Source organism: Ixodes scapularis, unplaced genomic scaffold (genome assembly GCF_016920785.2).
Source record: "Ixodes scapularis isolate PalLabHiFi unplaced genomic scaffold, ASM1692078v2 PGA_scaffold4__175_contigs__length_147842914, whole genome shotgun sequence".
Taxonomy (NCBI): domain Eukaryota; kingdom Metazoa; phylum Arthropoda; class Arachnida; order Ixodida; family Ixodidae; genus Ixodes; species Ixodes scapularis.
Window position 1 is genome coordinate 7969065 of NW_024609879.1, and position 72089 is coordinate 8041153.

At 46.8% G+C, this 72089-nt stretch overlaps 1 protein-coding gene across 1 annotated transcript; it reads left to right on the forward strand.

The window, feature by feature from the left end:
* Positions 1 to 18754: 18754 nt before the first annotated feature.
* On the forward strand, positions 18755 to 38725 carry LOC115316408. Its single transcript, XM_040210099.1, has 5 exons — positions 18755 to 18900; positions 26485 to 26683; positions 26898 to 26961; positions 37746 to 37912; positions 38627 to 38725. Exons 1-5 carry the CDS (start codon positions 18755 to 18757, stop codon positions 38723 to 38725), a joined length of 675 nt encoding a protein of 224 aa, XP_040066033.1.
* Positions 38726 to 72089: the final 33364 nt, after the last annotated feature.

The following is a 72089-nucleotide window of genomic DNA, read 5'->3' on the forward strand; positions in this document are numbered from 1 at the left end:
GTCGAGCCAAAAATTTTATCGGTTCGGTTCGGGCTCACGGCTTTCGGTCCAGTTCCCGTTCATCTCTGGGAACATAAATACAAACCGGTTCGAACCGGTTTGAACAGCTAAATTAGGAATAAATTTTCCGCGTTATTTTGGCAATAAGCACTATTTCCGCCGTCAAACGAGTAACAATTTTTTTCCCTCAGAGGTACAATCCACCTTTATTTTCAGGCACCGAAAATTAGAACTTGCGTTATTTAATTTTGACATAAAAGTAAAAGAAAATCGTTAACATGCAAAACGTCGTGTTCATACGACTAAACATCCATTTGTTCACCTGAGTCACATATATTTTAACCTAACGGAAAGGTAGTCACAAACCTTGGTAGCTCACCTAAAATACCCGTGATTGATACAACTTTCCATTGCAGTATTAAAAACTGAACCGTAGTTGTGCTCTTGAACTAAGGAATCGGAGTGAATAAAAAAATGGAATGGGTATCTCGTTGTCATATATATAATTAATTATAGTTTACAAAATGCGTTTTACAATAAACGGGGTGCGGCTTTAAGGACAAACATTTAACACGCCTTTCGAAATTCGAATTTCAAAAGTAAATGCCTGAATTAGGGCACGCCTGCATAGTTTTGCCAAACGTTTTACGCCATTTTTCTACCTCTAGAGCTCATTTCTGAGGTAGGGACGAATTAAAAATAAAGCAAAATCGGAGGTCGTGCATTTTTCACGTCCTCTCCTATACCAGCCTGTTTGTTGTCTGCACACTGGTTTATGAGCTCGGTCCCGGGTGGCTTGCTGCACGCAAAGAACGCTTAAAAGAATAAGAGAGGCTGTCAATGAGCAAGATAATCGCGATAATTAATACTTTTAACAAAATATATGAACGATGACCACCTGGGAGCAAGCTCATAAACTAGTGTGCAGACGACCAACATCCGGCAGTAGGGTATAGGAAATGTACGACCACCGTTTTTGCTCTATTTTTCATATTTTACTACCTCTGACTTTAACTCTAAAGAAATAAAGAAAAAAAATTTTTTTCGCGAAACTACGTCGCCTACCCAATTTCAAGATGTCCGTTTTGAATTCGAATTTCGCAAGGCGTGCCAAATCCGTTAGTCGTTACGACCACACCCTGTATTTGATGACAACGCAACTGAGCTAAGAAGCAGTTCAACTATTTATGACAAACGCATGTATTCGTAGTCACATTAGGCCAGTGACACACCTACACTGAGTAGCAATCAACACGCTTGTCTTCCTGACCAAGTTTTACACTCAGCACAGTGATGCAGGCAAAGAAAAATGCAGAAAGGAGTGATCAAAATAGCTCACTACTTATAATTTAAACGCACATTTTTACTGAGATCGAACCTGGCCTAAAATAGCGCGTATCCAAGTGAACATTTTTCTTTTACAGGATACACTGGCATACCATGGCTATGGAGGTTTGTTCTTGACAAGCTGCCGGTCAATTTAATTTGAAAATAATCATCAGCCTTGCTAGTTGATATTTTATTTTATAATGACGAGAGAAAAAAAAAAGACACATTCCAAAATTTACCGTTTTATATAATAAAATTATAAAATTACCGTTTTATATAACTAACAGTAAGCCGAATAGCAATGACTGTCGGAATAAACAATCAACGCCCAAATATAAAAGTCTGACAGAAAACATAGTGGCATGAATTAAAAGGGGTGATCGTCGAGTGCTTTATTAAAGCCATTGAATATGAAAAATCAGAGGGCAGTGTGTTTCAATAGACCTTTTGCCGAATTATTCAATCATCAAAGAGAATGCCGGGAAAGTAGGTACAGGCGCTGCGCGTGCTGGCGTCTGCAACTAGAACTGTTTAAAAGCAAAAATCTGAAACAAATAGCACGAACGCTTTATTTTAGTCATTACTTCGATTACTTTGTAAAGGGAAAGCGAGCGCGTGTACCTACGTTTCCAGCATTCTGTATGATGCTAGGGTAATTTAGATAAAGGTCTATGAGGTATGTAGTGCGTGACAAATATAAAAAAACCTAAAAAAAAGTTAGTTCGAGCAAATATTGGCTGAAGAGAAAACTCATAATAGTTCCTAAAACAAAATAGTATTTCATGCTCTACTAGACATTGCATCTACTTAATTGGTCACTTTCGCGACAGTCTGTGTGCGTAATCTTCATAATTCCGTCACGCGTCCCTGTGTACTTCGTTTTTGTTCAGCCCAAAACAAACAAAAAACTGCTGTTCATGACATAAAAGAGGCATTACCAAAGTACTATGTGTTTGAAAAGTTAAATATGTCCCAGGAACACATAGTTATTTAAGGCTCTCCCAAATCACTCTGGGCCTTTGAGCAAAAAAAAAAAAAAAAACGCCGGAAAAGATTTTAAGAGCATTTTTCAGATAATTTCCGGGTGCGTTTACTTATGATGTATATCCTTTAGGTGATCGACCCTGCATTTACGTTGCACGGTCGATCACCCTCGGGTTATTTTCAACATGATCAACATCCACCAGCTCGCCTGTACACATCGCGACACTGTTAGCGCGAACACGACATCGGCGCATTTTCGCATCTTACTTCTAAATAGTACTAGCAAGCACAAAAGTTTATCGCTTACATTATAGAACTAAATGAGCTCTTTCTGTAGCACTAATAACTTGGATGACATCCCTCGGTTCCAAAAAGAAAAACTGAAAAAAACCGGCGATCGCTTGTTCGCGCTAACAGTGTCACGCTCTGTACACTCAACGCTTTTTCGTAAAGCTTGAGAAGTTCTTCATGTATTATAGCTCATAACAATTTGGCATATCTTCAAATGTGCGTCCACCGCGAAATCGTATAGCATCAATTGCTTGGCACACGTGACAGGAGAAATTAAAGTTCTTCCAAATTCGTCACGCGTCACAAGCTCTGTAATATAAATTCAGACATGTAACATATTAAAATTACCCGAGACTGTGGTAAAAGATGGGAAACGTCGTGGAAGAAAAATGACACAGGAAGAAGGACGTCTCAAAGTTGAATGAAGTTTTCCATCTTTTACCACAGTCTCGGGTAATTTTCCACATTCTCAAGCTTCTTGTTTTTGGGGCCTTTTCTACACATATTACCAATAATAAAGCCAATACCTTTGCAGAAGACGCCGAGAACGCCTGTATCGACTCGACGCGTAAACACGATGTGATGCGTCTTGTGCGTACGTTGGAAAAGAACGACACCGACAAACGGAACATAACGTCTAATGTCTCCAGTTTTCCCCGCAGGATGGTGCTGCGCCTAACAAAGTCACTTAGGTCGTATATCAGTAAGTGACCGTAAATGGATGTCCAAATCATTGTGGGAGCTGCCCGCTCCACTTCCCTGATTAGGCCCTATGGCCGCGGGAAAAGCACTCTGAGCTGTCCACCTGTCAGCCGGAGCGCCCCGTTTCGTGCCTCGGAGGAGCAGCCATCTTGCCTGCTTACCCTCACGTCGCATGCCTCCCCCCCCCCCCCCCCCGTGCCCCCCCCCCCCCCCCTCCCCCCACCTTGCGGGGACACGCGAAACGTCCCCCTGGCGGTTGGACCTTCTTGGGTCCGAGGCTGAGGCTGCCAGCAGAGAGAGAGGAAGAGAGAGGGGGGCCTTGCGCCCCGCTCGAGGGGACTGCTCGCGGGGACATACAACTGTTCAGACGTGTAGCCCGGCCCTCCCTGACAGCCCACCTCCAAACCGCTCTCAGGAAGGCACGACAAGGTAAGGTCTGTTCCTTCCTTGTCGCCCTTAGCGTGTTTCTTATCTGTATACGATTAACACGTAAAATAAACACCCGATTATCCCTTGCCTTCGGCGTGTCCGTGTGCTCCCTCCTTTTGAGAGTCCCGGCTAACGGTTGCAGCCGACAGTCGAACCCGCCGCAATGTTTAGCATGATACGCTGTGGAGTGGTAGGTTGAGCGGTCGGCCTCCTTGCCGGACGCCCTCACCCCTTTGGGACCTCCACAATCTACAATATATAAAATGAGAAAAAAAAATGGCTAAGATAGTAATTATATTTTTAGACAAAAAAAAAAAAAAAACTCGTGATTTTGATTGACCGTGCATCGAAATGTCCGAGCGCCGAAATGTACGCGCACCAAAAAGTCCCACATCGAAATGTCCGTGCACCGAAAAGTCCCTGCACCGAAAAGACCGCATGAAAACGCCCTACATCGAAACGTCCTACACCGAAATCCCCGGATCCCGTGACGAAAATGCAGACCACAGGAAGCTTTACAACAAAATACGTTTTTAACCCCCCCCCCCCCCCCCCCTTTTTCTTTCTTATTTTATTGCTTCTTCACGGAATACGTTTTAGTCCTGAGGGACTCCCTCCTCCGTTTGGGAAAGGGGTGATAACTCGACGATTATGTTTGTGCCACTTGTTTGCAGTAATTCTCCATCGATTTTACTTTGCACCCAAAATATAAACAAAATATGGAGCTGGTCGAAGCTTGGGGAAATATTTGAGAATGACGCTGATCCTTCTTCTCAGGTATCCCTCCCATACATACTTCCAGTTCTGTGCAACGACGAATTAATAAGTCACATTTAGTACTTTCAATTCTTCACGGGGAGAACTTTCTGAGGCATTTCAACAAGAACGAAAACATGTTTAGGTACCTCAAGGTTGCTTACGTGTAAAATTGGTCGTGCAAATGTTTTCGTACTTTCAGTAAATTCCGCTAAAAACTAATCTCTGACGTTGATAACTTGCAAAAACACTAATACCCATTAGTTTTCTTCTCCGCGCAATGGCAGACACGCAAAAAATAAAGGAAAGAAACAGCTACCCCCCCCCCCCCCCCTCAACTCGCAATTCCCCCCATCAACTCGCAATTAGAATAAGACGCCCCTGAACTGACGCTAATTACATACATACGTCAGTGTTCAGGATAGTTATGCGCTGGGGTTGGCAAAGCATACAGCATGGGCTGAACGTCAGATGTTAGAGTTCGGCTATTCTCATCTTTAACTAAACACGACCCATTACCCAAATGCTTCCAGAGGCTGATTGTCAATTTGTCATCAACCCGAGCACTCGACTCCGGCTCATGACAATCGAGCACGTTAGGGTGCAACGCGAATTGCGGTGCGAAGTCCTGATGTCATGTGACGTCACGGTGTCAACAACGCTAATAAATCTAGTGACGTTCTAAATTTAAATCCATTTGACCGCAGTGTGTCACGCGACTACGTCACATGACATTACGAGGCCACATGACGTGATATTGCTTGACAGCATATCTTGACACTACGGTGCCTACAGCGCGTCTCTGACTGGTGTGTTTAGCGTCCTACCCCGCCCGTACATCAAAAGGGGTCCCGAATTGGGGCAACGAGTGCTGTCACAAAAGCCGGAGTGTTCTGCTCTCGGATGTCGCGGTCCTCGCGGTTGGTCGTGGAAATGCTGGCGAAAAGCGCGACCAAACGCGAGTGTCGCTGTCGTCGCGGCGTCCCAACTTCTGGCTACTGAAGCTACCGTGATGTCCCACACTGCAGAGCGACCTGCAGCAGAACAGGCGTCTGCCACATCAACCACCGCCGCTGGGACACCGCCAGGATCGCGACCGGCGACACCATGACAATTCTATGACCTCATCAGGCGGAAATTAAGGGACCACTTTTTTAGTGGCGCACACCAGTCAAAGACACGTTCCGGACACCCTACTTGACAACATGCACGTCAAGTGACCACGTGACACATGATTATTCAGAGCGCCTCGAGTAAGGGAATGTTCCCAGAGTACTGAAACTCCGAAGCTTTGTTTCAGAGCCGAGTCGCGGCGGAGCAGTCGCGCTCCAACTCATCCCAAATATGGCGCTGCCCTGTGCGGTCGAGCCGAAGTGCGTACAGTGTAGCATTCGTTCTCGTGCGAGCTCTTCCATCCACTTTCTCGGTCTGTGGTGACACTGCTTTTTTTATTAATATTAAAGTTATTTCCTTCGTCCAAGCGGTGCGTGACTTGCTCCTCGCTATCTCGTCTTTCTCTCCTGCTTCGAAACACATCGAAGTCGACTGGCTTACCATTTGAGGCGTAAAGTTTCAAACGCAGCAACAGCGCAACCGGAGCGAGCAACAAGCCGGCGATCTTCTTAACCTAACCAGTTTCGCGGCTACCTGAAAAAAAAAATGAGAGTGAATTAACGCATTTTCCGTTCGGTCCTAACTCATCGATGCCCGCAGCCTCCACCCGCGCGTACCCGCCGAACCCGTGGTAACGCGGAAACGTTTTACGTATATTTTATGTTGTTCTTGGGACAATCCTCAAAATGATCGGCTGATAACTTCCACCACGGGCTCAACCAGCCAATCAGAACTGTACTCTGCGGGATTCACTTTTGGTACGCGGACTGAATCATAGAGTTATTACAATAAACGCTAGAGGCTCAGCTGGCGCTAGTGTCTATGGGACTTCCGGTTGCAAATTGAAGCAGACAGCGTGCAGTCTACTTCTCCATGCTGCCTGTGTATTCCTATGGCAAAACGTGCGTGAATTTTGTCTCGTCGCCGGAAAATAACATTAATAACTTTTGTTATTTCGGTTGTACCGGGTAGTATGCACCTTTATTAATATTGTGAAAGTGTAATTGCTTTAGTTACAGCATTTTTCCTTTACCACTGAACGATGTTAAACTTAGCTCTATTTCAGGTCCAAACCTGTTTCATGGCAGGCATGTAGAAACGAGCGACGATTCTAAACAAAATAACGATCGAAAGGAACGTAGAGTGTGTTCAAAGTTTGCCAGCATTCCGTTGATGTTTATGTATTGCTAATATGCCTGTCCTCTCACTATATGAAAATGACCCCGTCGTGCATCTTTACGAGTGGTTCAAAAACCTTCGAAACGTAAAGAATAAAGTATGTGGGCTACGAAAGGTGTGTTTTCTTATTATTTCCTATGTCGGGCAGTTTTTATGGCGCACCTGTTCTCTGGCTGCCCCCTATTTGAAAAGATTCGGAGCGTGCGGGTGATGATTTGAACACAGAACAAGCATCTTCGCATATATTCATGAGCAGAAAGAATAAAGCAGTATTTATTTATTGCAAATCGGACTATATTACGTGGCTTTCAATTTATTTTGATCGTCTGCATGCACAAAGAGTCACTTATCCAGTGTTACTGCGTAGTTCTTGCCGCCTCTTCTAGTTTTCCACTTGTCCTTCGTTCGTTTGGAACGCATATCCCCCTTGCTGGAAATCATCGACGCCGTGTTCGCGCTAACAGTGTCCGACAATGCACATAAATACACGTACGAAGCGGTTTTAACACCATTTTTCATGCCGCGAATTTCAAATACAAATGCTGCAACTGACCAATTCTTTCGCCTGCGTGACTGAGAAACGTTTCAATGTGCCTAGTACATACAAATTATTCGTGATACTTGCTCTTATATTCGGACGCAGAGAGAAAATGCACTCGCTTTTTCCCATAGAAATGCATTACCGGAAGTCAATTTCTGACTGCTTGCTGACTGCTCCAAAATGCAACAGCACACTAGCACCAGCTGAGCCTCTAGCGTTTATTGTAATAACTCTACGGACTGAATGGGATTAGGTGCTCTGGGAACATTTAGTGACTCTAATAGTGCCAATACGAAAGCGCCACGAGAACTCACAATTCGCAACACATTACGATTTTGTAAATGACGATTTGGTCAATATATAGAATTACAGCTGCCAGTTTTTATTCTCAAATATATAAAAAATCTCGCTAAGTTAGTTAAACGAGGTAGGGCGAGGGAAGGAGAGCTGGGGACTGGGGAGGAAGAAGTTGGCGGAGAGGAGAGGAGAGGTGGAAACCTCCTCCTCTCTCCAGCCTTCCGTCCGCTGTCCATAGGAATTGGGCAGTAGCCTTTTCTGACAAGTTGATCGGCTCGTGAATGCGGGTTTTTCACAGTTCTGAGTAGAAGCTGTGGAGGGCCCAAAAGAAAAGATATAGAGACACTGAGAGGAGTGCTCGTGAACGCCGGAAAATAAGGCCTGCAGTAAAGTATAAACCGCATGTAAACGATTTGGCGAGCGACGTGGCAAACAACGGCGACCCGCTTCGCTGTCGCTCGATCAGTCGCGCGACGAGGTAAACCGCATGAGAGCGACGTGAGCAGGCGACCAAGGCGACGAGCGACGTTTTCTAGAAATCCAAAAACCGAGCGACGCGACTAGAGGCAGTGAGAAATCTCGGTCGCTCGTCGCTGACTCTCATCGCTTGCGCCGTCGCTCGTCTCGTCGCTCGCAAAATCACTTACATGCGGTTCAGCTTTAATTTCTTGCATTCACGCGATCTCTCACAACTTCGTGAACGTTGAGGAACATTATGACGTTCCCGCTGTTTTTCCGTCGCCTTACAAGCTCTCCTCGTTATGCGAGAAAAAAAGAAAAAGAAATCAGTGCTTTAGAGGGAGAGAGGAAGGAATGGGAGACCAAGCGCAGAAACAAGAAAAAAGAAGGGGGAGAGGAAATGGAGGAAAACACGATTTTCCCTCTTGTCGCCAAGGGAAAAAAAAGGGAAAGGCGGGAATTGCATGCCGTTCCTCCATTTCACCGATTCAGGTGCAGCGCCGTCTAGTGGCGCTTGAAAAAGGGACGAACACTTTTTTCCATGTTTCATGGCGGTGACGGCAGGGACGGCAATTTGAGTGCTTGATAGCTTTTTACATGCATAGAACCTTTAGACTGGTGCGTCGAATTTAAATCGCATTAATAATAATTGCGTTCATTGCTGTTGCACTATGCAGAATATATCATGCACCTAACAACAATATTTTAGTAGATCGTTCTGGTTCTCCTACTGAGTGGGAGAACCAGAACGATCCCTGGGGGGTCCTCCCATCAGTAGTCAGGTCGCTAGAGCGACCTGACTACTGCGCATGCGCTGTGCTAGCGGAGAATTAGCGGGGCTGCGGAGGCTAGCGGAGGTAACACTAGTTTAGCAAAATAGCGAGGCACGAAGGGCGGCGTGCTAGCTTTTGTCTCCCGAGTACCACGCCGCATGTGCCCGCTGCGAGATCGCGGTTGTCAGTGGTGGATGAAACCTTGCTGCTGCGAGAAGTAGCCGTGGCCAATCCATTCCAGGACTCCGACAGGTGGCGATTTATCACTTACGTGCTCAGTACGGCCACTTTCGTCATGTTACTTGCTACATGACGAGTAGGGTGCACGAGAAATTAATCGTCGTGACCTTGGAAGTTTTTCGCGTGATCACGTAGCTGCCAAGGTCGCTGCTCTATTCGAGTCAACCCGTGTACGTACCATACAACGAAAGATAATCCGTGCGGCGTTTATTCCAGTTCTATGTAAAACAGAACAGCGTATCCAGTCGACAAAAACGAGCAGTGCCTTGCGACGACCGACTGCGTCCGACAGACGTTGTAGTCCGTCACCATCGAGACCTCGATCGCCTTGCGGGAAATACGCATTTTTCGAACCAGTTACACCACAGCCCCGCACAAGAAATGGCACTGAAACGACAATTCGGCGAAGGAGCGAAGCAACGGATCCGGAAAACAAGGTCAACTATCCGTTCGGAAAGAGTCCACTTCTAAGAAAGGGTAGTACAGACTAACGTAAAAGTATGGGCTAGTTGGCATTTCATGATTAACAATTAAAACATCCCAAGGACACGGGCAAGAGCAAGAAGCTAGACGAACAAGGCTGAATGGAATGTCGTACAGACATTCCATTCAGGTTGCGGGGCGAGGTGGGGGAGGGAGGGTGGATCCGCGGTATGAAGGATCGAATAATTCACCTCCTGCTACATACCAAATAGCGCACTACAAGAGAAATCCATGAGGCATATGTAATCGAAACAAGTGGTCCTGGTAAGTGGCTAAACGAGCCATCAATTGACATTGACAGATAATGAACTTTTATTTGTAGAGCACAAGTAAACATCTAGAAAATGCTTCTTTTTATTATTGTATCTAAGTCAATGCGTTTCAAATAAAATTTCAGCTGCGAGTGTGCCTTGTGTTATCGTCGTTTTTCACTTAGTCCTTGCTTTTTTTTCTTTTGGCGCTTAAATGTAGGGAATGAATCAACCAGCCCAACTCACCATTTTGTTATTCTGTGCTATTTTATTGTTTTGTTTTTAGTTTCCCATTATATGTATTTTTAGTACCGTACTATAACTTTTGTTTGTAGTGTTTTCTTAAAATATTTTCTATTTTTGTGTCATATTTTCTGTGATACCCTCGCCGACGGGGATCTTCAAAGTTTAATCAAATAAATAAATTAGTACTTTGAGCAGTTATCTCGCCGAGACAATAAAACCAAGCCTATAAATCGATTGAAATGTAGTTTTACTAGACATGTTTTGAGGTTTTTGCATACAGTTTACCTGCAGGATGATGGTATTTACATGCGTGGGGTGATCATGTGTTCACTTTACAATTTTAACAAAATGAAATAAAAGTAGCACACCTTATCAACCTTAGCTACTTACAATAACAAAATGCACAAAAATTTAAACAGTCACTATACGAAGAAAAAAGTACATGCAACACTTATACTAAATGTTCCTTTTTTTCTTCCCTACACATTACTAGGAGAAAAGAAAAACACACAAAAAAAAAACAATTTTTAGGTACACATGCATCTCGCTTTTCGCACTTGTGGTGGTCCGCTCGGTCCCAGTCAGTGCGCTGGTACGACCATGTGGCTCGCTTAGATGACCCGCGACACTTGGATGATGTCGCTCGTGGCCATCTGCTTCATGCACTTCGAGTACGACCTGGCCCAAAACTTCTTGATAAGGCGATCGTTGGCAGGGTTCCAGCTACTCAGGGCCTTATCAACCACTGTCTCTGCCTTCACGCGTTAGTACCGCCTACACAGGTGTTCTAAGACAAGTCGGTACGTCTCCTTTGTCCCTGACTAGCGAACCATTGCATTCCTCGAACGGCATGCCGACGTCCACGACCAGCTTTTCCGCGCCACACACCAGCAACAAGTCAGGTCGGAGTTGAGTTGGCGGAGTTAACATGTGTGCAGCTGTGGGATGACGACAAATTTACCACGGCATGGGAGCCCGACCAGCTTACGAACATTTCTTAATGCCCAGTATTTTATGTCAGACAGCTGAGAGACTGCAAAGGCACCTATGGTGCCCGAGGGAAATGGCTTGTCGTAAAAGTTTTCTTTTACCATGAACTCTCGTTCAATGATGCAGGGTGCCTTTGTACTCCTCAAGTGCGCAAAGTTGTCTACGAGGACGACAGAGCCGTCTACCATGCAGCAGTTGTTAGCTGTTTCTACAGTAAGCACAAAATTGGGAAAGTTTGCACACTTGTATTGAGGCGGTCTACAAGCGGTCAAAATGGGCCCATCTGCATGCTGTTTTGTTAGAGTCTGGAGTCGTCCTGGGGGCTGCGGCCACCTTGCTCTCCCGCTCCTTTAAGCGGTTGTACAGTTGAGCGAGGGGGGTGCTATGGCTCTTGAGAAACCGCTTTAAATACTGCATATTATTTTCAAATGGAAAAGCGCTGAATGCATCCAGCGGTCCATGGTTGCGCACGTCATCTGCGAGGTGCAACACATAGTGAACATTGTATGACACCTGGTCATCTCCATACAGTTTAGCAAATGTCTTCACAAAGTGGTGGAAAAGAGACTCGGCATAGTCAACATATTGATCACACAAGCTAGTGCTCGATACACGAAATGTGGCACAGTGCAAGGTGAGAAAGTTACTGTAGAGATCTGGTGGCAGGACAAACTTTAGTACTACCAGCCCTGTGTAAAGTAAAGAAAGTCTGAATTCTGTCGCCTTCCATCGTTCAACTTCCGCTGTGGATCGTGGCTTGCGTGCAAACTCTTTTGGAACATGCCGGAGCAGAGAGAGGTTCAGCTCGGACAACCGCCTACGGCCTGCAGGGCCGAGACGCACATCCAAAGGACCGCCCAGCCATAGGCTAAGCAACTTTTTTGTCACCCCAAGACATGGCAGATGCATATAATCCAGAGGAGCGCTGCGGACGCAGTCAATCGGAAGCAACGTCAAAACAGAGACGCCATGGTGATAATCAGGGTCAGTCTGACGCCTGAATGAATTATCCGTGCGTAAAGTTGAAATCCCTGATGGATAAACAACCCTATTGTTGCTGTATGCGCCTTCTGCGACGCACTTCGGACAACCCGAGTACCCCATGTAACCCTTCATATTGTACACAAAAGACCGTGCCGGTGCGTCACAGAAAAAGTCCTTCAATGAGACCGTAATGGCTTGCCCCTTGAAATTCATACCGTGTGACATCAGCTGCGTTAGTTCACCTACAAGTGGAGTCAGGAAGTCATTTGCTGAAGCTGGCTTTGAAGGCCCGGCAAAACCACCAACGAAAGCGGCTGCCTTATTGCCATGCCATACGGCAATACATTGGATGGGCCACAGCTGCATTTTAGAGCTTTTGGAAATGGGCAAACCATCAACATTGAAGGAGAGGGCAATTAATCTGCCTTCATGACTTGCAATCTATAGAACATTCCTCAGCTGGTATCCCAGCCCAAAGTGGCAGTATTCCCCTGGGGGCGTTGCGGTTACCGCAGACGAACGCAATGTGTCTCTGGGTGTACCGAGCAAAGTACGAGCATCGCTTGGAAGAAATGCTGTGTCGAAAGATCAGGACTTCAAGATCTTCAGAAGAGACGTTAAAGCAACTTGCGGAATGTTCTCATTGAGAGCCCAACTCCTCAGCGCTGCAGCCATATCACCGGACTCGGCAACTGGCTCTGTGTCTAGATATATAACCAGAGAAAAGGGGCTCGGAGTGTGGATTGTCGCCATTTGCGACAAACAAATAATGCAAGCTATTTTCTGACTGTTCCCCGTCCGAAGACTCGGTTTCCGCCGCCTCTGGTGTCCCAGTTCTCTGTGTCGCTGCTGTGTCTCTGCCCTCAGAAACAGGTAATCTTTCAACGTTGCGAAATTCGCTAGAGGATGGCTCCGAGCTGCCAACAACAGAGACACCCTGCAACTGTCGCCGATGCATACGATAGGATTGTGTGCTGCTGGCATGCAGGTGGCGTTTTGTAGTTCTACGTTCGTTAACCCGGGTGCAGTTGTTTCCTGGCAGCAAGGGTGTCCAAAGTTCTCGAAGATCGCCTTTGTTTGCTGCGATGCTCCTCTGCGCGGGTAGGACTTTTCCTTGACTTTCGGCATGTCGACCTGCATGTTGGAGATATATGAATAGTCGCGAATTAGTAAAGGGGATATGTGGAGGCTCTTTTTTTGTACATAACTTTTTTAAAGAAATCACTAAACACTACAATGCGATCTGAACAAGTGAGTAGGTCTGGCAGCCCTACTGAAAAAAAAACATTTGAAATTCAAACTGGTCGACCCGTTTGAATCAAACCTGTCGATCCGTTTGAATCAAACGTGATTATGGGATACGGTTACCCGTTTGAAACGGTACCCGTTCGAAACGGCACCCATTTGATACGGATGCCCGTTTGATACGGGTGCCCGTTTGATACGGGTGCCCGTTCGACCTGGCACGTGACCACACGTTTGAACGTGCCATTCGGATTCGCTAGCCCTAAATGGGTATCGTCTGGGAGGTTGGTTATTTTAAACTTATTTAAGACGGCCCGAAAAGTACAAACGTATTTATAACATGGAGAAAACACGTAGAACAAATGCGCTCGCGTAGGTGCTTGCAAATGGGCAGGAAAACAGACAAAGGATTGTTTTCAATTCTCCTCGAAGTTTATTACCTCTTCTGACGACAAGTACAAACATGCAAGCCATCTGTGAAATGTGCGAGGCACTTTAAGCTTTTATACAACTGAGAAGATTGCAAAGAAAACAAGAACCGAGGCAATTCTAGACTATAGAGCTAGACTTTCGAGGAAATTATTCTCCCCGCTGCCGCGTGAAAAGGCGCTGCATAATTCTACGGATAACGCGTAGAAGAGCGATCAATCGTTGCCAACACATATTTTGCAGTGCACTTACCATAATAATAGCGGACTTGACAGATGTAATCCGTGATATTTGTCGTCGCCGGTCAAAGCAGGACAACCACACAAACACAAAAACGAGAAGGAAGGCTCCTTGAAGTTTCAACACGATGCGGCGCACAAGCTGTCATTTGCCGAACCCAGCCAAACCGCAAGAATTCCCGACTTCTTTGAAGAATCGCTTGTCGCCGATATACGTGTAGGACTTTTCGAACATTTGGTGCACATCCCATACGTTGTCCAGAGACATTCTTATAAGACCGCAGGGAAAGGCGGCAGATCGAAGCAGGCAGGACAAACGAAGTTGCAACGGAAAACAAGCAGACAAAGAAACAAGCGACTGTCAAAGCGCGCGCAGCCGCATCTGGCTATGCTTATCAGCGTGGAGCGTGCCCTACCCTCTCTCTGGTCACGTGACAGAGCCGACCAGAGAGGAGGAAGGGGCCGACGGCGAGGTCAAGGAGCAAGACACCGGGACACCCCACCCCCCTCCCTCGCAACCCTCTCCCTCATGCATTTTATAAAAAAAAAAAGAAAAAAAAAAAAAAACTTGCGGTTGACTTTTTGTGGCACTGCAGTCAATGCTAGGGGAGAGGGTGCACGGACCGCTGTGCACGCGTTTTTCTTCTCTCTTGGAGTTGCACTGCACTTCGCGTTTGCAGCCTTGGAAAGCAGGCGAAACGCGCGCATTTCAGCACGCACGCTAGAAGTACCGTCGGCCATGAGCTCGGCTTGCACCCGAGCCAAAAAAGCACCCAGCACGAGCTCGTAATTTGACTGCTGGAACGGCGGGCGTGCTCTAGCAATGCTCGATGTTCTTGCCGGCACGTGTTCGCGGTACCTTCGCCGCGTCTTGAAATGAAGTGAAACGGACTCTAGGAGTGCATTCTTTCATGCGGTCGCGTCTTCTGCGAGAGAGATTCGAGCTGAATAAGAAAATTGAGGCAAAAAAGATGGACAAAAGTTTTAAAGTTCTGTCAAAAATATCGGCTCACGAACGTCGCGCGTTTACGTAAAAAAAGAAAAAAAAGTGTTCGTTTTAGTTGCAGTATAAGCGCACATCAGCGCACTTAAAATATAAATACAATTACTTGCATTACGCGGACGATCTGAAATCAGCCAGCCTTCCGGAAACATTGGCTGCCACGGCTCAAACAGCTAGGCGTGCCCAGGCCGCCAATCTGTACGTTCAATATCAAACGGGCTCCCGAGAGCCGTTTGATTAAACCGGTACAGTTTGACGGTCCGGTCACCCGCTTGTGCAACATGTTCATCGGTTTGAGCAAACGTGCGTCAACTTTGCCCAGACGAGTCGCCCATTTGCCCCGAAGAGTGACCCGTTTGCCAAAGGAGTGACCTGTTTGTCCAAATAGGGGACCGTTATGGCTCATACGGGGGACCCCTTTGAGCCATACGGGCGACCCTTTGGCAAACTGGTGACCGGTATGGCTAAACTGTTACCGGTATGGACCCGTTTATTTTCATACAGGCGCCAAATGTTTTTTTTTTTCAGTAGGGAGATAAATCGGAGATAATTGTAACGACAAGTCAAATAAAGAATTTAAATACCTTCATTTTTCTATAATAATGGATAGACTAGCAATCTAACTGCAGTTTTAAAAACCGTCATGCTGAGAACCTAAATAAATTCAAGCAATTTTCGAAAAAAGTAGAGGATTTCGAGGTATTCAACTATTTGATCTACAAGGGTTTATTGCCCTATTCCAAACCTGCATGCAGAATCGCGGTAAGTACTGTCTACAATCACGTCATCACTATTTCAGCAGCGCATCGTTGGTGTGCGTCGACGGGACGCAGCCGACACCAGTAAAAAATGTCAGAACGAGTACGACGTGCTTCTATGCACCGATTGTGGACAGGATTCGCGACATTTTTTCTACATTGAGTTTCGCCGATCAAGATAATGTTTCAAACATTAACTTGTTTTAAAGCCTGTTGCCACTTCCCAAAATTTGTTTGTTCAGTATCTAATAGTAATTTTCGTCAATACTGCAATGGCACCATGACCTAACTTGCTTAAAAAGTGAATGAACGGATTTTAGGTAATTATTCGACTTAACGTGACGATTACGCCCATATAATGTTCACCTGTCCCAACAACTCACAACGTGCAGGCCGCATTGGTGTAGCTTTCCCCCCTTTCCTTAAAAAGATCCGTACAGAAACACTGTATAAGTCAGGTAGGGTATTTCGGTGTAGGGATTTTCACAAGAGGAAGTTTGTGCGGATTTTTCGGTGCACCGGTATATTGATGCATTAACTTTTCGGTGAACAACATTTTGAGAACTTGTTACAGAAAGAATAAACAAAAAGGACAGACAAGGACGGAGATTTTGCGATTTTTGACTTTTTGTTTATTCTTTCTGTAAGAAGTTATTGAAAACCAACGCACTCACATTCAAATGTACGTTTTGGTGCACAAGCTCTTCGGTGCAGGAATTTTTAGGTGTATGTTAATTTAAAATGTATGATCATCTTTCAGTTGCCCCTAAAAGTAAGAGTCCTATTTTATTACATAAATTTACATTTTATTTATGTGTGTTTTGACGCCTTGTAAATGAATTCGAGCTTAGTTAAATAATACTTCATAAACTAAGTTTATTGGACCTCACAATTAACGCTACCCGGGATGCAGACGTAATATTTGAATAAATATCAAAATCAGCATAGAAGCTCCAGCAAGAACAAGCACGACTTTCTTAAAGATATGGGTTACTTGTATTTTTGTTTATCTTTTAATTTTGCAAAATATAAAGTGTAAAGCTTTGAATTGAACAATAAAACATTCATAAAACTTAAACTGCGATGAACTAAACTTTAGGGATATGAAACTAATCGACACAAAAACCATAAGTTAGTGTATTTATTTCAGCTGAAATTAATGCACTATAGGCTACCCTGTTGTATATGCGTGAACAAGTTAACAGACAAGGGAACTGCTAAGAGACTGATTGTCAGAAATGTGCAACCAAAGAGCAGAAAATATTAAGAATATTTTCCACTTTTTGATACGTGCATAATGCTATTGTTCAGAGACGAATGGTATTTATGCCTTAAATTTTTCAGCGAATAAGATGGTCAGTAATGATTTAGCTTTTTTTTCTAAAATTTTTACATCTGCCCATAAAGGGTAATACAATTTTTTTCTTAATTAACATAAACTTTAGGAAGAACATTATATTTGAATTACAATATTTAAAGTAAATGCCGGCCATGAAGCGTTCCTAGCAAAATAGGATAATTGGGTATCTGAATATCTACTGTTTTTAAAAGAAATATCCGTGCACCAAAACAACCGCGAAACGAAATATCCTTGCTGGACATTTCTGAGCAAAACCCTGAGGAGTCCCATGACCCAAGTGCCGTACTGGACATTGTTGAAGAAAGCAGCCATGAAGAGCCCTGTGATCGAAGAGACGTCTCGGATCATGAACTTTTTAGAAACAATGCGGCATTGTTTTTCCTCCGATTAGAAGCCCAACATCATATCCCTGCAGATACGGTTCAGTATATTGTGAATGAAGTCGACAACCTCCAAAAGCTTAGTCAGAAACTGATGGAAGAAGAACTTGCCAAAATCCTTCCTAGTGATACACTAGAATTAGTGCTTTGTCATTTTAGGAACAATGACCTTGATGCTGTGACATCAGGTAGTCTGAAATCATCGTACCTGAGACACAAGTATTTTAAGAAACGTTTTCACTTTGTAAAGCCAGTTCAGATTAACCTTGGCACCAACAAGCAGAACTTCCCTTCTTTTTTCCACTATGTGCCTGTGCACGAGTCGATAGTTTTGTTGATGTCCAACTTGCCCCAGGAACCTTATAGGTCACATCAGTTCAATGAATGTTTCGCTGACTTCACAACGTGTAAACAATTTCAGCCCTCTGACGATGTTATACAAGTCATCTTATATCAAGATGAATTTGAATTGTCAAATCATTGGGGTCTGCAAAAGGAAACTTTAAGTTATTGGGTGTGTATCTGACGCTTGGTAATTTGCCGCAACACTGTAGGGCTCGTACCGAGAGTATGCAGCTTGTGTTGCTTGCTCTTCAAAAAAATGTAAAAGAGTTTGGATTGAAGAAAATTCTTCAACCATTGATTGACGATCTGTGCTACCTAGAACGTGTGGGTCTGGAGATCAAAGGGAAGCTCTACAGAGTGCAGCTGTGCTTCATTGTAGGGGATAATTTAGGGAGCCATGCGGTCGGTGGGTTCACGCAAAATTTTAGCACGTCTGCATATTTTTGCAGATTTTGCCTAGTTACTCGTTCACAATTTCATGAAGACCCAACCCTGACAGGTGAAAGGAGGTCTGTGGAAAACTATGAAACTTGCATTACACATGACGACGAAGAATGTGGCATGTATGGTGTTGTGAGCGACTCGCCTTTTAACGTGCTAAGCAGCTTTCACGTATGTCAAGCTGGCTTGCCGCCATGTATTGGTCATGATATGTTTGAAGGTGTACTTCAGTATGATCTGCCCTTGTTCATTAGGTACTTTGTGCGCAAAAGGTGGTTTTCTTATGACTACTTAAACATAAAGATTATGGCTCTGAAGTACAGTGCACGGGACCTGAGAAACAGGCCATGTAAGGTGAGTAGCAAGGGCGATAAGCTTGCAGGCCACGCCATGCAGAACTGGACGTTCCTGCGGCTGCTGCCGCTGTATGTAGGGGATAAAGTGATTGATCCAAGCGACTCTGTGTGGCAGTTAAGTCTTGAGTTAATGGAAGTAATTGACTTGCTAATGGCACCCAAAATAACGTACGCACAGGTTGCTTACCTCAAGGTCTTAATCCAGACGCACCTCCACAACCGTAAAGCGCTTTTTCCTGATGTCAAACTGAGGCCGAAGCATCATTATATGTTGCACTATGGTGACCTCATCCAAGAGTTTGGTCCATTGTCTCACGTATGGACACTCAGATTCGAAAGCAAACTCCAGTACTTCAAAAATTGCATTCGTTCGACAAAAAATTTTAAAAATGTGACCAAACACTAAGCGAAAGGCACCAATTCTTTCAGGCGTTTTCGACTTCCCGCGGTCTGTTTCCGCCAGATGTCGAGCTTCATGGTGCGAAAGCTCACGAACAGCAGATGAAGTGTCCGAACTTTCTCATGCCTTTGGAGGTGTCGAATCAGCAAGAAATCTGACATTTTACAAAAAGGCTGTCGTAAATGGAACAACTTATGTAATTGGTGACTATGTGCTTATTTCAGGCAATCGCTTCGACATAATCTTTGGAGTTGTGACTAGCATTACATCCAGTGCATCGGGAGAGATAGCATTTCTGCTTCGATGTGTCCCAGCTACACTCTTGCCGGCTATGTGCTTGTATAGCCTCCAGGATCCAACTGGAGACGTAGTTCTTGTCAATCAAGAAAAGCTTCTTGATTCTACATCTTACCGGCCATATTCGCTTGGCCACAGTAAAGTTCATTTTCATTTTGCGTTTCCAGAAAATTTCTGAATGTTCCTTTGTTATTGCTTGGTCTAATAAAAACAAGAAGGGACCGCTCCCTTTTTTATAAGTTCTGTTTACAGAGGTGGACCTTGATTCAGTCGAGTGCTTTATTGTACTCCCAAGCCGAAACTGATGCTTTTGCCTTGAGTCTTTAATGCTTTGTCAGGTGACAGTAATACGTAGTTTTCTGCCAATTCATTCCCTTATCCCTTCCCCCTTCAACATCTGGGTTAGGATCCAATTGAAGGGCTTTTTAATGTCTTGATCCATGTGATGTATTTATTTCATGCCCTTAACAAATAATAGTTCTGAGCACCTTGCACAGGGACACCACATCGTGAACAAAGTGCCTTTGAGATGAAAGAACTAAATTGTCGGGCTGTACTTGCCACACTCCTAATGTGCATTTCTAGTCACTGATGGGAAAAGAAGCTCGGGGCCCCTCTTTTCGATTCATGCACTCGTTGGCTTTCCTCGTGCATTGGCCATGCATGCACGCTCAGAGCTTGCTAGATTCCCAGGACCGGCTTGCTAGAACCATAGGTCGGCATTTTAAGCTGTCCTCACTCAAACTCACGATCACTATTTTTTCCTCAATCAGAACTCACGCGCACTCACGATCACGATTTATTCAAAATAGGATCATCACCCGGACTCACCCTCACGGCTCAACGCAAAACCAAAACTCACTCGCCGTCATCATCACGGTCGTCACGCTCACAGATCATCACGGTCATCACGCTCACAGGTCATCACGAATCATCAGACTCACAGGTCATCACACTCACAGTTCCTCACGGTCCTCACACTCACAGGTCATCACGCCCACAGATCCTCACGGTCCTCATACTCACAGGTCATCACGGTCCTCACGGTACTCACACTCTCAGCTCCTCACGGTCCTCACTGTTACAGGTCATCATGCTCATCACACTCACAGGTCCTCACACTCCCAGCTCCTCACGGTCCTCACACTCGCAGGTCCTCGCGGTCCTCACACTCACACAGGTCCTCACGGTCCTCACACAGGTCCTCACGCTCATCACACTCACAGGTCATCACGCTTGCCGGTTGCTTTCTTCGTGCTTTTCTTTTGTTTCTCTCAAGCCTTTGGTTTGTCTTCGCGTGAGTCGTGCGGCGGGGAAACCTCTGAGCCAGTAATCCAATTTGAAAGAAATGTACTATGTTAATGTTTATGCTCCGCACATTTCTACCAAATTTCGTAAACCTGGATGAATTACGAAAGAAACTAAATGCAAGCTGACTAAAGTGGGTGCGTTTAACTTTCGCCTGCTGACAAGGGCGGCGGGAAAACAGAAACGCGCCTTCCGACAGGTTACACAGACAATGTCGCAGTGATTAGAACATCGCCTCGCTGTGCATACCTCGCTCATTTGTACACAGATAAACAACTACTACATATATCACCTCCGGTTTTTTTTTGTGCCACCCACAGGTACTTCTACGGAAGTTTATGCAGAATGTATATATAGTAAACATATGGGTATCGACCCATTTTGTGTGTGTGTGTGTGTGTGTAGAGGGGGGGGGGGAAAGAACGGTTATATTAGGTAGGGTGGTTGCACGTGACGACGGTTTGAAATCTCACCATAATCCCTGTTGACAGTGGTGTCTGTCAGTCGTATGCTATTCTATGAACAGAGGCCGCGGTGGGCGAGTTTTCTTCTCACTTGAGTTGCTTCTGACTTTGTGGATCGACCGTGCTTGCCGGAGTAGGCTGCGATTTAAGGAGAATCACCGGCTGGCAATGTTTTTCAGTCATCTCGGCCTTTATAAAATACTGTCAGCATTTATTATCTTGATACATGCAGCCGTCCTTGAATTGATTTCGTTTGGATTCGTTTGACTTTGGCACGACTTTGCTTGGTTTGGTTTGGAGTGGTCTGGGGTTTGCGGCCGTCCCCATGTAGTTCTTTGTCGCGCTCTCGATCATGTAGGGCGCGCCACTTTTCATGTGGCAAGCCGCGTCATTCTTGACGCGCAGTTTTATAATGGGCAATCAGTTCGTCGAACAAGGTTTCATAGACAGATTGTTTCATCGACACTGCGATGTTTCATCGGCAGATCATTTCTTCGACATTTGTTTCATCGATGTGTCATCCGAAGATCGTTTCTTCGACATTCGATGCTCGACAGAGCTTATTACTCAGCCACCATATTACTACATTTCGTCGACACTTTTTTTGTTCGTTTTGTTTTACTCGTACGTCTAACGACGTTTCTGTTTCTCTCTCTTTCATCGACGCGGCGTTGGCTCCTTGACGTCATGCGTTCTTCGCGTGTTTGCAGCGCACTACGGTGTCCGCTTCGGACAGGGCGCAGGTGGCGCAAGCGCAAATGCTCCTCACTCTTTGTACGCATGCAGTGCAGTGTGCTGTGCGTGGTGTTGGCTGTGCGCTTACGTCGCTTACGTTGCTGGAGTGGTGCGTGCGGCGCGGCGGCCTTTTGCACACGTATGGCCGTTTGGCCGCGTGCTCGGCCTGTCTATAAAAAAAAAAAAATTGTTGCTTTCTGTCGTGCTTTTGGCCGCGTGCACACTTGACGCTCGCGAGATGCTGAATCATTCCAAACTTTTTCTAAAAGGAGTTGCTTTCTGTCGTGCTTTCTTTCTGTCGTGCTTTTGGCCGCGTGCACACTTGACGCTCGCGAGATGCTGAATCATTCCAAACTTTTTCTAAAAGGAGTTTTTCTCGACGCAGTGGTGGCTTAGTATACCGCTCATTTTTTGTAGCGTCATGTGAGGCTTATTTTGTGCCCAGTAATGCACGCGAAATTCCAAAACTGCGGTTTTGCAAGTGTTCCGAAATAGGTAGTGACGTAGAGGTTAATCTGTCGGTTTCGGTAGTCTTTAAAAGTCCAATGAACGAGGTATTTGCATTGTTATAGAGTCGGAGCATAAGGAGCTTGAGCGAATATAGGGGGCGCTCCGATCGATCCAACAAGGCGGACAAGAGGGGGATAGATTTGCGACGCCCGCAGATCGGTAGCGTATAAATTAAACAAAGCGTGCTGTTCTCTGTTTGTTTACGTGTGCGAGACGATCATCGCTTCAACCAAGACCTACCGTGATGCTACAAATGAAGTGTTCAAGCCAGTCGAAGGCAAGCAATCTTGCCATAGTCAATATATGTGTGCAAGTGTTCGACGTGAGCTCTCACGCTGGTGCAGCTGTCTTCAAGTTGAACCGAATGTACTTGGGTCCAAAGAAAGGTGCACATCAACAATGTTGGCGCGTTGAAACTATGACGCGTACTTTATCTAAAACTAAACTTATCGGTCTGCGGCTACAAACATTTTCGTTGGCGTTGCTTAGATGAAGTAACCATTCAGGCCTCGCATTAAACGGTGTTGCGAACTCTTCGGTTGTTCTAGTTAATTGTGCTAAAAAGCGGTTGGATGGAAAGCATGACAGCTACAGCATACAAGGGACGACTGAGGTCTTTATCCTGCGTTCTATGTATGGAAACATTGGTATCCTTGGTGTTATATTGCGATCAGCTGGTCGCCGATCGTCCTGTTTTTATACATAATGTAAACAAGCCCCGGAAGCGCCAATCTCATTTCGATGTGCTTGTGCACCCCTACAAGCCTCCTTTTGGCTCTTGTGGAAAGCTTTATTGTAATAGCAATAGTCTCATCGGCCGTTCGAGTTGTATGTACCACGGTGATATCTGCTGTGTGTGATCTGCAAAATAAACAAGTCTGTATTAAATGCCAGAAGGAGAACAAAGGTAAAGCTTTTTTCACTTTTTTTTTCTTTTTACAAAAGAGGGCAAAGCTTCTGAAACAAAAGAAACCTAAACTGATATGTGAGTCTGCTCAAGAATGAATGGCAAAAGGTGCTTATGCTAAGTGGTAGATGTACACAGTTAATTTTCTTTTGCCTCTGCATTGTAAATTGAAAGATATGTATCAGCAGAAGGCACGTGTCCTTTTGAATTGGTATATTGGATAGTCCAGGACGGCCTGGGTCGCGAGGACTGTGGGCGGGCGCATTAAGAACCCACGTGTGAACGTGGCATTTTGGATCGGCGTGAGCCTTTTTGGAATTGTTTTTTCATAAAATTAAGTCTCAACTTCACGTCTCTATGACCTTTCCGGGTTCCTGTGACATCTCCCCTAAGCCTAGAGTTTCCCCCAAAAATAAACGCCGCTACTGCTGCGTGAAAGACTGCCACGGTCGTGCAGGGGACCCAAGCGTCAGACTTTACCGCTTCCCTTTAAGACCTTGGGAAGCGACACGGCGACAAAGTGGATTACTGGAGTGCGATGCATCAAGTAAGTGAATTTTACATTAATTGTTGAAGTGAACGAAAATAGATGTGCAGGATTGGAAAGTGGTCTGACAGACTCCTTTTGCAAAATAACGTATTTATACTAGTTTTTTTACGAGTCTCTGAGACAACCATTTAGAGAAATACAGTAGGAAAAATTGGGCCGATTGTTGCTTCGCTTTGACGTCGAGAATCAGGCGATCAGGTCTTCAAGCGAGATGCCCTTCGACCTGTTCCGGCACTCGTAGTTGTAAGCGTGCATTTGGTTGCGACCGCGTGCGCCGTTCGGCACGCGCGGTCGCAACCAAAACCTTTTAAGCATGCAAGTTTTTAAATAGTGGATTTTTGTAGAGCACATTTTTGTTTGTTTCGGCTACCAAATTTAATGCTGAGTCTGGTAACAAATGTGACGGCGTGCAGAAAACAGGATGCAATTTTTTTTTTCTTGTAAAAGCTTATGCCAAGCGTAAATATCCTTCTCACACGCACACTTTTTTGCCTGTCGCCAGACTTGGGCACCGTTCTCTAGCACGGAGAGTTTGGTTCTAATCACCCACATTTTATTCTAGTGTCGTGGGGGCGCCGGGAGAAAAAGAGGACGGTCAAGCGAGGCGCGAGCGGGGGCCAGCCGGCGAGGAAAGAGGAAGAGCGTGCTGCACGAGGCTGGGGCGGGGCAGGAACGATAGAGCCGTTCTGGCTGGTCCGGCCCATGGCGGTCCCCGGAGCGTTCCACCAGCGAGCTTCGAATCAGGACCGGCGGAAACGGCGAGCCTGGCCTTATCGGCCTAGTCCATGACGGTCCAGGAGTGGTTCTGCAGAGAAACTCTGGCTGTGATAGCCCAGAACAGCTAGCGTACGCAGTGCGTGGGAAGGACGATCCACAGGCGTGGACGCGGACTCCGACTACCAGCTATGAACGACGGGCGACAACTAGGGTCGGCGGGTCCGGACTGCCGGCTCTCGAAGACGGGCAACCGGGAAGTACAGTAAACCCATTCGCTGCCTTCTCGTTGCGTTGTGTCACTTCCTGAGAGACGAGCGAATCACAGACCGATCGGGCGGCGATTATTATAGAGCGACGCCGCAAGTGCACGAAGACAGTTCAAACAGGTGTCCAAATGACAGCTCCAGATTATGCTTTTAACACTTGGACCTATCAAGGCTCCCGATGGTCTTAAAAAAAACGCATAAAATAAAAAGGGACATGGCGCGCACGTGCAAACGGGGACTGCTGAAATCGGGTTCGCCGCCGCTCGCCAAGGCCCGACGGGCAGACTAGCCACTGGCTGACCCATTAAAGCGCAGACCGCATGGCGCGTTTTTCTACACGCGAAAACGCGACGCGCTATGAACGCTCGCGCGGAAGCTGACGCGGGGGCACCCGCATGCAGACAAAGCCAAGCACCGCCGGCTGCGCGTTATCAGCGTTGCCAGATAACAGAATTCTCAACACGCGATGTAAATGTTGACGCATATACTACAAAATGGGAATTAAATGAACAAATAAGTAAATAAAGCGGGTTTGTGTGTCAAGAGAAACACCTTTTCAATTTTTATGTGGAAAATAAAAATGCTTTTGAACATTTTGAAATGTGCTGAATACGAAACAGCGTATTGCTCAGGATCACGTGATAGTTCGACCGACCCTCATTGGGCGAGAGCCGCTTTGACGCCTGGGCGCGCGCGTCTTGTTCTGGGTCGGCTAGAAACCAACGCTCTCGCGAAAACGCGCGCCCGCGCGCAGGAAATGACGTCAGTTTGACGCCGACGCGCTTGAATCGCGAGCAAAAACGCGCCATGCGGTTTGCGCTTAAGAGAGACCCCTCCGCTTGTGGCGCCGAATGCAGCACTCTCGTGGCACCGCCTGGCCATTGCCGGCTGGCTGTCATGCACTTGCGCCATCTTGCCCCAAACAACACTTAAAAGCATGATATCGCACAATGTGAAAGACCTCACTCGAAGCTTCGATCAATCATGACACCGCCTTTGTCGCACTTCCTGAGTGATGACTCATTGCGAAAGGTACGTTGAGGTGCGCGGAGAAATAAAATTCCGGGTGCTGATGAGGATCATGCGAGTCATTTAATTTTATTGCAGCTGTGCGAACGTTATAGTTGACGCAATCATAAAATTCTGTGCCCACTGACACCAACTTGACAACAGGAACCGAAATACACACGAACCTTTCTATGCCACAGAGAGAGGAGCGCTAGCCGTTTGGAGCGCTTCCCCAACTCCGACGTTACCGCGCCGCCTCGAGGCGCCGTCAGTCCGTTGGCGTCTCGCAGTCTGCCGTGAAGCGAAGAGCGAACGCCGAGGAGAGACGAAAGCGACCCCCCCCCCTTCCTCGTACCCCCTCTGCCCTCTACAGCTGGTTGAGACATTGCGGAGGGCGCTCGCAAGGAGGAGCCTGCAAGAACAAGCACCCCCCCCCCCCCTCCTCCGCCCTCCACAGCAACCGGCGCGTTCACATGGCGAAGGAGCAGGCGAGCGACACCCAAACCAACCCTGAAGGCCCGAACCCCACGCAGTAGTTGCGAAGCGAGAGTCTCCTCGCCCACTAAGACGGCCCGGGAGCTCACGTGACCAACCCAGCTAAGAATATACCAGCGCTCACCGCGACTCATCATGGCCATGGCCCTCAGGGTCACGCCATCACGCAGACTAATGCGATCACCGGACTCATATCCACCCTAAGACTCAGTGCATAATTTCAGTCCAGAAGGACTGAAATTATGCACTGCATTATTAGCCAGGCACTTTGCAAAGAGCTCAAACAGGGAGATTTTGTTTTGGACTGTCCAAGCCGAAGAGGCAGAGAAGCGTGGTGAGGCCATGGCAAAAGAAAAAGTGCTGCTGCCACAATCGGCGTGCTATTTCAAAGAAAAGACCGAGACCCTGGTGCAGGTACTTGAGGTACGTGTTGCCAGTATACAGTTGTTTCAATGAATTCTAGGTGCAAGTTTCTATCCTAATCTGAAATGAAAGAAGAAAGGTGCTATGGCAGAAAAGAAGATAAAGTGAATTCGCAAGCTATGGTTATCCTACATTACTTTATGGTGTGAGAATGAATGTTTGCTTCCAGATGTTTGGATTGTTTTTCTTCACAACTCCTGATTGCAAGTTTCAGGAAGGAAATACCATTATAGACCTGCTGCCCTCCCTACCATGCACCCCCCAAGTGGTTGCTGTCGGTGAGCTACCTGATAGCCTTGTGCTTTTAGAGCGCAGCTCTTAGGGGCCCGTTTCCGGCTTGAGCGGCGTCGCCGTCGGCGTCGGCGTCGCCGTCGCCGTCGCCGTCGCCGTCGCCGTCGCCGTCGGCGTAACCGCGCGGTGCATCATGGGAAATGTCCCATAATGCACCGCGCGAGCCCCCCACCAAGGTCACGTGACCTCGTGGGGGTCACGTGACCCCCCGAAGTCACGTGACCCCCCGAAGTCACGTGACTCCCCTGAGGTCACGTGGCCCCCTCGAGGTCACGTGACCCCCGCCGATGTCGCGTGACCCCCCGATGACGTCATCGTCACTGATGACGTCACCGGCATCCACATCGTCATCGTCATCATCACTGATGACGTCACCGGCATCCACATCGTCATCGTCATCATCACTGATGACGTCACCGGCATCCACATCGTCATCGTCATCACTGATGACGTCACCGGCATCCGCATCGTCATCGTCATCATCACTGATGACGTCACCGGCATCCACATCGTCATCGTCATCATCACTGATGACGTCACCGGCATCCACATCGTCATCGTCATCATCACTGATGACGTCACCGGCATCCGCATCGTCATCGTCATCATCACTGATGACGTCACCGGCATCCACATCGTCATCGTCATCATCACTGATGACGTCACCGGCATCCACATCGTCATCGTCATCATCACTGATGACGTCACCGGCATCCACATCGTCATCGTCATCATCACTGATGACGTCACCGACATCCGCATTGTCATCGTCATCATCACTGATGACGTCATCAGTGACGTCACTGATGTCGTCACCGGCATCCGCATCGTCATCGTCATCATCACTGATGACGTCATCAGCGACGTCACTGATGACGTCATCGGTACCCGCATCGTCATCGTCACTGATGACGTCATCAGTGACGTCAGTGATGACATCATCGGCATTGGGGGTCACGTGACCCCCAAGGTAACGTGACCCCCCCCTGGTTAGTTTAACCCCCCCCAGTGCCCTTCCCTCCTCCTCCTCAAGAGCTGCGCTCTAATTCGGCGTTACAGGGAGTTGTAAGCGGCTTTCATTTTTACCTTTTTAAACAAAATTAACTGTTCTTGTAGGTGCAGAAGTGAAAATTAGGCTACAACCATGTTTGTCACATTTTTAACTATTTATTTCCTTAGACCGAAAGTTTGTCTTTAGTTTGATTCACATCCACCGTACAATTGCGGCATGTCTTAAGGTAGTGTGGTAACCAGTAATTTCTATTGTGGGTTGTTGGGGGGGGGGGGGGGCGCTTGGGTTACTTTGCTGACTGAGTTGGTAGGCATTAGATTGAGAGAAAGAGGAAGGTAGATGACATACATCTGTCAGTTTTTACTATGGAAGCCTTTTAATACGTGACTAATGAAAAAATAGAACAAAATCAGAACATGAAAGGTGTGGGAACCATGGGGCTCCCTCTACCCCTATCTAGGCCTAGCTTCAAGCAGGCCGTGGGAGTCGTCGTCGCCAATGGCGTCGGCCTCCCGGATACAAGGAACCACGAGGCCGAATTCCCCGAAGGGGCCGGCTCTCCCTTGCCCTTTCTGGGTGAACGCGCCATCGGCACACCCTTGGGAGTGATTATGGACGCGTCCGGTTTTCGAGTGACCTTCTACTGGCCTCCCCGGGCGTGTCTATTTCCCGCAGGCTACATAAGCCGGCCACCCACCTGTGGCCGGGGCGGGGAGGAAGTGGCCGAGTGGGCTAACGCGTCTCAGCTCGGAGCGTGGAGCGAAAGCTTCCGCTGGGAACTTCCTGGGTTCGATCCCCGCCGCCCCCACCCGTTTCGAACTGGATAGACGTGCAGAAAAGATTGCGGTGTGCTAGATGAGTTCTGACAGAAACCTCTTGACACCGACCCGGAGGAGTACCAGAACCTGCAGCGTGTCGGCTGGGCAAACTTCGTGCAGCTTCTTTCACACGTGTAGCCAAGCCTAGGGCAACAAAACGGAAGTGGGAAATAGACAAAACACAATGGTGCGCCATCTTTGGCTCATTCGAAAACAAAAAAAGATTGTTTTGCTGTTCCTAGACTACCGTACATGCTTTTCAAGTCAATCACCTGCCAAAAATCTGCATATCAAAAGGCACTCGCCGTCAAAAGGCACTCGTCAAAAGGACGCGTATGCGCGTCCACGGACAAGGTGCGGATCGCAGGGATTGCCGACGTGATGGTCATGTGATAACTGGTCCACAGACGAAAACCGCAATTCAGTTCATCGTGTGAATCTGTCGTTATTTGACAATTAACCTAATATTGTCACGGGTGGTGACCAATAAACAATAAATAAACAGAAAGAAATAAACATTTAATGTGGCGAACTTGTGCCAAAAATAAAAAGGTACAAAAGATAATAGCGGAGCGTCGCGGGCGTCGAAGTCGGCGTAGCAGCAGAGTCGAACGCTGGGCGAAAACTGACTGCAGATCAGCTCGCGGAGTCCCTTATGTACGCGCGTTGGGTTCTGGAACAATCGGCCTAGATTGTTCGGCGACTGGAACATTCAGAACTCGATCTGACGAGAATGTTCTCGAACTCACGAGAACGCAATGAAAGAACAAATAAAAGAGCATTCCACTGACTGGAATCGAACCAAGACTTTCTGGACGACAGTCAAGCACGGTAACCACTCGGCCACGCGCGCGGTCGCTCGCTGACGAGCGTGGCATTACTCCCCCTTTTAAAAAGGCATCGTCTCGATGCCACGTAAAAGGCAACAAAACGGAGCGAAACAATAAAAAAAAATGGGAATATACGGAGGCCCGCGAAACACAATCCTATCAAGCGGTGCACAAGATCACGGTTCGCAGTCTTATCGCGCGTAGTACGGCTTGAGGCGCACGACGTGGACGACTTCCGGTCGTGGAGCGCGGCGTGATGAAGTCCGTGTTCCGTCGGGCATCACCTCGTAGTTCAGATCCCCGAGTCGACGAAGTACTTTGTAGGGTCCGAAGTAGCGCTTTAGGAGTTTCTCACTGAGACCACGGCGGCGGATCGGTGTCCACACCCACACCCTGTCTCCGGGCCTGAAGTGGACGTCCCGACGACGAAGGTTGTAGCGGCCACTGTCGACACGTTGTTGGGCTTGAATACGGTGTCTGGCGAGCTGGCGGACTTCTTCTGCCCGTTGGGCAACCACCTGGGCGTCGACGCTTCCGTCGAGAGCCGGTTCGTGGGGTAACATCGCGTCCAGCATTGTCGTTACTTTACGACCATGAACCAGTTGGAAGGGTGTCACCCCGGTGGTCTCTTGCACGGCCGTGTTGTAGGCAAATGTGACGTACAGCAACACCTCGTCCCATGTCTTGTGCTCCACGTCGACGTACATGGAGATCATATCGGCGATGGTCTTGTTGAGTCTCTCCGTCAGCCCGTTGGTCTGCGGGTGGTACGCCGTTGTGCGCCGATGGCTGGTGTGGCTGAGACGAAGGATTTCTTGCGTCAGCTGGGCCATGAACGATGATCCACGGTCTGAGATCAAAACTTCGGGTGCGCCGTGCCGGAGGACGATGGATTCGATAAAGAACTTGGCGACTTCCACAGCAGTCCCTACAGGAAGGGCTTTCGTTTCGGCGTACCGTGTGAGATAATCTGTGGCGACAATAATCCATCTGTTTCCTTGCGTCGATGGTGGGAAAGGACCAAGTAGATCCATTCCGATCTGCTGGAACGGTACGGTCGGGGGAGCGATCGGATGCAGGAGACCTGCCGGCTTCGTCGGCGGTTTCTTGCGTCGCTGGCACTCGTGGCAGGACCGTGTGTAGAAGTGAACGGTCTTCGGCAGCTTGGGCCAGTAATACCTTTCACGAATTCGGGCCAGCGTACGGCTGTGACCAAGGTGTCAGGACGTCGGGTCGTCGTGACAGGCTTGGAAGATCTCCGCTCTAAGGTCGGTGGGGATTACCAGCAGCCATGGTGTGCTGTTGTCTCCGAAGTTCTTGTAAAGTACACCTTGTCGGAGGACGAAAGTCGGCAGGGCTCTCTAGAAGACACGGGGGACGGTACCCCCTCGTCCTTCGAGGTGCTCGATTAGCGCGCGCAACTCAGGATCGTCTCTTTGACGTCGTGACATGTCGTCGGTGTTCACTGCACCTAGGAAGCACTCGTCGTCTTCGTCGTTGCTGCTGCCGGAAGGTGTTTGGATGGGGGCTCTGGACAGGCAGTCGGCGTCACTGTGCTTGCGGCCTGACTTGTAGACCACAGTCATGTTGAACTCTTGTAGTCGTAGACTCCATCGAGCGAGGCGTCCTGACGGGTCCTTGAGGTTCGCAAGCCAGCAGTGGTGGTCCATGACTACACGGAACGGGCTCCCGTACAAATACGGACGAAACTTCGTGATTGCCCAGACGACAGCGGGGCATTCTTTCTCAGTCGTGGAGTAATTTTTCTCCGCCTTGGACAGTGTCCGACTTGCGTAGGCGATAACTCGCTCGGTGCCGTCTTGTACTTGAACCAGTACCGCGCCAAGTCCAGCGTTACTTGCGTCCGTGTGAATTTCGGTTTCCGCATCTTGATCGAAATGTACTAGAGCAGGAGGAGTCTGCAGTCGTCGCTTCAGCTCGTCGAATGCCTGCTGCTGCTTCTCGGCCCATTCGAACTTCTCGGCGTCCTTTGTGAGGTTTGTGAGTGGTGCGGAAATCCTTGCAAAATCCCGGATGAAGCGTCGATAGTAGGCACATAATCCAAGAAACCTACGCACGGCCTTCTCGTCTGTCGGTACTGGAAATGCTGCGACGGCGCGAGTCTTCTCTGGGTCGGGGTGAGCGCCTTCGTTACTAACCACGTGACCTAGAAACTTCAGTTCGCCATAGGCGAACCGACACTTTGACGGCTTCAGGGTGAGTCCGGCGGTCCGTATGGCTTGGAGAACTGCTCGGAGTCGTCGCAAGTGCTCGTCGAAGTCGCTGGAAAACACTACGACGTCATCGAGGTAGACGAGACAGCTCTGCCACTTCAGTCCTGCCAGTACGGTGTCCATGACACGCTGGAAAGTTGCTGGAGCCGTGCACAGTCCGAAGGGCATCACCTTGAACTCGTACAGCCCATCTGGCGTGACGAAAGCTGTCTTTTCTCGGTCCCGTTCGTCGACTTCGATCTGCCAGTAGCCGCTCTTCAGGTCCATGGATGAAAAGTATCGGGAGTGGCGCAGCCGGTCTAACGTGTCGTCGATGCGGGGGAGTGGATAGACGTCTTTCTTCGTCACTGCGTTCAGCTGCCGGTAGTCCACGCAGAACCTAAGCGTTCCGTCCTTCTTCTTAACCAGTACAACTGGAGAGGCCCACGGACTGCTTGAGGGTTGGATTATGTCGTCATTTAGCATCTCTTGCACTTGCTCCTGAATCACCTCCCTTTCTTTAACGGAGACTCTGTACGGCGATCGATGCACAGGTCGCGCGTCGTCCTCGGTAACGATGCGGTGTTTCGCAATGGTGGTGTGGCGCACCCTCGACGACGTCGCGAAGCAGTCACTGTATTCGGCGAGAAGGTCACTTAGCTGCCGTCGTTTCGGGCCTGGAAGCTTGCGGTCAATGTTGAGCTGCGCTGGCGCCGTAATGTGTTGCTGAGGTGGGAATGATTCTTCAGCAATCGCGGCGATTTCGGCGGGGTCCCGAATTTCCTCGACGTGGCCTACGGCGGCACCTTTCGTGAGGTGTTGCGCTTCTTGTCGAAAGTTTGTCACGAAGACCACGGTGCGCCCATCCTGAAGTTCAGCCACTCCTCTTGCGACGCCTATTCCTCTTTCTAGGAGTAATTGAAGGTTGCATTCAAGAACAACGTCGCCGCAGGTAGCTACATCGGCCACTACGGGTACGACAACACTTGATCGCGGCGGCAGGTTCACGTGGTCGGCAGCGACTCGGACGGCGGCTGACGCTGTTTGAGGTTTCTCTGAAGACGGAACGGGCTTGCGCAGCGTCAAGCTGTTCTCACCAAGGTCGATGACGGCGCCGTATTCACACAGAAAGTCCATGCCGAGAATAACGTCTCTGGAACAGTCTTGTAGAACGATGAACTTCACAGGGCACGTTTCACCGCGGATCTCGACGCGAGCAGTGCATCTCCCGATGGGTGTGATGAGGTGCCCTCCGGCGGTTCGTATTTGAGGTCCATCCCACGGCGTCGTGACTTTTCGAAGGCGGCGGGAGAGCCTCCCACTCAAGACTGAGTAGTCTGCTCCGGTGTCCACGAGTGCAGATGCGTCGTGGCCGTCGATGACGACGTTTAGGTTATTGGACACCACTGCAGCGGCGTCGTTTTGGTCTCTGGTAGCGTTCGAGTGGGGGCCCCTCGACGTTCGTGGAGGATCTTGGCGTCGGTCGTCTTCGGCAACTCCACCTCCAGGGGTTGCCGCGCCTAGTTTCCCCGGCGAGGAGCGAGGGGGACAGGCTTTCACGTCGTGGTCGGTGCATCGGCGAAGCTGGACGTCGCGGTGACGGCGACCGGAACTCTCGGCGGGACGCAGGCTCGGGGGACTGAGGTCGTCGCAGGGAACTCGTCGATCTCGATAGGGCGTTCACCATGACGGGGGCGCGGGTCGTTCGGGTGGAACCCGCGTAGCCCGAGTCGTCGGTATGGGCATCGGCGGTAGGTGTGGTCCGCTTCCCCACAATGGAAGCACAGAGGGCGTCGGTCGGGCGTTCGCCACACGTCGGTCTTGCGGGGTGCGCGAGGCTCCAGGCAGGCGTACTGGACCTGGTCGTCGTGGCGTCGGTCGTGCTGCGGCGCAGGAGACTGACGTCGGGGCGGCGTGACATAGGTGCGACGAGGGGGCGGTGGCCGTCGGGCCACTGCGGCGTAACTCAACGTCGGTGGTTCCGGAGCGGTGCTGACGAGAACCCCAGGCTGCAGCGCTTGCTGGACTTCTTCCCTGACAATCTCGGCGATTGAGGGCGAAGCTGGGCTTGCGGCGGCAGGTAGAAGCTTCTTTATCTCTTCCCGGACGACGTCTCAAATCATCTCGCGGATGTCCGTGGTGTTGCAGCCGGAAGGCGAAAAGGAACCGACGCCGGGAACTCGGTGATAGTGGGTGGCTCGTGCTTGAAGGGCACGTTCGATGTTGGTGGCCTCCGTCATGAAGCCTTCGACGGTGGTAGGCGGGCTCCGCACAAGACCACCGAAAATGTCTTCCTTGACGCCACGCATCAAGACTCTGAGCTTCTTTGCTTCGGATGCTTCGGGATCGGCGCGGCTGCTCAGTCGCAGGACATCTTCCACGAAGCTAACGACGCTCTCGTTAGGGCCTTGAATCCTCGCTTGAAAAAGCTCTTCCGCGCGTTCTCTTCGTTGTTGGTTCGTGAACGTTCTTCGCAACTCAGCCTTGAGTTGCTCCCTGGAAGTGATCGAAGCTTCGTGGTTCTCGAACCAGTTCCGGGCGGTGGCTTCCAAGGCAAAGTAAGCGTTTTGCAGACATTGTTCCGGTGTCCACCCGTTATGACGGGCCACTCGTTCGTACTGTTGGACCCAGTCGTCGATGTCTTCGTGGCTTTCGCCGTGGAAGGGAGCCGGTGTCCGAGGAGCGACGGGTAGGTAGACGACGGCAGGAGCGGCGGGGGCCTGCGACTGGTTGTCCATCGTCGTCTTCTTCGGCTTGGGTTTGTCCAGCAGGAAACCGTACTCCGGATCCTCTCCCTTGGTGCGGCGGCTGGTCCGAGTTTCAGGTTCCGCGCTGAGTGGTCTTCTCAGCGAGCTTGGAGTCGGGCTTGCACTGCGGGTCCTGGGAGGGGAACGCTGCACGGGCATGCGGTACCCAGCACCTCCACCAAAATGTCACGGGTGGTGACCAATAAACAATAAATAAACAGAAAGAAATAAACGTTTAATGTGGCGAACTTGTGCCAAAAATAAAAAGGTACAAAAGATAATAACGGAGCGTCGCGGGCGTCGAAGTCGGCGTAGCAGCAGAGTCGAACGCTGGGCGAAAACTGACTGCAGATCAGCTCGCGGAGTCCCTATGTACGCGCGTTGGGTTCTGGAACAATCGGCCTAGATTGTTCGGCGACTGGAACATTCAGAACTCGATCTGACGAGAATGTTCTCGAACTCACGAGAACGCAATGAAAGAACAAATAAAAGAGCATTCCACTGACTGGAATCGAACCCAGACTTTCTGCACGACAGTCAAGCACGGTAACCACTCGGCCACGCGCGCGGTCGCTCGCTGACGAGCGTGGCAATATGAATAATTGATCCTGATTAAGGGAGATCAGGTTGTGTTCTCTGAAACAAAGTAATGAAAGGAAGTTTTTATAAATAATGCGTGCTACTTTGACAATGACATGGCTCGAAGCTTGGCACAATAGAGAATTTCCGTAGATCACACATTGCGAATCACAGACGCATGCTCACTCCATGCTCCAAGCAGACTTGTACACGTTACTGAAAAATAGTAAGGAATTACACTTACAATTACTCAAGGCTAAATTGTAATTTATTACAATTACAATTACCCTCTCATAAAAGTAACTGACCGTTACCCCAAAAAAGTAATCTGTTACTTTCGTGGCGTTACTTTTAACATTATTGTCCTCAAGTAAGAAACAAAGGGAAGAGGGTTATTCAAGTTCTTATTGTTGCAACGTGTTCCATTTAATGACCTTGAGTATTTTGAGCAACAGCAAGCTCTCGAAAGTCTCGTCAAACATCTTGTGGTATTTCTTACTCAATATGTCGACTGCTACGCTGAACACCCTTTGAGCTGAGGCACTGGATGGGAGTGCCATATTGTTCCTCACGAATGCTTCATTTTCTGCATTGAGCTTTTTCAGCAAAGCAAGGGAAGTACTATTTACTTCGAAGATAGAAGAAAGCTTCGTCGTTGCAGCCGTTGCCTGATATTCGAGAGATTTAGTCCATCCTTCCGATACCTCCGATAACCGCGATAACAGTACCTGATAACGATATAATGGCTGCGCAAAGACGGCGGCGAAGTATCGGATATCATTATCGGAGTCATCGGACCGAGCTACTAAAATTCTCTATTGTCTAAATCGCGAAGCTGTGGAAGTCATCAATAGCAAAACATAGTTGTAACAGTAAGGTGATAATTAAATATTAAATAAGGTTTGGCTCGATATTCTTCCTTTGGTTCGGAACAGTTGGAGCCCCACTTGAGACGTTGGTGAATAAAAAAAGTTTCCAGTATATAAATATAAGTAGTAAAAGAAACAGGACACTCATAACAAACAATTAATTAGAACGTCGGTTAAAACAAGGAAATGTAAACGCACGTTTGCCGTGATGCCTTTCTTGGTGCCGTTCAAAAACGCACGGAGCACGGACCGACTGCAGTTTACTCCGGTGTTCTCCAAACAGACGTCCGGGGATGCCACGGGCTATGGCCCCACTCAAGAATTTCACTCCCTCCTCAAGCCCAGAATATCATGTCTACGTCAGCCACCATTATGTTTTATATGTAAAAATATCTGCATGAGATAAGATGCGTCCTGCTGCGGCAAAACCGGAAGAAGAAAGGAAGACTACTACCATTTTCTAAGTGCTCGCAAAAAGCTGACTCACAAAAAGGGTAGGGTAGACGGAGCGTTGTCTCGTGTGGTGACATTATGAAACCGGTCGTAGTCACTATAACCGGGAAAGACATTGTTAATCCTTTTCAGCGCACTTACCGCCTCGAACTTCTCGAAGAGGCATACAATCACTCGGTGTTCCCCTCTCCCCGTCTTCGATCGCAAAGAAAAAACAAAGGGACTAAAAAAAAAAAAAAAAGAAACCGGAAATAACTAAGCCACCCTCCCCCCCCCCCTCTTTTTTTTTTTTTTTTTGTTTTGTAGAAATGTTTATTTGGATTTTTTTACATTTCCTGTTAGGGCCAAAAAAGAAAAAAAAAGATTCAGGGGCTTGGTTCCGACAAAAAAAAATGTAACGGATTACAAGGGATCCGTTACGTAAAAAATGTAAGGGAATTACTTTAAAATTACTCTAGAAAGTATGTAATTATTCCGTTACTAAATTACTGATAAATGTAAGGGATTACAAGTAATTTCGTTACTTGTAACGGATTACGTACAAGTCTGGCTCCAAGTCATGACAAGCTCCTCCTTGCATTGCCTTGCTCCTGCGTACGATCTACAAAAAGTCGTTAATGGACAAGAGATACTGCTTTCAAGAATAGTATGGGGTGAAAGGAAAAGTGCCTTCGTGAATGATGTATACTCCGGTTTAGCCAGCTGATGTCAAACTTTCTGCGGCATGAACCGGCCTCTAACAGAAATACTTTAAAAAATGGTGAACCAAAATTTGGTTTTCAAAAAAAAAATGCAGGAGATGTAGGCGGGAGGCTACAATCCCTTCAACACTACTCATAAGGCGATATCTCGAATGGACGGCCATATTTCTGGAAAAAGAAGTCGAGATTGAACCAGGTCGACGAGGCGTGTGACGTGAAGATATCTCGTTTCCTCCTCGCTTCGCTTCGCTCCCTCAAGGCGGCGAGGCGGAGAAGACGCGAGGCCGTTCCCTCTACTTCTCGGAGAAACAAGTAGACAAAATATCTCTCAAACGCGCATCCTTTTTTTTATAAAATACGGTCATCCGTCCGAGATATTGCTGTATGAGTGATGTTTTGGTGTTTGCAGCATTCCGTTGCGCGCTTTTGCCGCGTGTTTTGTGGAATCCAGATTTCGGTTCAGCATCCCTTTAAGATATACACTTCTAAACCGTGATGATGTGCCAAGAAATGAAATAAGTGAAATGTACAACTGAATTGTTTGTGCAGGAAGCATTTTCACTCGGAGCTGCTTGGTTGTCGTGGAGCAACAAATTTTGTTCGATGAACCAGTTGACTTCCACGAGGCGGCATGCCTTCTTTTTTGCGCCTATTACGTCCTCAATATGGTCTATACGAAAGATCTAGAGACAACGCTGGAGTTTATCCAGAGGCAAGTGAATTGAGCTTTAGTTCTTAATTCCAGATGCACTACGCGTTTCTAAATTTTTATGGTGTGACTAGTCTTTAAGATAGCATTCTTCACTTATTGCAGCAATTTTTGGAGCTTGAGTTCTCAAACTGGGTTCGTGGGAACCCAGGTGTTTGTAAACACACCTTTTGTGGGTTTCTAGAGATGCCGAATGTCCTTGATCGTTTTCTTTCTAGTTTAAGCAGTATCTGAGCAGATCCCAGCCCTCCACTGACGCAAAACTAGGTGAAACACTCCTTGGTATTTGCTTTATTGTTTATGGGGTCTAGGCTTCTTGTTACTTTATTGTGTCTATACTATGAAGGCCTCATCAGCTTCTCTTTAAGGCGGTGTTCCTTGAGTTAGAAGTGTTTGAGAACCCTTGTTCTGGAGTACAGTGACATCTCACTAATATAGACCCCGTTAATATAGATACATCGCTATATGGACGTTGTTTTGGGGGTTGAAGTAGGTGAATACAAGCATTTTTCTCTCATTATTATACACAACTCACAGTATGAACGACTTTTTGGGGATATGGAGGTGTCCATATTAACGGGATTGCTGGATATGGGGGGGGGAACAAATTTTATGGCACAACACATTATAATCTCCGGTGACAGTAGGCGGTTCTAGTTATTAAACCTTGACCTGTTTCTGCAACTCTATTTTGTGTCGTGGTTGATTACTTCTCAGGCAGGTGTGCGGCATCAATCCTCCAAAAGGCAGCAAGGGCGATGGCTACAGACGTGGTCTGGTGCATTCAAAAATTTTGAGACTTCTCAATGACGTGAAATGAACCTTCAGCAGGGTATGCCAGCTTTTACTTTTTTGATTATCAAACCATCTTTTTGCTTCAAATGTCGTGGAACCTCTTCGATTCAAACTCTGCTGGACCACAAAATGTTTTTCGGGTAAATTTTACCATAAAAGCAGCCAACTGATAAAAATGAAATGTGAAGACTTTCTTGCATCCACTTATAGTGTTTTCTTGGAAACCAGGCATGATTACACAGTCTGCCTCACTGTGGCTGTAAACTCCACTGTGGTGGCGGCGGGCATCGGCTACGCCAGCGCTGCAGTGCACAAAACTTGGTTGAACTGATTGCAAAAATAATCCTTGGTCCACCGATCAAGTTCGTTGAACTGATATATTCAATATTTTAAAATTCGTTTTTTGTTTAACTGAAACATCTTTGCATAAAATGCATAGGAAAACTGCCACAGATTTTTTTGAAGTTCGTAATTCTGAAATATTTGTTAAACCGACGTTCACTCAAGTGAGAGTTTACTGTATTGTGCTGTCACCATTCACACCCATGGTCTAGAGAAAGTCTGTGCCAATATCACTGCTTGACTGAGCAGAAATCTTCAGAGGGAAACGAATTCAGTTCTAACAAGTTGTATTGTTTGTACATAAAAAATGTGCATCCTGGTAGACATTTTTTTTTTTTTTTTGGAGCAACACTTTAGTTTTGGAGGCAATAAGTAGTTGCAAGGTCTCAGGTGAGCACCTGTTCTTTTTCCCTTTAATATTTTTACTTCAAAGACAGTTTTTCCCTCACTGAATTAATTGAGCACTAGTCTGGAGCACTGCCAATTTCACTGCTCGATTGAGCATAAATTTTCAGAGGGAAAAGAATTCAGTTCTAACTAGTAGCGGTATTGTTTGTCTATTCCCTCCACAAAGAAAGTGTGCATACGATAGACATTTTTATTTTTTTTTATTGAAGTACCACTAAAGTCCTGTGGGCAATAAGGTATTCTGCTTCCACAGATGTGTCTCATGTGAGCCCCTATTCTTTTTTTTTCTTTAATATTTTTACTTTAAAGACATGTTTCCCCTTACTGATCTAATTGAGCACTAGTGTGGAAAATTGCCCTTAGCAGCCTTGAATTGTAAAAATTAAAAATTATTTTTCCATAGTTTTGCTTCATATGTGGTGAAACTTCGTTCATTCAAACTCTGTTAGGCCATTATATCTGAAGAGTGAAGAAGTGATAAAAATGAAGTGTGAACACCTTCTTGCATCCACTTTAAAAGTTTACCTGGAAACCATGCATGATTACACAGTCTGCCTCAACGTGGCGTGACTTGTATAGTTTATGGCACCCAAAGTCATCTATTCTCAAGGAGGCAAATATTCAGCGAAGTCGCAGGCGTTTGGGCAAAACATCTCAGACAGCGGGAGCTCAAGTGCCTTGTCATTGCTGTCATCCTTAGCCTTTTCAGCTAAAGCTCTGGGCTTTAGCTGCGATGCCCTTTGTAGTTTTGCTATATCGCCCTGAAATCTTGCTTTTGAGACTATTGCGCTGTTACCATTTACACTCATGTTCTAGAGAAGCTCTGTGCCAATTTCACTGCTTGACTGAACAGAAATCTTCAGGGGGAAAAGAATTCAGTTCTAGCAAGTTGCATTGTTTGTCTATTCCAGCCGCATAAAAAATGTGCATACTGGTAGACTTTTTTTTTCTTGAGATAACATTTCAGTTTTGGAGGCAATAAGTAATTGCAAGGTCTCACGTGAGCACCTGTTCTTTTTGTCTTTAATATTTTTACTTGAAAGACAGTTTTTCCTTCACTGAATTAATTGAGCACTAGTCTGGAGCAGTGCCAATTTCACTGCTCGATTGAGCATAAATTTTCAGAGGGAAAAGAATTCAGTTCTAACAAGCGGTATTGTTTGTTTATTACAGCCACAAAGAAAGTGTGCATACGATAGACATTTTTATTTTTTTATTGAAGTACCACTAAAGTCCTGTGGGCAATAAGGTATTCTGCTTCCACAGATGCATTTCAGGTGAGCGCCTGTTCTTTTTTCTTTAATATTTTTACTTCCAAAAAAGCTTACCCCTCACTGATTTAATTGTGCACTAGAGCGGGAAATCACCCTGCAGACATTGCAGACAAAGGAATAATTTCTGAAAACCTAAATTCCAGATAGAATCCAGATAGATTTCCGGTTCCATAATCGGGATAGCGAAAAGTTATACCGGATTTTTCGGTAGGGTATATGTAGTGGAATTTCTTTAATTCAAACTCTGTTGGACCACAAAATATCCTATGAGGTAAATTGTATCTGGAGAGTGAAGAAGTGATAATAATGAAGCGTGAACACCTTGCATCCACTTAAAATGTTTACTTGGAAACCATGCATGATTACACAAAGTCTGCCTTATTGTGGCTTGACTCGTTATATAGTTCAGGGGTTCTCAAACTGGGTTCCGAGGAACACAGGGGTTCCACGAGCTGGTCTCATGGGTTCCACGAACACCCCAATTGCAACCCCCCCCCCATGTCGCAGGCTGCGCGGCAGGTGGCAGGACCATGCAAAGCGCCTTCATCTTACTCTGTACTGACATCTCGATTGATATTGTGGGGGTATATGGAAAGCAACACAAGCAACATTGCCTACAATTGTGCATCTGTTGCCTCTCGGTCGACAACTATGGAGGGGAGAGGAGGTTCCGCAGCAGTTTTTGAGGCTTCCTGGGATTTCGTGAGGCCAAAACGTTTGAGAACCCCTGTTCATGGCACCCAAAGACATGCTATTCTGGAGGAGACAAATATTCAGCGAAGCCGTGGGTGTCTGGGCAAAAGACCTCCGACAGCAGGAGCTCGGGTGCCTTTTCATGGCTGTCATCCTTAGCCCTTTTAGCTAAAGCTCCGAGCTTTAGCTGCAATGCTCTTTGTAATTTCGCTATATTGCCATGAAATCTTACTTTTAGGACTCTTGTGCTGTCACCATTCACACCCATGGTCTAGAGAAAGTCTGTGCGAATTTCACTGCTTGACTGAGCAGAAATCTTCAGAGGGAAAAGAATTCAGTTCTAACAAGTTGTATTGTTTGTCTATTCCAACCACATAAAAGGTGTGCATACTGGTAGACTTTTTTTTTTTTTTACTGAACACTTCAGGTTTGGAGGCAGTAAGTAACTGCAAGGTCTGAGGTGAGCATCTGTTCTTTTTTTTCCAATAATGTTTTTACTTTAAAGATAACTTTCCCCTCACTGATTTAATTGAGCACCAGTGTAAGAAATTGCCCTAGCAACCTTGAACTGTAAAATAGTTCACTGGATGGATTGCTCATTTTTAACAAGGTGTTTTGTCTCTTCTAGCCATATGAATTGTATGCATGAAAGTGGACATTACTTAAAACATTGTTTCAGTCCTGCAGACAATAAGTCATTGCTAATTGAGGCTGGTCGCTGCTAGTCACAAGCATCGACAAATTTCTGGAGCTATTCAGCACAGATGAAGCACCTTATCTGGTGTATTGCTTGTTAACCTCAAAGTGTGTCGTATAGCAGCGTGCAGGTTCTGGGTGTGTTGAGTTCGGGCTCCTTTACTCCTACTCTGGGCGCAGCAACTAAATGTATAGTGTACGAGAGTGTGACACACTGGAACAGTTGACGAGCCGCATGAGCCCCTTCTTATTGCACAGTTGTGACTAATTTGGCGCCTCATAGATGCGGGTGGCAGAAGCCAAAATTATTTCGAAGAAAAATAAAGGCCTGTGGGGAACAGCAGAATGTAAGGTAAAAAAGACGGCAACATTATGAAGTTTAGTCAAATATCTTAATACTCCTGAAACGTTTAGAGATTCACTTTGAACATGTATGCGGAAAGTTAGCATTACCAAACCGGGTTTATTGACCAAGCATACTGCGCAGATTTAAATGAGAACATTCTTGTGGTTGACGCAGGTAACTGTCAAACTTTTCAGACTGGCAAACCAAATTGAGCCCACTTTCAATTTGTTTTCCAAGCGAGATGCACAAACACAACTTTTCTGGAATGCTGATTGATGTGTCAGCTTTTTAAATGAAGCATTTTTATTCGCTCAACTAAGCCTTGTAAAAGGGCTGGTGTCAGACTGTCTTCTCATCTCAGCAAGGTTACCGTTCGATAGATAGCACATTAATTTGTTTTCTTGCGAGATGCGCAAACAAACCTTTTCTGGAACACTAATTGCGTTCTTGGCTTTTACGAACCAGTTTTATCTGCTGGATTAAGCATTATTCAACTAAAAAAAGGCAGCAGTTCGACTGTACCCTTCGTCTCGACAGCGTTTCTGTCGGCGCAGCCGTCTTGTTTGGAGAGGAGACATCACGGAGCGTGAAGAAGTCGCTCACGCTCCAAGAAAACCTCTGTGCACGAAGAGTGTGCTCAAGTGTCGGTCTCTGGCAGCACTCCTGTCCGTTTACCAAACAGAACTTTATTCACTAGAAAACTGACCATGTTTTATTGTAAGATTGAACACTTATTGTTATGGTATGGGGGCTGCAAACCTCCCTTCCCTTTTTCATCATAAAGTTGGGGGTCTAAGAACCCCCTGGCTTAAAGCACTGATGCCATGCACGTTGGAAATTTGAACTGGGGGAGATGTCAGGTGTAACACACATTCCACAAAACTAGCATTTCAGGCTGTACTCTGTAGGCACCATGTTTTAAAAAAAAGCTGAAAAAACCCTTAAATAAAAAAATATATATATATATTATTGTGAGCACCTAAAAAATAGTGTGTGAATTTTTATTTCAGTCTCGTTAGTAGGAGCGTTGTAATTGCCATTATTAAAATTTCTCTGTAGCCCCACCCATTGCAGCAGGCTGAGCGCAGCAGAGCGCGAGAGTGGAGATAAAAACTAGCAAAGGTAACATCATCGGCAGGGTCAGATGACCCTTGCTCACTATAACCTGGCGGGGGGTGCCGACGATGTCACGCTTTTGGATAGATTACGGGTGGCAGAGAGGCTCACCACATGCCCTGTAAAATTCACTGCACATATTTTTCTAAATAAAAGCAGTTTATGTTTACTTCTGCCCAACTTTAGTGAGATTACTGAATTTACGGGAGGAAATGCTATAGAAGTCTGCTCCCAGCTTGTATTTCTTAAAGTGCTTCAGATTCCCTTTCATTCTAGTTTGAGTTAGTTGCACAAGCCTGTGCCATTGCAGGAAACAAGAGCAAATGCGTTGCTCTACTATTTTGCTTAAATGTTCAGCCAGTGGAGAAAGGTTCAGATTCCAGTATGCTCAAGAAGTTATACCTTTAACCCCTTAACCATTTTGAACGAACCTAGTGCGTCCACCTAGAGCTGTCCCCAATCCATTTAGGACGAGTGTAGCTCGACCACACACTTTCGCTCGCCTCTTGGCTATTTTGGACGACCCAGGCTCGTTCAGAGCATAGTTTGCAGCACTGCCGAGATGGCAGCACATATTGTTTTACTGAACACTATTTTAAAAATGGCAACCAATGGTAGAGACATGTGCGGCCCGGGCTGCACGTGCAATAAAAATTTTGAAGAGCAGTTTAGAATCATAAATTGCAAAAAAAAAAAAAAGTTTGAAAAAAAGGCTGAGGGGTTAATTTGAAATAGGTTTGGTTGGGAGGTGTGCTAGAGATGTGGCTGAATTGAATGTGCTTAGTATCGCTGAATGATTTCGCAATCTTAATTTGGTGGTTTATTTTTTTCTCATGCGCTTTACTATGTTATTCAAATCCTTTGAACTTTTTACTTCAGGTTCAATTTATAGGAGGTTGTTCTTACATGTCATGTACAATTCTAGTTTTGATTGTTTATTTATTTCTAATCATCTTCTGCTCTTTATTTCAAGGTGTCCTTACATGCAGCATAAAGGTACCCAGGAGGTGTTCAATTGAAGGGCAGCAAAGACACGAGCATGGAGATGCATCTAGATGGCCAGTTCAACTACAAACTTAATGTAATATCTCTTCAAACTTAAAGCCAGTCATGTCTTCCAATAAAGGTATTGTTTCAAGACTTTTTAATTGGTTTGTTTGTTCAGCTGTCATATAGGCACAGTGATCTCACAGACCAAAGCCGGGCAATGTGTAGTACATCTTGTGTGCTCATTTTCTTTTGCAAAAAACTGTTGATGCCTTGCCTGGGATAAAAAAATTATACGAGTTCATATATTAAATGACGGAGCTACTAATTATTTATGCAATTCGTTCATCCCAAAGCTTCATGTGACTTGCTTGAACATGGAAGCTGTCCACACTAAATAATGAAGCACTATACCTTTTCATCTTGTTGAAGGCCAAAGCTGCGAGCCATCTTCACCAGTCTTCCACCTCCTATACATCATGACTCCGTTGGCAGAGCTCGAAGTCTGCCTCAGGAGTCGCCCAGTGTATTGGAGGTGCAGGATTGGTGCAAATGGCTTGTAACTTTGGCCTTCAATAAGATGGGAAGGTATGGTGCTTCGTTATTTAGTGCGAACAGCTTTCAAGCTTCCTACGGATAGCCGTTCGTAATGTGGGCTACAGACGTTCCGTCATTTTACAGGATATGTGTCTTGTTTTTACGCACATTTCAGTTTCTAGATTACGGAAACCATGTCGGCAATATTGAACCAGCAAGTTTTGCCGTAAAAGAGAAAACGGATAACTGTTCGTAAAGTGAGCTACGGACGTTCCGTCATTTTACGAAATTATGTTGTGTTTTTACAGACGGTCCATTTTCTAGACGACGGAAAACATGTCGGCAATATTGAACCGGCAACTTTTGCCGTAAAATGAGGCGAAAATTTTTTACAGTGTAGAGGTTTCTAAGAGAGAGGGGGATGCTCATTGTCGGTGTACAAGCACACTGGCTGGGCAGCGGAGGGTGCGTCTTTCAGGGAAAGGGTGCATGAGCGCCTGATGCACCCGACTACACCCTTTTTTTTTTTAGAGTGTGGATAACAAAACCGTAGTGCCGATAGAGATATCCTCATCAGCGAAGACCAACGCTGGTCACAGATTGGACACGATGAATGGGTCAACGTTCGGCTCAAACTTGACTCGAAGCCGAGCGCGGACGCATCCCTCGTTTCCAATCTGTGCCCAGCGTTGGCCTTCGCTGGCAACGCAAAGATGTCAGCACTACGGCCTTGTTTTCTAGGCAGTGTTTACTAGGAACGTTAGAGAGGAGAGGTTTCTCTCCTTGTCCTTTCTCCCCTAGCCTGGAGCATTGCATTCGCCTGTACTGCACGCAACTAGTGACAGGGAGTATAAGAGCAATCATTCATTGATGAGAAGTAAAGACGGTAGTAAATTAACACACTTTCAGGGTAGATTTCCTGTTGATGAAGGCTTGGATGTCTTCATCTTTAGTCTTTTGTTTAGCTTTCTGGCTTGGTTGCGCAGAGTAAGGGGCTTTAGCGCAGAGAGAGTTCGGGGAACCCCTAGGGCCCGTCCAAAAGCGGGAAAGGGATTACGTGCACTGATAAATAACGTAGAGAAAAAAAAAGAAGAAAAAAAATTAGGGAGTTTTTGTAGACCCTTTTTGCACCTCCGCTACGCTCTCCGGAACGAAGACGCCACTACTGCGCTTGGGCGACGCCTGCCTCTCCTGCAGAGCCCTAGATCTCGTAGCCGTGTCAGAGAAGTTTCCGGGGCAGCTGAAACGATCTACGAACACCCTCTATTAAAGCAGCGTCGCGCGCCCAATCGGAAGGTCAGGCAACACGCACTGGGCTGTGGAGGAGGCTATGGCTGTGGATTGGCTCTTGCAGCTTGTAGCGTCCGCTGCGGTACTTTGTAGTGTCCTCGGATGTTGGTTGGCTCAGGTGTGCGTGGCTGATTACGTATGTTAGCGCGAGGGGAGGAGAGGGAGGGAAATAGTTGGGGCGTAACAGGGCGGAAAGGCAACAGCGCCTTCACGGCTACTCGATCCCCTCCTCTCCCGCTGGATCGAGAGGCCGCTCTTTGCTCAGCTCGCGGCTACCCCTGCAAACTGTTGCGTAAAGCTGTTCCCTTTCTTTGTTTATTTACGGTTACGGACTGGCCGGCTATCAACAGCAGCTCCTTCTGCGACGAGATGATGAGTGTACCGCACCTCGTCAGGCCGCTCAGCTCGACCTCTGCAAAGACGTTTTTGCACTTTTGTCTTTGATTGTTTCTTTGTAATTGTAGTTTTTTTTTTTTTTATTTGTTATGGAACGTAAAGCTTGAACATTAGACCGACAGCCTTTTGGGGCTGATTACTTCCCTTCTTCAAGTCTGAGTACATCAACAGCTGCAGATATGTTTGTAGCTGGTTGGGACCCAAACGCATGAAGAAGCGAACCAGACGCAACTGACAGTCGGCAATATGAATAAGAAGAGAGGTCCACGACGAAAATATTCTCCGGAGAAGGGTAACAGGGGGACAAAAAACAAACAGAAATCTTTAAACACAACTAGGTGACTGGTACGCGACCGAAACAATCCGCCTGTTATCCTGGTATTGAACCATGGACCTCTCCATTTCCAGCGGAGCGCTCTACCAACTAAGCTAACCAGGAGTTAGACGTCAGTAAAGCAAACGGGTTTTACCACCTGCCACCAGTCTAGCACCCACAAGGGTGAACGGCCTGCATTTAAAATTATGAAGATAATGCAATTAATGCAAAGGTATGAGCATGTTTTATTGTGTGTTTAATTGCAAGTGCAGGGTTGGGGAGAGGGAGGCGCGTTTCGTATTTACTATATTTATGCCTGCATTTTTTTTCTCGCGACTGCTGCGACCTGGTTTTCGTTGCTGTTTTATTTCTTTTTGTGTATTATACTTGTGTTACGCACGTTTGCTTATATGGCCAATTCGTCTGGGCCCGCATCGCACCGGTGCAGTGCAAATTGTGATACACAGAAGGCTAGAGGGGAGCTTCCTTCTCTCTTCGCCAGCCTTTCGTGTACTAAAGCGGAAAGAGTTTACTGCACAGGACGGGTGCGGAGTCCGAGGTGATGAACCGGATCTAACATCCTTAGTGTGGAAGGTCGCGCTGAACCATAAACGATAGCTCCATAATCCAGGCGTGACCGAACTAAAAGCACGATGAAACTGTACGAGGCATCGCCTGTCAGGCCCCCAAGATACATGTGACAGCACCTTAAGGATGTTAGAGGATTGCAAGCAGTTCTGCTTTATTTCCTTTAAATGAGACTTCAATGTAAGCTTTTTATCAAAGATTACGCCTAAAAGTTTATGTTTGTGCTTCACCGATATTTCTGTGTTATTTAATTGTAAGGTTGGATCCAAGAGACACCTCGTCGCAGGGAGAAGGGCAAACACAAAGTTTTCTATGGGGAAAATATAAAACCATTTTCATTTGCCCAATTGCTCATCCTATTTATTGTGAGCTGCAATTGCGATTCACAACTAGACAGGTTGCAAGACGAAAAAAATATTTGCACGTCGTCCACGCAAAGAGAGTAAGAAATGGATGACGGTAAAACGTGAGCCAGACTGTTTATCTTAACTGCAAATAAGGTGGCACTTAAAACTCCGCCTTGGGGGACACCATTTTCTTGAATGAAGACAATGGATAAAGCCGAGCCAAATCGAAATTGAAATGTATGTTCACTTAAAAAGCTCTGTAAGCAACGGAGCATACGGCCACACACTCCACAGTTGTAGAGATCTCGAAGGATACCATACCTTCATGTAGTGTCATATGCCTTCTCTAAATAAAAAAACACGGACACACAATGCTGCGGGTGAACAAAGACGGTCCATGGTCGACCGTCCAGCCCGAAAGCCACACTGTTACTGTCAAAAACGTTTTGTTTCCTCAAAAAAAAAACATAAGGTGGCGATTTATAAGCCTTTCATAAGTTTTCCCCAAGCAGCTTGTAAGTGCTATCGGGCGGTAGCTTGTAGCCAGAGAGGGATCTTTTCCAGGCTTCAGCAAAGGTATAACGTGGGCACATCTCCAAGAATGCGGAAAAGCAGCAGCTTCCCAAAAGTAATTGAAAAAGGACAGCAGGTGGGACAAGGATTCATGAGACAGGTATTTAAGCATCCTGTAGTGAACTCTGTCTGGCCCAGGTGCAGACTGCTTTTTCAAGCTGAGAGCAACTTCCAAGTTCACACATTGTGAATGGTCTGTTGTATGCAACAGAGTTAAAGCCTGACATAGTAATTTTCTGTTTTTCAGCGGTAGACCGGAACTTTACAAACTCCGCACTGTAATTGGAAGAACTACAAACACGCTGAAAATGTTTCGAGAGGAAGTCTGCTTGCCCCGTTAGAGATGCTGAAATTGAACGAAAAAGTGGAATCCTGAAAGCATGGTACTGCCCACGAATCTTTTTGAGACGATCATTTCTTTATCAGTGACAAAACTATTTAAGGATGAAACATACTTTGTTCATGAAGCCCACTTGGCCTGTTTTCACGTTTACCGAGCTTGTGCTCTTTTCTTTCCTAAACTCGATCAAGTTACGGAAAGTTGGATATCGCCGAAAAGTTCCCCACGCCTGGTTCTGGCTTTTCCGAATGGAAGTACATTCCTCATTCTACTAGGGCTTGCATCTTCGGGGAAGATTTTCTGAGTCTGTGGAATTGAAGCGGAAGCAGCATTTATAATGCATTCTGTAACGTAAAGCGTCGCATTCAGGGAGTCATATGAAGAAACAAGGAGGGATCAAGTGTTGCTTCTAAACCAAAAACAGACCAGTCGGCCTTTTCAAACTTCCATCGCGGAAGTCGAGTTGGTATCGATGAAACTGGTAAAACACTCTCTAAAATTATGGGTAGATGGTCGCTGCCAAAAGGATTGTCTAAAACGTTCCATGAAAAGCATCGAAGTAAAGATGGTGATGATAGTGATAGGTCGATTGATGTAAAAGTGTTGTGGGCAGCACTAAAAAATGTAGGTTCTTTCTTATTCAGCAAGCAGAGTCCAGTTGATAATAAAAGTCGTTCAACATCTCCACCTCGAGAGTCTTGACGAGATTCCCCACAAAGGATGGTGGGCGTTAAAATCACCAAGGATTTAAAAGGTTTGGGAAGTTGGTTGATGAGTGCTTGGAGTTCATGAAGATGCAGCGGAACATTAGGTGGTAAGTAGAGTGATACTAGAGTGATGAGGCGGTCAAGAAGGATGCGAACTGCAACTGCCTCAAAGGAAGTTTGTAAAGGAGCTTTGGCACATGCCATTACACTTTGAACCACTACTGCTACACCACCCGAAGAGCTTGAGAAATGGAGAAAAAAAGAGACACTGACGGAAGACACACTCCCTCTAGAGGAGTCTGTGTTTCCGCCGATGCCAACACGGGTCGAGCGGGTCCCCTGCGCACTACCTCGGCATGTCCTCCTTTGGATAGGAAGGAAAAACGCTTTTTGCCTTATGGTACGAGATACTTTCTGTGGTCTTCAGAGTCAGTATCTCCTTTTCTTCTTTCCACTTCGGACAAGAGCGCGAGCTTGCTGGATGACGACCATCACAGTTGACACATCTCGGTTCGCTTTCGCAAGTGTCGGCAACATGCTCTTTACTGGAGCATTTCGCACAAGTGTCACTTCCCCGGCAGCTCCGTGACCCATGGCCGAACCTCTGGCACTTAAAGCACCACTGAGGGTTCGGCACATAGGGGCGAACACGGCACTGGAGGTAGTCTGCCTTTAGGGTCTCTGGAAGTGTGGTGGTGTCGAAGGCCAGTATAACATGTCTCGTTTTTCGCTCCGCACCCTCACGACGAAGGGTGATCCATCGAGCAGCTACTACTCCTTGGTCTGAAAGGCCTTCGACGAGTTCTTCGTCAGATGAGTCCATTAGGTCGTCCTCTGAAATAACTCCTTGAACTGTATTAAGTTTGCAGGGTGGAGTAACATTTACTTTATAGTCAGACACAGCATTGAGAGAAAGAAGGGCATCACTTTGCTTTTTGGTCTCGATCTCAACTAGAAGGTCACCGGACATTACCTTTTTGCAGAGTAATCCTTTCTAACGATTCCATCCAGCACCTTGGCGACCGGGAAAGGGGACAGTTTAGCAAATGGTTTTTCTTCTTCAGAGTGTAAGATTTCATTTCATTTATTTTCATTCATTGTTCCCTTAAAGGACACATGCAAAGGAAAAAAACATATTTTTTAGACAGCTTAGATGGAAAAAGGATGTCATAAAACGATTTTACAACGAAGAAAAAAAATTTTTAGAGCTATATTTACGGCGCTATACGAATTTGTAGTTGGCGCTCGCGGGAGCCGCCGCTGGTCACGTGGTAGGCCCGCGCGCCGCCGCGCTGCGTCGCCGCCGCACGCTGAGCGTTCTGCGAACGCCGCTTCAACGCGTTTCTCCACGCCGCCGTCGCCGCCGCCGCACAAGTTCGTCTGCTTCGGGGCGCCGCCGCCGTCGTCTGGCCGGCGCACAGGTCTATCACGTCTGCTTGCGCTTTTTCAGGAGTTTCCTTTGGGCTTTAAAAGATACTTATTCATCTTAGTTTTTTGTTATACTTCAAACAAAGATGAATAAGTTACTTTTAGAGGCCATAGGAAGCTTCCGAAAGAACGCAAGCACCACGTGATAAATAAAGACCAGTCACGTGATAAATACAGACCACTTTTCCGCGGTGCCCGCGGGCGCCAACTACAAATTCGTTTTGCGCCGTAAATATAGCTCTAAAAATTTTTTTTCTTCGTTGTAAAATCGTTTTATGGCGTCCTTTTTCCATCTAAGCCGTTTAAAAAAAATGTTTTTTTCCTTTGCATGTGTCCTTTAAAGCGCCCGTAGGGCTTTACATAAGGGGGGGGGGGGGGGGCTTTGACAGCAAAGAAAAACAAAGAAAGGAAAAACACAGGGTTAAAGGTTGCTAAATATCGAGAAAAGTAGCAAGTGCAGCTCTGAATCCAGATGAGTCTTGAATTGTAACAATATGTTCTGGCAGAAAGTTCCATTCTGAAAGTGATAATTGCAGTGGAGAGAATTTAAAAAGGTTGGTCCTTGGTGTTACCAGATGAACTTTTTGAGAATGGTCTGTACGAGGAGAAATGTGATGAGCCGCAGGACAGTACAATTTTCTCTTTAAAGGGGCCTGATAATACAAAGCGTGTAATGAAACTAGTCTCGTCAGTTTCCTTCTTTCCGCGAGAAGTGGAAGGCCGAGTTCTTTTTTCAGCGTAGTAATGCTAGTGTGTGTGTAGTTTTTAAAAATGAACCGAGTTGCCCTGCTTTGGATCGACTCTAATTTCTGTATTAGGTAAGCCTGGTGGGGGTTCCATGTTGTAGTTGCATACTCGAGCTGCGGGCGAACAAGGGCAGTGTAAGCTACGAGTTTTGTCTCCCGGTTAGCCATATGTAGTGTTAGTCTCAAAAAACCGAGGCTTTGGCTTGCCTTTACAACGACGTGATTAATATGAGCTTCCCATGATAAGTTTGACGTAAAATGAACCCCAATATATTTATACGTGTGCACATGTTCAATGGGTGTATTTAAAAGAGAGTAGCTAAACACTGTGGCACTTCGCTTAGTGTTGAAGTTTAAGAATTTTGTTTTTAGGATGTTGATTTGCATTTGCCACTTTTTACACCATGTTTCTAGGGTAATCAAGTCATTTTGAAGTTGAATGCAATCACTAATGCAAGATATTTTCCTATACACCACACAATCATCAGCGTACAAACGGATGGTTGAAAGATAAGGAATTTTGAAATTTTTTTAAGTACTCTGGATCTTTCAGGAGTGACTCGAGCTTCCGTGCGACCTCTTTCCAAATGCCGATCAAGAAAGGTTTTATTGCGCAGACCCATATCAGATCGAAGGAACGTTCTGTGCCCGGGTGCACCGCCCACCACGGAGCCCAACGAGGGGGTAGGTAATGTGCCATAGCAAGAAAGGCTTGGCTGATACAATTACTCTACCAGTGCTGCCCGGGCATTATACCCTAGTGTGGTTGCAGGGAGGGGACCTGTTTCCACTCAAGGTAGGCCCTTGCCGCCTAAGGTGAAAAAGGAAGGAAGAGAGTGTAGAAGAAAAGAGAAAGAGGTGTGAGGAAAAGTGAAAGAAGGAAGAAGAGGGTAGAAGAGGCGACTGACTGAATCATCCTGGTCGGGCCAAGCCAGGACACTCATCTACGAGAAGCAGGGGCTGACGCAGTGTATTGCCTCGCCCAGGGGGCCCCGAAGGGTCCAAACATACCCCGGGCTCAGCTCAACCACCAGGGTCCCCTTTTCCCCGGACACGGGTTAAGCCAGGCACAGCCAGACGTGGGCGGGCAAACCCACATGGCTCGGGGTTCGTGGAGACGCCACTCTCTAAACACCTGCTCTCACAGGTGCCCCCTGCGGGGGGGGGGGGGGGGGGGGGGAGGTGTGACGATGATGATTTGGGGTTTTATGGCGCAAGAGCAACTTAGGCCATATTGCGCCAAACAAAGGTTTTCCCAAAGGGCTTAGAGGTGTGATCTAAAAGTACTGCAAGTTACAGCTGGTGTAAAAGGCCAGTGTTATGAAGGAAATTTAAAACTCGATCGAATGGTACCAATGGTTCATCGCCAAGCAGGAAATATGGATGAAAGGGGAGGTGATCGCGAAAAAGTTCAGGAAAACATTTTCGGCGCTCTGGGTTTAAAGCTTTGCAATGCCACAGGATGTGCAAAATTGTCGCAAAGTTTAACATCTTCACCACAGAGCAGGTGCAAATGAGTCAAACGGGTATGACCAATTCTTAAACGGCAAAGGAGAACCTCAACCCGACGGACTTTATGGAAGGAACTCTCCCATACCCCCAGTTGGGGCTTGATGACATGAAGCTTGTTCTCTTTTTCCAAATCCCAATCCAACTGCCATGACTTCATAATCGATTTCTGTATGATCGGTTTCAGGTCTTGGTGTGGCAGGCCAAGAGGCAGTTTTGGGTACTCTTTTGCAGAGGCAGCAAGCAAGTCTGCTTTTTCATTGCCGGAAATACCCACGTGGCTTGGGACCCAGCAGAATTTAATCTGGTGTCCTAGTTGAAGTGCTCGGTTAAGCCGTACCCGAAGACATTGCACGAGAAGGTTCTTGCTGTCTGCTAAGGACGAAACGGCTAGAAGAGCGCCTTGAGAGTTGAAAAACAGAATTGCTTTCATGATATTGTTCTCTAATAAGTACTCCACAGCCATTAAAATACCGTACAATTCGGCAGTAAAAATATTGGCAACAGTGTGGAGTTGTCGAACTTTGCTGAAGGTAATGGAATAAACTGCACACCTTACAAAAGTTGATGTTTTCGATCCATCAGTGTAAAAATGCGAGTAGTCCTTGTATTTCTGTTCTAAATCGGCAAACTCCTGCTGAAGGCCGAGTGGAGAAACAGCTCCCTTTCTGTACTTAGACAGTGACCAGTCACAAGAAATTGGCAGAAGGTCCCAAGGCGCAACTCTCTCATTGCCCCTCAACACAGCAGCCTCACTAAAGGGGAGATGGAGGGATGTTACCATGCTCTGCACTCTGAAACTCAGGGGCCGAACAATGCTCGGCTTGTTTTCAAAGAGTCGGAAAGACGTAGAAGGTTGAAGTGCATCAAAAGTGGGATGTTCAGGATAGCTGTATATCTTGTAAGCATAACAAAGACTCAAATACTGCCTTCGTCTTTCCAAAGACATTTGATGTGTATCAGCATACAAGCTAAGCACAGGTGATGTTCGAAATGCTCCCGTGGCGAGCCTGAGCCCCAGATGATGGACGGGGTCCAACATCTTCAGGGCAGACGGACGTGCCGACCCATAAACAATCGCGTTATAGTCCAGACGGGACCGCACCAAGAAGTTATAAAGTTGTAAGAGACACTGTCTGTCAGACCCCCAGGATGTGTGTGAAAGCACTTTGAGAATGTTAGACGACCGCAAGCATTTCTGCTTCAGCTCCTTGACGTGAGCCACAAAGGTAAGTTTCTTGTCGAAAATAACCCCTAAAAATTTGTGCTCGTATTTTACAGGTATTGCAGTGCTATTGAGCTGCAAACAAGGATCAAGCAACATACCACGGCATAGTGAAAATGGCACACACACTGTTTTTTCAGATGAAAACTTAAAACCATTTTCATCGGCCCAATTGCTCATTTTGTTTATTGAGAGTTGAAGCTGGCTTGAGAGATTGCAGGACGAAAAGGAAATCTGCACATCATCTACATATAATGAATATGAAACTGATGGAGGTATCACTGCAGCAAGGCTGTTTATCTTCACCACAAACAAAGTGACACTCAATACAGCCCCCTGAGGGACGCCATTCTCCTGAGGAAAAACATCCGAAAGTGTGGAACCAAACCTAACCTGAAAAGTTTGGTTAGTCAAAAACTCCCTTATGCAGCGCAACATGCGGCCACGGACACCATGTGTGTATAAGTCCTTTAGAATCCCGTAACGCCAGGTAGTATCATAAGCTTTCTCTAGGTCAAAAAATACTGAAAAGCAGTGCTCTCGATGAACAAAAGCTTCATGTATGAAAGTTTCCAGGCGAACAAGATGATCCAATGTTGATCGCCCCATTCTAAACCCACACTGATTGGGATCTAAAATTCCCTCAGTCTCTAAAAAGTGTACTAATCGTCTATTTATTAGTTTTTCATAAGTTTTCCCAAGGCAACTGGTCATTGCAATGGGACGATAACTTGCTGGTAGAGTAGAGTCTTTACCGGGTTTTAGGAGAGGAATTATATGTGCTCGCTTCCAGCACTGAGGAAAGGCAGAAGCCATCCACAAATGATTAAAAAAGGTTAACAAATGGCCAAGAGATTCAGGAGACAAGTGCCGCAACATTTCATAGTGGATTTTGTCAGGACCAGGTGCCGACTGCTTTTTTGACCCAAGGGCCACCTCGAGTTCGCACATTGTGAAAGGCTGGTTGTATACAAGAGTGTCTGATCCTGACATAGCAATTGGCTGCTTTTCTGCTACAGCTTTGAACTTCTTAAATTTTGCCGAATAATTAGATGAGCTAGACACTTTACAAAAATGTTCCGCAAGAACATTTGCCTGGCATTTCAAGGTTGGCGAAGCCGAGGGAAAAAGAGGCGTTCTAAAAGAGAGGTAGTTACCCCGAATTTTTCTCATTCGGTCCCACACCTCTTTAGTAGTGACAAAACTGTTCACCTTGGAAACATATTTCATCCATGAGCTTTTCTTAGCTCGTTTCCTTGTCCAACGAGCCTTTGCTTTACATTTTTTAAACTCTATCTTGTTCCAGACCGTTGGGTAGCGGCAGAAAGTGCTCCAGGCCCTGTTCTGACGTTTAAGCGTAACAGAACAGTCTTTGGTCCACTAAGGCTTCCAGCGCTTAGGAAGATTTTCAGATGTTTGTGGAATAGAGGCTGAAGCAGCATTAATGATACGGTCCATAACGTACAAGGTGACATTTTCCGGAGTCATAGCTAAAACTTCGGCTGGGTCAAGCACTGCTTCCAATGCAAAAAAAGCCCAGTCAGCTTTGTCTAATTTCCACCTGGGGATACGTGTTGAAAGTGATGGAGGTGCTACAGTACTTTCTAAAAAGACAGGAAAATGGTCACTCCCAAAAGGGTTATCTAAAACCTTCCAAGAAAAACAGGGAAGTAAAGTTGGGGATGAAAGAGACAAATCGATGGAAGTGAAAGTATTATGAGCTGCACTAAAAAATGTAAGATCATGTCCATTTAAAAGGCAAAGGCCGGATGACAATAAAAATCTTTCAATGACACCACCACGGGAGTCTTGGCGAGCACTACCCCACATGGGGTGGTGGGCGTTAAAATCCCCCAAGATTAAAAAAGGTTGCGGAAGCTGCGCTACAAGTCCATGCAGGTCATGTAAATGCAGTGGAATATTTGGTGGCAAGTAAAGTGAAACAAGCGTAATGAGGCGGTCAAGAAGAATACGAACTGCCACTGCTTCTAGAGAGGTTGTGAGAGGAACAGAAGTACAGGCAATACCACTCTGCACAACCACAGCTACTCCACCAGAGGAGTTGCTATGGGATGCACGGTCCTTTCTAAAAACCTGGTGACGACGTAGAACATTTGTTTGTGTGTCCTTGAGATGAGTCTCCTGTAGGCATATAGCGACAGGTCGAAGCTCATCAAGAAAAAAATTTGTCATCAATATTAGGAAAAAGACCACGGCAATTCCACTGCATAATACTATAGTTTTTTGCCATTTAAACGAAGAAATAAATAAATATATATATATATATATAAAAGTGACCTAAAAGGGAGATCCGTTAAGGTTTAAAATCTATTTTTACACGTGGGCTATTCTGCTTTTTAGGAGGATCTTTCTGTTTCCAAGTGGGGTCACTGGCAACAGAAAGAGACGACTCCGATCCTGAGAGGGGAGCGTCCGCCTCGGCCCTGGGCCCACTTACGTCCATGGGCTCATCTGTTGCCGCCGGCAGCTGACCCTTGGAGGTCGTCTGCTTCGGCGACTCCCCGGGCTTCCTCTGGGGAGCAGAGGCGCGAGGGGGTAGGCCTCGGCCCTTAGGGGCCGAAGGGCCAGGTGGAGCAGGGGGGGTCAGCCCCTGCCCTGAGGTGGATGCTGAGGAGGCAGCATCCACCTTACAATTCGAAAGCGGTGTCACTGGCACCGCTCCCGAGGGCGCAGGAGACCTCGACGGGAGGCGCAGATCGTCCGTAGACGTCTGTGTTCCAGTCGAAACCATTGGCCGTACCGGTCTCCTATGTACGACCTGGGCATACGAGCCTTTGGAAACAAAGGCAAAACGCTTTTTGGCATCAATGTAGGAAATGTTTTCATTAACCTTCAAGGTGAGAATTTCTTTTTCTTGCTTCCATAATGGGCAAGATCGGGAGTATGCTGGGTGTTTTCCTTTACAGTTTGTGCACTGAGCTTCGTTCTCACACACATCAGCGACGTGCTCCTTACTAGAGCATTTGGCACAGGTCTCGCTGCCCCGACAGTTGCGCGACCCATGGCCGAACCTTTGGCACTTAAAGCAGCGCTGAGGGTTCGGCACATAAGGCTGGACACGGCACTGAAGGTAGCCTGCCTTAACATTAGTGGGTAGAGTCGTGGAGTCAAAGGTCAGAATGACATGCCTGGTTTTACGTTCTATGCCGTCGCGACGGATGGTGATGCGTCGTGCTGCAACCACTCCCTGTCCGGAGAGACCCTCAACTAGCTCTGTATCTGTCAAGTCGAGCAAGTCATCTTCAGAGATGACCCCTTGGACGGTGTTCAACTTTCGGTGAGGGGTCACACTGACCTTATAGTCTGAGACAGAGTTCAGGGTTAGGAGTGATTCACTTTGTTTCTTTGTATTCACCTCAACAAGGAGGTCGCCTGATGCCATCTTTTTGGCGCTAAAGTTCGCACCAATAATACTTTCAAGCACTTTAGATACTAGAAATGGAGAAAGTTTAGCCAGTGGCTTTTCACCCTCAGCGTGCAAAACAAGAAACTTTGAGAATTTAAAAAGATCAGGAGTCTTAGTCGGAATGTCAAGGACTTCGGTGCTGGTCCTTTTCAGGGCCCGATCAGTTGGTTTAGTACGAGAACCCATAAAGATGGGAAGGAATTTCAGTGCCCGGGTGCACCGCCCACCACGGAGCCCAACGAGGGGGTAGGTAATGTGCCATAACAAGAAAGGCTTGGCTGACACAATTACTCTACCAGTGCTGCCCGGGCACTATAACCGAGTGTGGATCCAGGGACAGGACCCGTTTCCACTCAAGGTTAGCCCTTGCCGCCTAAGAAGGTGAAAAAGGAAGGAAGAGAGTGCAGAAGAAAAGAGAAAGAGGTGGAAGGAAAAGTGAAAGAAGGAAGAAGAGGGTAGAAGAGGCGACTGACTGAATCATCCTGGTCGGGCCAAGCCAGGGCACCCGTCTACGAGAAGCAGGGGTCGAAGCAGTGTATTGCCTCGCCCGGGGGGCCCCGAAGGGTCCAAACATACCCCGGGCTCAGCTCAACCACCAGGGTCCCCTTTTCCCCGGACACGGGTACGCCACGCACAGCCAGACGTGGGTGGGCGAACCCACATGGCTCGGGGTTCGTAGTGACGCCACTCACCAAGCACCTACTAAAGTAGGTGCCCCCTGCGTGCGGGTATGGTGGCCCACGTGGCTGGGGTCCGTGGTGACGCTACTCACCAAGCACCTAGCACCAAAGGTGCAGGCGCCCCCTGCGGGGCTCGGGGTCCGTGGAGACGCCACTCTCCAAACACCTGCTTTCACAGGTGCCCCCTGCGGGGGGGGGAGGTGTTGCGAGAGGGAAAGGAGCACAGGCAATACCACTCTACACAACCTCACCTACTCCAGCAGAAGAGGTATTGCAAGAAACACTGCCTTTCCTAAAAACCTAAAGTTGCCATAGTACCTGTGTATGAGTTTCATTAACATGAGTCTCCTGTAAACAGATGGCAACATGCAGGAGCTTATCAAGAAAAAAAGTTGACGTCATTAATATTACGAAAAAGACGGACAGTTTCACTGCATAATACCTATATTTTAACCATTTAAAACAAAATAACTACAACATAAAAATTATATTAGAAAGCTATTTTCGTTAGGGTAAAAATCTATTTTCACACGCGGCGCACTTTGTTTTTACGGGGGGTCTTTCTGCTTCCGATTAGAGTCATTTAAAGCAGAAGGGGTGGACTCTGGTCTTGAGAGGAGAACCTCTTTATCAGATCTCAGCCCACCCTCGTCCATGGGCTCGTCTGCAGCTGCCGGCAACTGGCCCTTGGAGGTCAACTGCCTTGGCACTTCAGGCTTCCTCTGGGGAGCAGAGGTGTGGGTAGGTAGGCCCCGACCCCAAGAGGTCGAAGCAGCTGGTTGAGCAGGAACGTCATGTCCTGTTCTGGGGTGGATGCTGGCAAAACAGCATTCACCTTGTGGTTCGGAGGCGGTGCCACTGGCGCCGCTTCCGGAAGTTTGGAGGGGGACCGTGACAGGAGCTGCAGGTCGTCCGGAGACGTCTGCGTGCCCATCAAAATCACTGGCCGCGCGAATCCCCTGCGCACGGCCTGGCTTCTTTGCCTCAATGTACATGATGTTTTCGTTAACTTTTGATGTAAGAACTTTTTTTTCTTCTTTCCACAGAAGACAAGATAGGGAGTATGCCGGGTGGTGGCCACTGCAGTTCGCACAATAAGGCTCATTATAGCACGCATCTGTAACGCGCTCCTTGCTGGAGCACTTTGCACAGGTCTCCCTTCCTCGACAGTTCCGTGACCCATCACCGAACAGCAGGCACTTAAAGCACCGGTGAGGTTTCGGCACATAAGGTCGGACCTGGCACTGAAGGTAACCTGCATTTACAGTCTGTGGCAGAGTGGTCGAATCAAAAGTCAAAATTATGTGTTTTGTCTTCCGTTCCACACCATCAAGGCGTATGATGATTCGTCGTGCAGTTCGTATATTTCCTCGACTAGAGAGGCCCTCAATCATCTCTGGCTCAGGTGAGTCAAGCAAGTCATCATCAGAAATGACCCCCTGGACACTGTTCAGTTTGCGGTGAGGGCTGACACTTACTTTGTAGTCGGAGATCATGGTTGAGTTTTAGAAGGGCATCACTTTGCTGCTTTCTGTTGACCTCGACAAGGAGATCATCGGATTCCATCTTCTTTGCACTGTAATTGCCGCCAAAAACGCCCTTAAAGGCTGACCTATAGAATTGTCTTCTGCCGGGCAGAAAACCGGTCACCAGTTTCCTTCTCTCCTGTCCCTCTCGCACTCGTCTCTCCTCCTCTCTTCACAGGACCCTTCTCCGAGCTGCTACCTGTAGAAAGAAGGAAGGTCCCCCCTTTCTCAAATGGAAGGCAGGAATTGAGGGAGAGTTTTCTCCTTTCTGCTTGTTCGTCGGCCTTTAAGAACTTTGGAGACAAGAAAGGGGGAAAGTTTGCCAAGTGGCTTGTCTTCCTCCAAGTGCCATACAAGAAACTTTGGGAAATTCTGCAGTTCAAAAGACTGTTTCATTGTGTTGAGTGCTTTGGTGCCGACACTTTGGGAGGAAGGGGGGGGAGGCAATTAAAAAGGATTAAGTTTGGAACCCATATGAATGGGGGAGGGTTTTCGGAAACTGTGGTGCACCGCCCACCTCCGAGCCTAACAAGGGAATGTGTAGTGCTTGATAACAAGAGAGGCTTGGCTGAAGACTTTACTCTATTAGTGCTGCCCAGTCTCTATAAACAACTGTGGTTCTGGACAAGGTGTCTGTGGCCACCCCCACCTAAGATGGTGAAAAAGGAGGAGTGTAAAAGAAGAAAAAAATAAAAAAAAAGTGAAAGAAAGAAAAATGGGCTAGAAGAGGCGACTGAATCATCCTGGTTGGGCCAACCCAAGACACCCGTTTACCGGGAGCGGGGGCCGAAGCGGTATATTGCCTCGCCCGGGGGGCCCCAAAGGGTCCCAACCAACCCCGGGCTCAGCTCAACCACCAGGATCCCCTTTTCCCCGAACAGGGCTTAGGCCACGCACAGCCAGGCGTGGGTGTGCGAACGCTCATAGCTCGGGGTTCGTAATGACGCCACTCACCAAGCACCTACTAAAGTAGGTGCCCCCTGCATTCGGGTATGGTGGCCCACGTGGCTGGGGTCCGTGCTTACATGTCATGTACAATTCTAGTTTTGATTGTTTATTTATTTCTAATCATCTTCTGCTCTTTATTTCAAGGTGTCCTTACATGCAGCATAAAGGTACCCAGGAGGTGTTCAATTGAAGGGCAGCAAAGACACGAGCATGGAGATGCATCTAGATGGCCAGTTCAACTACAAACTTAATGTAATATCTCTTCAAACTTAAAGCCAGTCATGTCTTCCAATAAAGGTATTGTTTCAAGACTTTTTAATTGGTTTGTTTGTTCAGCTGTCATATAGGCACAGTGATCTCACAGACCAAAGCCGGGCAATGTGTAGTACATCTTGTGTGCTCATTTTCTTTTGCAAAAAACTGTTGATGCCTTGCCTGGGATAAAAAAATTATACGAGTTCATATATTAAATGACGGAGCTACTAATTATTTATGCAATTCGTTCATCCCAAAGCTTCATGTGACTTGCTTGAACATGGAAGCTGTCCACACTAAATAATGAAGCACTATACCTTTTCATCTTGTTGAAGGCCAAAGCTGCGAGCCATCTTCACCAGTCTTCCACCTCCTATACATCATGACTCCGTTGGCAGAGCTCGAAGTCTGCCTCAGGAGTCGCCCAGTGTATTGGAGGTGCAGGATTGGTGCAAATGGCTTGTAACTTTGGCCTTCAATAAGATGGGAAGGTATGGTGCTTCGTTATTTAGTGCGAACAGCTTTCAAGCTTCCTACGGATAGCCGTTCGTAATGTGGGCTACAGACGTTCCGTCATTTTACAGGATATGTGTCTTGTTTTTACGCACATTTCAGTTTCTAGATTACGGAAACCATGTCGGCAATATTGAACCAGCAAGTTTTGCCGTAAAAGAGAAAACGGATAACTGTTCGTAAAGTGAGCTACGGACGTTCCGTCATTTTACGAAATTATGTTGTGTTTTTACAGACGGTCCATTTTCTAGACGACGGAAAACATGTCGGCAATATTGAACCGGCAACTTTTGCCGTAAAATGAGGCGAAAATTTTTTACAGTGTAGAGGTTTCTAAGAGAGAGGGGGATGCTCATTGTCGGTGTACAAGCACACTGGCTGGGCAGCGGAGGGTGCGTCTTTCAGGGAAAGGGTGCATGAGCGCCTGATGCACCCGACTACACCCTTTTTTTTTTTAGAGTGTGGATAACAAAACCGTAGTGCCGATAGAGATATCCTCATCAGCGAAGACCAACGCTGGTCACAGATTGGACACGATGAATGGGTCAACGTTCGGCTCAAACTTGACTCGAAGCCGAGCGCGGACGCATCCCTCGTTTCCAATCTGTGCCCAGCGTTGGCCTTCGCTGGCAACGCAAAGATGTCAGCACTACGGCCTTGTTTTCTAGGCAGTGTTTACTAGGAACGTTAGAGAGGAGAGGTTTCTCTCCTTGTCCTTTCTCCCCTAGCCTGGAGCATTGCATTCGCCTGTACTGCACGCAACTAGTGACAGGGAGTATAAGAGCAATCATTCATTGATGAGAAGTAAAGACGGTAGTAAATTAACACACTTTCAGGGTAGATTTCCTGTTGATGAAGGCTTGGATGTCTTCATCTTTAGTCTTTTGTTTAGCTTTCTGGCTTGGTTGCGCAGAGTAAGGGGCTTTAGCGCAGAGAGAGTTCGGGGAACCCCTAGGGCCCGTCCAAAAGCGGGAAAGGGATTACGTGCACTGATAAATAACGTAGAGAAAAAAAAAGAAGAAAAAAAATTAGGGAGTTTTTGTAGACCCTTTTTGCACCTCCGCTACGCTCTCCGGAACGAAGACGCCACTACTGCGCTTGGGCGACGCCTGCCTCTCCTGCAGAGCCCTAGATCTCGTAGCCGTGTCAGAGAAGTTTCCGGGGCAGCTGAAACGATCTACGAACACCCTCTATTAAAGCAGCGTCGCGCGCCCAATCGGAAGGTCAGGCAACACGCACTGGGCTGTGGAGGAGGCTATGGCTGTGGATTGGCTCTTGCAGCTTGTAGCGTCCGCTGCGGTACTTTGTAGTGTCCTCGGATGTTGGTTGGCTCAGGTGTGCGTGGCTGATTACGTATGTTAGCGCGAGGGGAGGAGAGGGAGGGAAATAGTTGGGGCGTAACAGGGCGGAAAGGCAACAGCGCCTTCACGGCTACTCGATCCCCTCCTCTCCCGCTGGATCGAGAGGCCGCTCTTTGCTCAGCTCGCGGCTACCCCTGCAAACTGTTGCGTAAAGCTGTTCCCTTTCTTTGTTTATTTACGGTTACGGACTGGCCGGCTATCAACAGCAGCTCCTTCTGCGACGAGATGATGAGTGTACCGCACCTCGTCAGGCCGCTCAGCTCGACCTCTGCAAAGACGTTTTTGCACTTTTGTCTTTGATTGTTTCTTTGTAATTGTAGTTTTTTTTTTTTTTATTTGTTATGGAACGTAAAGCTTGAACATTAGACCGACAGCCTTTTGGGGCTGATTACTTCCCTTCTTCAAGTCTGAGTACATCAACAGCTGCAGATATGTTTGTAGCTGGTTGGGACCCAAACGCATGAAGAAGCGAACCAGACGCAACTGACAGTCGGCAATATGAATAAGAAGAGAGGTCCACGACGAAAATATTCTCCGGAGAAGGGTAACAGGGGGACAAAAAACAAACAGAAATCTTTAAACACAACTAGGTGACTGGTACGCGACCGAAACAATCCGCCTGTTATCCTGGTATTGAACCATGGACCTCTCCATTTCCAGCGGAGCGCTCTACCAACTAAGCTAACCAGGAGTTAGACGTCAGTAAAGCAAACGGGTTTTACCACCTGCCACCAGTCTAGCACCCACAAGGGTGAACGGCCTGCATTTAAAATTATGAAGATAATGCAATTAATGCAAAGGTATGAGCATGTTTTATTGTGTGTTTAATTGCAAGTGCAGGGTTGGGGAGAGGGAGGCGCGTTTCGTATTTACTATATTTATGCCTGCATTTTTTTTCTCGCGACTGCTGCGACCTGGTTTTCGTTGCTGTTTTATTTCTTTTTGTGTATTATACTTGTGTTACGCACGTTTGCTTATATGGCCAATTCGTCTGGGCCCGCATCGCACCGGTGCAGTGCAAATTGTGATACACAGAAGGCTAGAGGGGAGCTTCCTTCTCTCTTCGCCAGCCTTTCGTGTACTAAAGCGGAAAGAGTTTACTGCACAGGACGGGTGCGGAGTCCGAGGTGATGAACCGGATCTAACATCCTTAGTGTGGAAGGTCGCGCTGAACCATAAACGATAGCTCCATAATCCAGGCGTGACCGAACTAAAAGCACGATGAAACTGTACGAGGCATCGCCTGTCAGGCCCCCAAGATACATGTGACAGCACCTTAAGGATGTTAGAGGATTGCAAGCAGTTCTGCTTTATTTCCTTTAAATGAGACTTCAATGTAAGCTTTTTATCAAAGATTACGCCTAAAAGTTTATGTTTGTGCTTCACCGATATTTCTGTGTTATTTAATTGTAAGGTTGGATCCAAGAGACACCTCGTCGCAGGGAGAAGGGCAAACACAAAGTTTTCTATGGGGAAAATATAAAACCATTTTCATTTGCCCAATTGCTCATCCTATTTATTGTGAGCTGCAATTGCGATTCACAACTAGACAGGTTGCAAGACGAAAAAAATATTTGCACGTCGTCCACGCAAAGAGAGTAAGAAATGGATGACGGTAAAACGTGAGCCAGACTGTTTATCTTAACTGCAAATAAGGTGGCACTTAAAACTCCGCCTTGGGGGACACCATTTTCTTGAATGAAGACAATGGATAAAGCCGAGCCAAATCGAAATTGAAATGTATGTTCACTTAAAAAGCTCTGTAAGCAACGGAGCATACGGCCACACACTCCACAGTTGTAGAGATCTCGAAGGATACCATACCTTCATGTAGTGTCATATGCCTTCTCTAAATAAAAAAACACGGACACACAATGCTGCGGGTGAACAAAGACGGTCCATGGTCGACCGTCCAGCCCGAAAGCCACACTGTTACTGTCAAAAACGTTTTGTTTCCTCAAAAAAAAAACATAAGGTGGCGATTTATAAGCCTTTCATAAGTTTTCCCCAAGCAGCTTGTAAGTGCTATCGGGCGGTAGCTTGTAGCCAGAGAGGGATCTTTTCCAGGCTTCAGCAAAGGTATAACGTGGGCACATCTCCAAGAATGCGGAAAAGCAGCAGCTTCCCAAAAGTAATTGAAAAAGGACAGCAGGTGGGACAAGGATTCATGAGACAGGTATTTAAGCATCCTGTAGTGAACTCTGTCTGGCCCAGGTGCAGACTGCTTTTTCAAGCTGAGAGCAACTTCCAAGTTCACACATTGTGAATGGTCTGTTGTATGCAACAGAGTTAAAGCCTGACATAGTAATTTTCTGTTTTTCAGCGGTAGACCGGAACTTTACAAACTCCGCACTGTAATTGGAAGAACTACAAACACGCTGAAAATGTTTCGAGAGGAAGTCTGCTTGCCCCGTTAGAGATGCTGAAATTGAACGAAAAAGTGGAATCCTGAAAGCATGGTACTGCCCACGAATCTTTTTGAGACGATCATTTCTTTATCAGTGACAAAACTATTTAAGGATGAAACATACTTTGTTCATGAAGCCCACTTGGCCTGTTTTCACGTTTACCGAGCTTGTGCTCTTTTCTTTCCTAAACTCGATCAAGTTACGGAAAGTTGGATATCGCCGAAAAGTTCCCCACGCCTGGTTCTGGCTTTTCCGAATGGAAGTACATTCCTCATTCTACTAGGGCTTGCATCTTCGGGGAAGATTTTCTGAGTCTGTGGAATTGAAGCGGAAGCAGCATTTATAATGCATTCTGTAACGTAAAGCGTCGCATTCAGGGAGTCATATGAAGAAACAAGGAGGGATCAAGTGTTGCTTCTAAACCAAAAACAGACCAGTCGGCCTTTTCAAACTTCCATCGCGGAAGTCGAGTTGGTATCGATGAAACTGGTAAAACACTCTCTAAAATTATGGGTAGATGGTCGCTGCCAAAAGGATTGTCTAAAACGTTCCATGAAAAGCATCGAAGTAAAGATGGTGATGATAGTGATAGGTCGATTGATGTAAAAGTGTTGTGGGCAGCACTAAAAAATGTAGGTTCTTTCTTATTCAGCAAGCAGAGTCCAGTTGATAATAAAAGTCGTTCAACATCTCCACCTCGAGAGTCTTGACGAGATTCCCCACAAAGGATGGTGGGCGTTAAAATCACCAAGGATTTAAAAGGTTTGGGAAGTTGGTTGATGAGTGCTTGGAGTTCATGAAGATGCAGCGGAACATTAGGTGGTAAGTAGAGTGATACTAGAGTGATGAGGCGGTCAAGAAGGATGCGAACTGCAACTGCCTCAAAGGAAGTTTGTAAAGGAGCTTTGGCACATGCCATTACACTTTGAACCACTACTGCTACACCACCCGAAGAGCTTGAGAAATGGAGAAAAAAAGAGACACTGACGGAAGACACACTCCCTCTAGAGGAGTCTGTGTTTCCGCCGATGCCAACACGGGTCGAGCGGGTCCCCTGCGCACTACCTCGGCATGTCCTCCTTTGGATAGGAAGGAAAAACGCTTTTTGCCTTATGGTACGAGATACTTTCTGTGGTCTTCAGAGTCAGTATCTCCTTTTCTTCTTTCCACTTCGGACAAGAGCGCGAGCTTGCTGGATGACGACCATCACAGTTGACACATCTCGGTTCGCTTTCGCAAGTGTCGGCAACATGCTCTTTACTGGAGCATTTCGCACAAGTGTCACTTCCCCGGCAGCTCCGTGACCCATGGCCGAACCTCTGGCACTTAAAGCACCACTGAGGGTTCGGCACATAGGGGCGAACACGGCACTGGAGGTAGTCTGCCTTTAGGGTCTCTGGAAGTGTGGTGGTGTCGAAGGCCAGTATAACATGTCTCGTTTTTCGCTCCGCACCCTCACGACGAAGGGTGATCCATCGAGCAGCTACTACTCCTTGGTCTGAAAGGCCTTCGACGAGTTCTTCGTCAGATGAGTCCATTAGGTCGTCCTCTGAAATAACTCCTTGAACTGTATTAAGTTTGCAGGGTGGAGTAACATTTACTTTATAGTCAGACACAGCATTGAGAGAAAGAAGGGCATCACTTTGCTTTTTGGTCTCGATCTCAACTAGAAGGTCACCGGACATTACCTTTTTGCAGAGTAATCCTTTCTAACGATTCCATCCAGCACCTTGGCGACCGGGAAAGGGGACAGTTTAGCAAATGGTTTTTCTTCTTCAGAGTGTAAGATTTCATTTCATTTATTTTCATTCATTGTTCCCTTAAAGGACACATGCAAAGGAAAAAAACATATTTTTTAGACAGCTTAGATGGAAAAAGGATGTCATAAAACGATTTTACAACGAAGAAAAAAAATTTTTAGAGCTATATTTACGGCGCTATACGAATTTGTAGTTGGCGCTCGCGGGAGCCGCCGCTGGTCACGTGGTAGGCCCGCGCGCCGCCGCGCTGCGTCGCCGCCGCACGCTGAGCGTTCTGCGAACGCCGCTTCAACGCGTTTCTCCACGCCGCCGTCGCCGCCGCCGCACAAGTTCGTCTGCTTCGGGGCGCCGCCGCCGTCGTCTGGCCGGCGCACAGGTCTATCACGTCTGCTTGCGCTTTTTCAGGAGTTTCCTTTGGGCTTTAAAAGATACTTATTCATCTTAGTTTTTTGTTATACTTCAAACAAAGATGAATAAGTTACTTTTAGAGGCCATAGGAAGCTTCCGAAAGAACGCAAGCACCACGTGATAAATAAAGACCAGTCACGTGATAAATACAGACCACTTTTCCGCGGTGCCCGCGGGCGCCAACTACAAATTCGTTTTGCGCCGTAAATATAGCTCTAAAAATTTTTTTTCTTCGTTGTAAAATCGTTTTATGGCGTCCTTTTTCCATCTAAGCCGTTTAAAAAAAATGTTTTTTTCCTTTGCATGTGTCCTTTAAAGCGCCCGTAGGGCTTTACATAAGGGGGGGGGGGGGGGGCTTTGACAGCAAAGAAAAACAAAGAAAGGAAAAACACAGGGTTAAAGGTTGCTAAATATCGAGAAAAGTAGCAAGTGCAGCTCTGAATCCAGATGAGTCTTGAATTGTAACAATATGTTCTGGCAGAAAGTTCCATTCTGAAAGTGATAATTGCAGTGGAGAGAATTTAAAAAGGTTGGTCCTTGGTGTTACCAGATGAACTTTTTGAGAATGGTCTGTACGAGGAGAAATGTGATGAGCCGCAGGACAGTACAATTTTCTCTTTAAAGGGGCCTGATAATACAAAGCGTGTAATGAAACTAGTCTCGTCAGTTTCCTTCTTTCCGCGAGAAGTGGAAGGCCGAGTTCTTTTTTCAGCGTAGTAATGCTAGTGTGTGTGTAGTTTTTAAAAATGAACCGAGTTGCCCTGCTTTGGATCGACTCTAATTTCTGTATTAGGTAAGCCTGGTGGGGGTTCCATGTTGTAGTTGCATACTCGAGCTGCGGGCGAACAAGGGCAGTGTAAGCTACGAGTTTTGTCTCCCGGTTAGCCATATGTAGTGTTAGTCTCAAAAAACCGAGGCTTTGGCTTGCCTTTACAACGACGTGATTAATATGAGCTTCCCATGATAAGTTTGACGTAAAATGAACCCCAATATATTTATACGTGTGCACATGTTCAATGGGTGTATTTAAAAGAGAGTAGCTAAACACTGTGGCACTTCGCTTAGTGTTGAAGTTTAAGAATTTTGTTTTTAGGATGTTGATTTGCATTTGCCACTTTTTACACCATGTTTCTAGGGTAATCAAGTCATTTTGAAGTTGAATGCAATCACTAATGCAAGATATTTTCCTATACACCACACAATCATCAGCGTACAAACGGATGGTTGAAAGATAAGGAATTTTGAAATTTTTTTAAGTACTCTGGATCTTTCAGGAGTGACTCGAGCTTCCGTGCGACCTCTTTCCAAATGCCGATCAAGAAAGGTTTTATTGCGCAGACCCATATCAGATCGAAGGAACGTTCTGTGCCCGGGTGCACCGCCCACCACGGAGCCCAACGAGGGGGTAGGTAATGTGCCATAGCAAGAAAGGCTTGGCTGATACAATTACTCTACCAGTGCTGCCCGGGCATTATACCCTAGTGTGGTTGCAGGGAGGGGACCTGTTTCCACTCAAGGTAGGCCCTTGCCGCCTAAGGTGAAAAAGGAAGGAAGAGAGTGTAGAAGAAAAGAGAAAGAGGTGTGAGGAAAAGTGAAAGAAGGAAGAAGAGGGTAGAAGAGGCGACTGACTGAATCATCCTGGTCGGGCCAAGCCAGGACACTCATCTACGAGAAGCAGGGGCTGACGCAGTGTATTGCCTCGCCCAGGGGGCCCCGAAGGGTCCAAACATACCCCGGGCTCAGCTCAACCACCAGGGTCCCCTTTTCCCCGGACACGGGTTAAGCCAGGCACAGCCAGACGTGGGCGGGCAAACCCACATGGCTCGGGGTTCGTGGAGACGCCACTCTCTAAACACCTGCTCTCACAGGTGCCCCCTGCGGGGGGGGGGGGGGGGGGGGGGAGGTGTGACGATGATGATTTGGGGTTTTATGGCGCAAGAGCAACTTAGGCCATATTGCGCCAAACAAAGGTTTTCCCAAAGGGCTTAGAGGTGTGATCTAAAAGTACTGCAAGTTACAGCTGGTGTAAAAGGCCAGTGTTATGAAGGAAATTTAAAACTCGATCGAATGGTACCAATGGTTCATCGCCAAGCAGGAAATATGGATGAAAGGGGAGGTGATCGCGAAAAAGTTCAGGAAAACATTTTCGGCGCTCTGGGTTTAAAGCTTTGCAATGCCACAGGATGTGCAAAATTGTCGCAAAGTTTAACATCTTCACCACAGAGCAGGTGCAAATGAGTCAAACGGGTATGACCAATTCTTAAACGGCAAAGGAGAACCTCAACCCGACGGACTTTATGGAAGGAACTCTCCCATACCCCCAGTTGGGGCTTGATGACATGAAGCTTGTTCTCTTTTTCCAAATCCCAATCCAACTGCCATGACTTCATAATCGATTTCTGTATGATCGGTTTCAGGTCTTGGTGTGGCAGGCCAAGAGGCAGTTTTGGGTACTCTTTTGCAGAGGCAGCAAGCAAGTCTGCTTTTTCATTGCCGGAAATACCCACGTGGCTTGGGACCCAGCAGAATTTAATCTGGTGTCCTAGTTGAAGTGCTCGGTTAAGCCGTACCCGAAGACATTGCACGAGAAGGTTCTTGCTGTCTGCTAAGGACGAAACGGCTAGAAGAGCGCCTTGAGAGTTGAAAAACAGAATTGCTTTCATGATATTGTTCTCTAATAAGTACTCCACAGCCATTAAAATACCGTACAATTCGGCAGTAAAAATATTGGCAACAGTGTGGAGTTGTCGAACTTTGCTGAAGGTAATGGAATAAACTGCACACCTTACAAAAGTTGATGTTTTCGATCCATCAGTGTAAAAATGCGAGTAGTCCTTGTATTTCTGTTCTAAATCGGCAAACTCCTGCTGAAGGCCGAGTGGAGAAACAGCTCCCTTTCTGTACTTAGACAGTGACCAGTCACAAGAAATTGGCAGAAGGTCCCAAGGCGCAACTCTCTCATTGCCCCTCAACACAGCAGCCTCACTAAAGGGGAGATGGAGGGATGTTACCATGCTCTGCACTCTGAAACTCAGGGGCCGAACAATGCTCGGCTTGTTTTCAAAGAGTCGGAAAGACGTAGAAGGTTGAAGTGCATCAAAAGTGGGATGTTCAGGATAGCTGTATATCTTGTAAGCATAACAAAGACTCAAATACTGCCTTCGTCTTTCCAAAGACATTTGATGTGTATCAGCATACAAGCTAAGCACAGGTGATGTTCGAAATGCTCCCGTGGCGAGCCTGAGCCCCAGATGATGGACGGGGTCCAACATCTTCAGGGCAGACGGACGTGCCGACCCATAAACAATCGCGTTATAGTCCAGACGGGACCGCACCAAGAAGTTATAAAGTTGTAAGAGACACTGTCTGTCAGACCCCCAGGATGTGTGTGAAAGCACTTTGAGAATGTTAGACGACCGCAAGCATTTCTGCTTCAGCTCCTTGACGTGAGCCACAAAGGTAAGTTTCTTGTCGAAAATAACCCCTAAAAATTTGTGCTCGTATTTTACAGGTATTGCAGTGCTATTGAGCTGCAAACAAGGATCAAGCAACATACCACGGCATAGTGAAAATGGCACACACACTGTTTTTTCAGATGAAAACTTAAAACCATTTTCATCGGCCCAATTGCTCATTTTGTTTATTGAGAGTTGAAGCTGGCTTGAGAGATTGCAGGACGAAAAGGAAATCTGCACATCATCTACATATAATGAATATGAAACTGATGGAGGTATCACTGCAGCAAGGCTGTTTATCTTCACCACAAACAAAGTGACACTCAATACAGCCCCCTGAGGGACGCCATTCTCCTGAGGAAAAACATCCGAAAGTGTGGAACCAAACCTAACCTGAAAAGTTTGGTTAGTCAAAAACTCCCTTATGCAGCGCAACATGCGGCCACGGACACCATGTGTGTATAAGTCCTTTAGAATCCCGTAACGCCAGGTAGTATCATAAGCTTTCTCTAGGTCAAAAAATACTGAAAAGCAGTGCTCTCGATGAACAAAAGCTTCATGTATGAAAGTTTCCAGGCGAACAAGATGATCCAATGTTGATCGCCCCATTCTAAACCCACACTGATTGGGATCTAAAATTCCCTCAGTCTCTAAAAAGTGTACTAATCGTCTATTTATTAGTTTTTCATAAGTTTTCCCAAGGCAACTGGTCATTGCAATGGGACGATAACTTGCTGGTAGAGTAGAGTCTTTACCGGGTTTTAGGAGAGGAATTATATGTGCT

Coding starts and splice junctions, on each gene's coding strand:
- LOC115316408 (XM_040210099.1), top strand. CDS start 18,755: ATGGCACCCAAAATAACGTACGCACAGGTTGCTTACCTCAAGGTCTTA. Junction 26,684..26,897: donor CCCTGGTGCAGGTACTTGAG/GTACGTGTTGCC, acceptor TGCAAGTTTCAG/GAAGGAAATACCATTATAGA. Junction 37,913..38,626: donor TGGAGTTTATCCAGAGGCAA/GTGAATTGAGCT, acceptor CTTCTCAGGCAG/GTGTGCGGCATCAATCCTCC.